Genomic DNA, 71,923 nt, shown 5'->3' with positions numbered 1-71,923 from the left:
TTCTCAGGGCTCTCTAAATTCATATTCATACAAACACTTACACACACACACACACACACACACACACCATGCATGAAAATAGATAGGCTTCCCTAAGCATAGCAGCTGGGAAAGTAACAAGGAGCTGGATTTGGGGTAAATTTTGGAAGAAGAGCCAGCAGGATTGGATGTAGATGCAATGGGGGGCGGGGTGTGAAGAAGGGAAGCATGGCCACAAAGCTTCTGAGCTGCACGAGTAGAGAGGAAACTGTGGGGGGAAGACATGAGAGGGCAGGAGGATGACCCCCTGCGGTCAGCTCTGGGCATGCTGATTGTGCAAATGCATGTTGGAAACAGAGAGGAGTTGAACAAATAGTTCTGGAAGTAGAGGGATTGATGACATCATTTTTGGCTAAGATAGTTGAGAGCAAATGTACAGCATTTAAATTGATGAACCCGGGGGTCCCTGTGAAAAAGAGATCTTGCCAGTGAGGAGTTAGGGCTCCCCAATATTAAGAAAATAGGAAGCTAAGGAGGAAACGTGGAAGTAGAGAAGTGTACCCCAACCCAGGAGCACATGAAAGAGGATGCTCTCTGAAAGGCAAATGAAGGAAGAGAGGCTGTCACAGGTCAAGATGAGAACCCAAGAGCACACGCACAATGATTCCCTTACACGAGATGTCAGAGTGGGCAGATCCAGGCAAGTAGTGGCTGGGTAGCTTTCACAGAAGCTGGGGCTAAGAACTAGAGAAATCCACAATGGGCACTTAGTTTCTTTTGGAGATTAGAAAAGGAGTCTGGGATTTAAAAGTGCTGATGTGACTGAAGGTTTGTGCACAAATTAAAAATCTAGCTGGATGTGGTGGTGCGTAGCTGTGACCCCAACACTCAGGATAACCAAAAACTTAAGACTAGGTTGGGCTTCAGAGTGAGACCTGTCTCAAGAAAAGAAAAGAAAAGCTGCTAAATTGCACACTTTATAAAAGGGAATATATATATTGGGGGTAGAGGGTTGTTTTTCAAGACAAAGTCTCTCTGTGTACCAGTCAGTCCTAGCTGTCCTGGAACTCACTTTGTAGACCAGGCTGGCCTCAAACTCACTGAGATCCACCTTTTCAAGACAAAGTCTCTCTGTGTACCAGTCAGTCCTAGCTGTCCTGGAACTCACTTTATAGACCAGGCTGGCCTCAAACTCACTGAGATCCACCTGCCTCTGCCTCCCGAGTGCTGGGATTAAAGGTGTGCACCACCACCACCCAGCTCAATTTTTTTAATATGCAAAATAGTGAAGTCTTGGGCTTGACCATTGGATTCAACTCTGTAAATGCTGATGACAAGTATGAGAAAGTCGGTGGGGGGTCACTGGTCTGAAGAGAAGAAGGGGAGGAGAATGGTAAAAGCACAGGTGCTAGCAGTTGGGGTACACCTGCTAGGCCAAACCATGTGTTTATAATGAGACTCACAAAGAAATCACAGGTAAAGAACTAAAAATCAGATTGAGAGATGAGAAGACAAAAGCTCACTTTTTTGATATTTGTAAATAAAAGGGGAAAGTATCTTTCTTTTCTGTCCAAAGTGTTCCACGGAGTCCCCACTAGTAAATGAGGGTGAATGTCTCCTTTAAGAGGTCATTCTGGCTAATCCATGTGCACCAGAATTTGAGGAGCTCTAATTAATACAGATGCATTAATTTATTAATATTACTGATCGTCAGCCCCTACTAACATCCCACCAGACTTTGCAAGCTTCCTGATAGACGACATCATCACCACTTCTGAAGTCATCCTGTCCCATGCCTCCTCGAGACCACACTGACCCCCTTTGGCCCTTTATCTGTCCCACAAGAATACAAGCAGCAGATTCCAGATCAAGAATCCTGGTTCAATAGATTTCTTTTAAGAAATTAATGCAGGGGCTGAGATGCTTGCTTGGTAAGTAAAATGCTTGCCTTTCCAGAACAAATACCTAAGTTTGATTCTCCAAGGGGGAGAAATTGCAAGACATGGTAGCCTGTGTTTGTAACCCTAGAACTGAGGAGGACAGATCCCTGGACTCACTAGCCAGGCAACCTAGTCTACTTAGAGAGTTTGGGACCGTTAAGAGACCCTGTCTCAAGCTGGGCAGTGGTGGTACATGCCTTTAATCCCAGCACTCAGGAGGCAGAAACAGGTGGATCTCTCTGAGTTTGAGGCCAGTCTGAACTACAGAGCAAGTTCCAGGACAGGCAAGACTATACAGAGAAACCCTGTAGCAAAGTGGGATGGGGGAGGCAAGAAGAGACCTTCTCTCAAAAAAAATAAGAATAGTTGGGTTCACCTAAAAAATATTACGCAAAGTTGTCCTTTGACTTTCACATGCACACACACACACACACACACACACACACACGTGCATGCGCACATGCAAGAATGTTGGTAGAATTACAGGAGAGGCTCTGGGGAGAATAATTTAGCAAAGGAAAAGATACAAGGGAGCCAAGAAATGGGACAAAAGGAGACTCCTGGGGAAGGGAAAATGTTCTGGAACAATGCTCTATCGTGGTATATTAATTGTGTTTTAATAAATAAAGCTTGCCTGAAGATCAGTGCAAAGCAGCCACACTAGGCAGCCAAACAGGCCAGGCAGTGGTGGAACACGCCTTTAATCCCAGCAGCCACACTAGTTAGTTATAGAGATTGGTGGTGCATGCCTTTAATCCCAGCACTAGAGAGGAATATAAGGTGGGATGAGACAGGAACTGCTGTCTTTCAGTCTGAAGATTTCATGGAGGTAAGAACTCTCTAGTGGCATGGCTGCTTTGCTTTTCTGATCTTCAGGCTGAACAAAATATCTGTCTTTGGGTTTTTATTAACCGTGCTACAACGCTTTAGTGCAAGCATCGAGCAGTTGCCCCAAGCACATCCAGCTGTGTGTTCTTCCAGAAATGTTACAGCAGAGAAGGGGATTTCTTAGTGGAAAAAACCTGTCACGTCGTTTGTGACATTTGAGACATGATCTTGGGAGATCCTTGGGGAGATCTTCCTTGAAACATTGCTTTCTCTGGGGGTCATGATGACTTCTCACCAAAAAACAACTGCCACAAGGGCCTTTCCGTAATCCTGTAAAAATACATTTGGCTTTTTAAAGAGGAAATAATAAAGGAAACAAAGTTATAATCTCGTCACCCAGGCTTGCTTTTTAGTAGACAGAATAGGAAAGGCAGAAACCGCCACCAAACACTCTTAGTTCCAGTTTTTGACAATAACTATGGCCCTTTATCTTTCAAGCAAAAATTCAGGCACCTCTTATAAACATTTGCATTAAAATTCTCACACAAACCCCAGTGCCCTTCAGGTCTCCGCCTTGCCCTTTATGCTTCGAATTTCTGCAGTCCACACCAGTGCATTGATTTCCATGGCCAGTGCCCTTTTTAAGAGTGCTTTGAACTTGATCATATCTAAGTCTCATCAAAATACAGTGAGAAAAGATTATCTCTACTTTGCAGATAAGAAAACTGACCCAGAATGAGACCAAGTGGCCTGTCCGAGGTCTCAGGGGAGATGGAAGTTGAGGTGACTGGAGACGCTGGTCTCCGCTCACTTATACCACTGCGCCTCCCAGTGGTCCCCAGGTGACATTTCTGTCCGCAGCACCGTAGCCGCCTTCTCCCTCCTCATAGCATTTCATCTGAATTAAGACCATCCCACACTCTAAAGTAAGATGTAACTTTATCAGCTCTTCCGTCTGGCAATTTAGGGATGTGTCATTATAATCTTGGTTATCACAACCAGAAAACTCTGGCATAAAAAAAGAGGAGGAGGAGGAGAGGAAGGGGAGGTAGAGAAGACGGAGAAGGATTGAGGGGTGTCACATGCCAATAATCCCAGTACTTGGGAGGTGGAGGCAGGGGGATGAGGCATGAAAGAACAGACTCAGCTGCAGAGGAAATTTGAGACCATTCTGAATTACCTAAGACATTGTCAAAATGCACAGTTAAGAAGGCTTTAGCTGGGGATGTAGTCCAGTAGTGGAGAGTTAGCTTAGCATGTGTGAAGATCTATGTCTAACCCCTAGGACAAAAGAAAAAGAAAGATTGACTTACACAGTGGTATGCTCTTGTATGTAATCCCGGGATTTATGAGGTGAGAAGGTAGAGGCAGGAGAATCAGAAGTTCAAGGTCACCCTCAGCTATATAGAGAGCTCTGGACCAGCCTGGGCTACAGGATATGGTGTCTCAAAAGTACAAATTAATTGATTAAATTTTCCATTGAAAAAGGAATTCAGAGTCAGGTGTGGTAGTGCATGCTTGTGAACCTAGCAGCTGAAAAGCAGAGGCAGGAGGATTATCAACAGTTCAAGGTCAGTCTACACAGGGAGTCCCAGACTAGTTAGGGCTATGTAGTAAGACTTTATTTTAAAAATAAAAATAATTCAATTAAAAAAATACTTAAATTGAGATTTGACATAGACGATACAATAATTGCTTAACGTCAATTTTTGCCTGCACTAAAGAAATCAAACCACACAAACAGCCAGGTTTGCTTATGGTGAGGAGGGGTCAAACGTACACAGGATTCATTATGTCAATTAGTCATTTACCTTTGGATATAAAATGAATGTTAACAGTAGACAATTTTTGCCATGTGGTTTTGAGGCAGGCAAAATGCTCCCTACAGAGAAGCCCCTCTTCTCCCATTTTCAACCCCCTACTCTAATTAGGGTGTCCTTTCCTGTAGAGTCCTAAGCTTCCCGCACAGGCCCAGATCTCCATCCAGATGAGGCTGACATCTGGAGCCATCATCAAACAACAGCAAAATACCGACAGCTTTTGTCTCTGCATAGATGAGGTGCTGTCAGGGACTGGAGAGACAATCCAGTAGTTAAGAGTACTTGCTGCTCTTCCAGAGCACCCAAGTTCAGTTCCCAGCACATCTATCAGGCAGTTCCCAACTATACGTAACTCCAGCTGCAGCGGGTGTGACACCATCATCTGGCTGTCACCAGCACCCACACACATGGCATAGACACACACGCATACACATACACACAGTAATACAAATGGAATTTTCTCACCTCCCAGACCTTTTCCTTCCTATCCTCAACACCAATCCAGATTCACCTCTCAAAAGTAAGGACTTCTCTCGCATAAATCCCCTCTCTGCTGAGTACTAAGAGGAAAGAGAAGCCCATGCACCTAGACAATGGTGCTGCAGTACGGGGACGCCCACTAAACAAACCTTCAGAGCCACAAAAGCTCCTCCCACCTCATGCTGGGACATAGGAATAAACAGAATAGAGGAGGATGTTGGATCTGCTTCTCTAACCAAAATCACTTTGTCATTTGATGTCTATTGCTCTTGTTATGGGTACGCTCTCAACAAAACCCTGGGTCATAAGGTCGTAAGGCCTGCTGGTTTTTACCTGATTCCCTCTGGAATATGTTTAGCCCTGCTTGTATGTATGTAGACCACCTATATGCATAGTGCTTGCAAAGGCCAGAAAAGAGCACCAGATGCTCCGGGAATAGTTCAAGGTGGTTGTGAGCTGCCATGTCGGTGCTGGGAACCAGACTTGGGTCCTCGGGGAGAGCCACAAATGCTCTTAAGCACCGAGCCATCTTTCCAGCCCCGACACTGATCTTTTTAAAGGATGTTGTTTAGAGAGCTGGGTGTGGTGGCACACGTCTTTCCCCACAGAACTTAAGAGGCAGAGGCAGGTGGAGCCCAGTGAGTTCTGAGACAACCAGAGCTACACTGCTTTAGAGTCTCCGTGCCCCACAAAGGGATGTATTTAGCTTGTGGAGGAGGGGGACTCTGGTAATACAACCCCACCTTGCTTCAATTTCTCATCTGAAAACAAACCGCAAACTCAGATTTAGATTCTTTTTCTTACGACAACGTCTTCCTTAGTCCTGATTAACGAGCACGGAAAGCCACCTCTCCGAGTCAGTCTGCTAAGGAGGGCGGGCTTTGCTGGCCTGTCTGTCCCATCTGACTGCACTGCTCCCGGCTTTTTAGGCCATCCAGGAAAAGATGCCTAAGAGGAACTGCTGAGTCTGTGCTGGACGGGCTCCCCGCGCAGCCTCTGTGCTGGACGGGCTCCCCGCGCAGCCTCTGTGCTGGACGGGCTCCCTGCGCAGCCTCTCATCACCTAGCAATGTGCGCGTGTCCTTGGCCAACAAATACCCCACTTTTAACACATATGCCTGGGCTCAGCATTTTGCAGTTCTAACCTCTGATGTTCTTTCTCTCAGCTGCTGGCGTTTGTTAGCTGCACTTGAGGCCCGTGGTTCGCAAAGTATAGGAAGTGTGAACTGCAGTGGCCCCGTCCACTCCCCAAGACAGAAACGAGGGTGTTTGAACAGCCATCCGAGAGATGTGAGGCATGGGTTTGCAAGAAGACTGAGCCAGATTCCAGATACAGGCTTTCAGCAGTTATCATGATTTCTACGCAGTGCCGGGAGCTGTACAGACTGTCCCCTGCTCATAAAACCAATCTACCACTCATGGTCCAGCGGCGGGGGAGAACACTGAAAACACCTGTCTAAAGCTGCAGTGTGACTTCTGGCTGTCCTCCCAGCACTCTGGAAACTGAGGCAGAAAGAGTACCCCAAGTTCAAAGACAATCTAGACTATAGAGTGAGGTTCAGGCCAACCGAAAGTACAGAGTAAGGCTGTCTTAAAACAACAACAAAAACTCCTTCTCAATTCAGTCCTGCTGATCTAGTCTCAACATTAGAAGCTACAAGGTTATGTGCTATGGTGTGAGAGATGTCTGGGCTGCTTTCCACCTGGAGCTGTAGCTCATGAGTTCAGGAATTTTACTGACATAGGACTAATATAAAGCTAGTGGAGAGAGTGTCTGCTAGTGCGGAGGCCCTAGTGCGGGAGGCCCTGAATTCACTTCCCTCAGTGCCAACAGAGAAAAGGGAAAGGAAAACTAAACAGCTCAGTGGGTATAAGCATGACGACCCCAGCTCCCATGCAAAAAGCTGGACACAGTGGTGTGCACCTGTAATCCCAGCGCTGAGGGGCAGAGACAGAGAATGCTGAGGGGGTGGAGGGGGAGTGGTGCACATTGGCCAGCCAGTCTCTGCTGTTGGTGAGTGTGAGGGTCAGTGAACAATTCTGTCTCAGAGAACAAGGGGAAGAGAGAGCAGACACCGGGGACTGACCTCTGGCCTCCACAGGCACACATGGCACACACTCATGTATATAACAGACAGACAAAGAATTTTAAAATAAAGAATTGTGTGTCTGTTTCATTATTTTCCACTCAAGTCTCAATTCTCAGTAGATCTCTGAGCTGTTGGACTCTTCAGAAAGAAAAATTATATGCCTGACCCATAAGATTTTTTTCATCTTAATCACCTTTACTAAAAAGGAAATTTAGCCCAACCAGACAAATGGGAGGTTTGAAAGTATGTTCCCTGTGCTCCATTATTAAACACTGAGAGGTCATCAACGGAAAAAGATCGGGAACGAACGGGCCACTGAAAACAAAAGCAACTTTCCTGCGCAAAGCACCGGTTCAGATCAACGGCTTCAGACGCAGTGGCTCGACAGTCACACAGTGCTGCCCAGCGTTCCTTAAGACAAAGCTGCACAGGCTGTACACAGTTTTCTTATGTCATTTTCAGCATTAAACAATATAGTACAATTTCACATTATAACGTAAAATAAAGACCGAGAAATGTCTAAAAAGTTAATAAAACATTAACAAGTAATTTTTTTCCAAATTCAACAATGCTCTTTTATGAAGAAATTTTGGTAGTTTTAGCTGCTGGAATATTTTTAACTATTCTATATTTTTCAAATAACCTTACCAGAGAGACATTTATATGATATATTTTAACACGTGGAGCATAAAAAACACAATTCCATTTGATTATTTTACCTTTCTAAACCATCTGCTTCTGGATTTTCAGCAAAAAATTTCTTGGGGTTTGCATATCCTCATCTTTGCCAACAGCTTCTAGAGCTCCCAAAGCCGCCGTGCTAATGCAGTCACAAACGGAGGAGCACAGAGCCGCACAGGACGACACAAGAGACCAGGTATTTTATTACATTTCTGCCCCAGATCATTGTTTCTAGAAGGTAATGCATACATTTTTAATCCTTCTTCAGTTCTTGAGCAATGTAAAAAGGAGCACACCTGACCTACTTCAATCTCTTATCACAGTACCACTAATGATTTTATTGTACAAGAGACGTTGGTTGTCCTATTGTAAGTCAGTACTTATTGACTGGCAGAGCATAATTTATTATTATTATTATTCTCCTTATTAAATGACTACTGAGTCCCTTCAAGGTCTAGAACGGGTACTTTTCCTTACGCTCAAGGCTACAGGCAATGTACAGATGAGCAAATGTTTTCCCATACTGTGATAGTTCCACTGTGATAAAAATGCCGCTGAATTATCCCATTTCAGTAACTCAAAGTAAATTTTAATATATCCTGTTTCATATTAATTTATGTAAGTGCAAGTGAGTAAAAGAGAACATTTTCTATATCTTGAGCCCTCAGGATAAATGAATCCAAGCTAAACAAAACATGGTTATTCCAGAAACCATAAAGTAGTTTATCTAAGGAAGACTCCATCCAGCACATGGTATCTCAACTTGGCTCCAAGTAGACCTGTGTTGGAAAATCCAAATTAAGACAGAAAACAAAAACCAACTGAGTGAGTAAAGAACGTGACACTGTGGTTTTATCTCATAGTAGTAGAGTATGTTGAAGATAAATAATTAATCCTTATCTGAGCTCCTGGGCAAATTCAATCCATAGGCATTCAACAGCTTGTCAATATGTCTCAGGTCTGACACTCGGTCTTCAGTCAAAACTCATTAAGGGAATTAAAGACAAGGTAAGACAAACCATGCTAATTAACTTTTTTAGAAAAACAGATATTGATGAGTGAATAATGGTGACATAAAACCAGATATAATGATGACACAAGAAAAGACCGAACAGAGAGAGTGTAGTTGACACCTCCTCTGAGTCAGCAAAGGAGCCTGCAGTTTCCAGAACTGCCAAGGCAAAGTCACCTGTAATCAAATTCTTCCTAGTGTGTTCACTTGGAAACACATCTACATTTACCTAAATGCCTTACAGCTAACGGTAGGTACCCTAAGAGCATCTGTGGAATTGACACAGGAAAGCAAATTTTAAATTATAGCCTCCCACTTTGCTTAGCAGATTGCTTCACGATGCAAATGTGAAATCAATTACTTAATGGTCTAGGTGGAAAAAAGATTATTTTGCTCTTTAGCCACTTTGTGACTCTGCACATTTGTGGCTGCAACTAATTGTGAATGCAGAGCTGACTGGAGTTCTTTCCAATCTTAGAGTCAGGGCCCAAAGCAGCACGTTCTGGTAAACCATGTGTTTCATTTCTAGTCTGTTTCAGAGGGGATTTTTTTTTTTTGGTTGTTTAAAGACAGGGTTTCTCTGTATAGCCCTGGCTGTGCTGGAACTAGCTCGGTAAACCAAGCAGGCCTTACTCAGAGATCTGCCTGCCTCTGCCTTCTAAGTGCTTGGGATTAAAGGGGTGCACCACCCAGTAAGAGTGGATTTTTGCTGTTGAGTCTCTAAACTGTTTGAACAGTATAACTTCTTCAGATGGACATTTGGGTAAAAAGAAGACCCCATAGGCCTTCCTTTCATTCATAGAGGAGTCAGAGAGGAACGTTTCCTCACCACAAGCAGGCCACTCCATGGTTTTTCAATACCAGTCTTTACTTTCTATGTTATGACTTGCTTCATAGTTCCACTATTGCTGCCTGCCCACACTAAAGCTGAAATAAGAAACGTGGAAGGCTATGGGCTCCTTGAAAGCTAAGTCTGGAGATGGTACACATCATTTTCTCTACAGTCCACTAGTCAGAATTGGGTCACAGAGCCACACCTAAAAAACCAGCCTGTCGCGGACAGAAAAGGAGACGAGAGATTGTCCTTGAACCGAAAACAACCTGTGTCACAGGCGAGTCAACCAGTTTCCTCATGCCTCTGGGGTCTTTTCTTTATAAGCAGGTGACAAAATATACACAGCACTCATATTAAGAAATTATTAATATATATATATATATATATATATGTATATATATATATATATGAACCACCTTGGTAACAGTCTGTGTGTCTGTTATTTAGGACATTGCTATAATGCAGTTGCCAGAGACATTATATTATATTAAGTGACAGTGAAAAAGCACAAAACTTTCTAGCTGAGAATATTATTTAAAACCCTACGTTAAGAGTGATTTTGTCTGGAAATCAATGGATCAAGTAAACGATGGTTTATTGTTGTCCTATCTTCTTTCTTTCTTCTGGACCTGTATTTCTTTCCTTTGCCCCAGACTCTATCCCATGTGTGAGTGTGAGTGTGTGTGTGTGTGTGTGTGTGTGTGTACATGTAGTGAAGCATGTACATGTATGAGTGTGAAAGTCAGTGATCCACTTGGGGTGGGCTTCTTCATGTGCCATGTGCCTTGTTTGTTGTTGTTTTGAAACAGGATTGGATATTTCAATACAGATTCTCAGCGCTAGGATTAAGAGGGGGAAAAAAAGACCCTCAGGAAGAAAAGACACAGCAAGAATGTAAATGTGGGCTTCTCAAAGGAGACTCACCCTCACCTGGTTTTTTGAAACAGGGTCTTTGCTGGCCTGGAGCTCACCTAGACAGGTCAGGTCAGCTAGCCCCAGGAATCTACTTACCTCTGCCTCCCTAACTGGGATTATAAGCACGAGTCACTAGACTCACGGGCGTTTGTGTTTAACTCAAGTTCTGAGATGGAACTCAGATCCTCATGCATTCAAGACACATACTTTACTGATCAAACTGTCTCCCCAGTCTCAAAACATGTATTTCTGCTCCAGAATCCACAGTCTAGACCAGTTCACATACTAAACTCTAATTCTAGAAAACACTTTGAGCATTAAAAAAAAGCAAGCAAGCACACAAGCACTGGTCTAAACCAGGCATGGTGGCCATGCCTTTAGCTCCAGATGCTTTAGAAGCTGAGGTGAGATCATGATCATCCTAAGCAACCATGGGGAATCTGGTATTAAAAACAAAACACTTCTATATGACATTTTAAAATACAAAAGCCAAGACCTTTAAAGGAAATAAAAGAATTACTCTTAAGTATCCAGTAAAGACCAAATTGAGAACCTCTCGAAAAGCTCGCAGCCTCGTGGATAGCAGTCACGAGGAATGAGAGCTGGTATCAGTGACGGACAGCAGCATGGAGGTAACAGGTTTCACTCACACGTAGCCAGTGTAATTCAAGAGTGAGCCAAGCAGATTAGTAGCAAGACACACGACCTACCTGGACACCGGAGCTAAAAGACACTAATCCCAACTCAGCAGATGAATCAGATATGATGTTGGGAAAGTAAGCTTTCAATTTTCAAAAATGAAAACAGAAATAAACAGAGACTTCTCGAATAAACCTTAAAAACAATCTAAGCAGGGGGATTGGGATGACAAAGGGAGAAGAGGAAGAAAAGCCACGTGGATGTGGGGCCCTGGCCACACAGCTGCCACGCAAGCCTGATAGAAACCAGCTAAAGAGTAGGCCTGAGTGTCTCAGTTTACTGGTGGGCAGCGCAGGCTTCCAGGAAAAGCCATAAACTGACACCAGTCAAGGAGGGCCAGCTTCTAAAGGGAAGTACTGGACAAGCCAACCATTAGAGATTAGATAAAAGCGCCAGGCTCCTGAGCCCAGCACTCAACTATTCCCCTTTAAGACCCTTAGACAAATGTCAATCAGTCAAAGTCCTGAACCCTGGAAACCCCTCCCGCTAACCTCTACCATGATTTAAAAAACAAAACCCTACCCCACTTGGGCTGGACACCCCGCTCTCAACCACTGCTTTGGGCAGAGGGCCCAAGCTCGCGCTTGAACTCTGCTTTCACACATGGGGTTTGGTCTCTGTCGTGGTCTTTTGGGGGTCCCCACAATCTAGATATAACAGTGGAGAAATTGTATTGAAAAAGGACTGAGGGCTATGCTTGACTATATTAAAAATAGTATGTACGCTTTTAGAAAGCATGCAAGCTGAAAATAATAAATATGTTAACACAAATAAATCAGGCATCAAGATAAGTTAAAATTACTGTCTTCTCTCCAATTTTTGTCACAGATATTGAACATGTCTAGGTATGGTGACATTCAACTTTGCTCCCAGTACTCAGAAGCCAGAAGAAGGAGGCGTAAGGGTTTACAGCTACCCTGGGCTACATAGAAAGTTCCAGGCCAACTTGAACTACATATGGAGACCTGCCTAAGAGAGAAGGTGGAGAAGCCTAGAAGGATGGCTCAGTGTTTGCCATACAAGCCTAAAGATCCCAGTTCAACCCTCAGAATCCACATAAGAAAGATCAGCAAGGCAGCACTGGGGATGGGGAAAGAGGGGGATCCCTGGGGTTCAGTGGACATACAGTCTACTCAAATCAGGGAGCTCATGGTTCACTGAGAGACCCTGTTTCAAAAAAACAAAAGTTAGTGAGCAACTGAGGAAGACATCTGACTTCCACTTTGACCCCGACATGTGTATGCATGCATATCCACTTGCCACATACATGAACACATATGATGGAGGATACAGAGGAGAAACACAGAAAGAAAAAGAGTAAGAAAAGAAGTGACAGAGGTAGAGACAGGGGCAAGAGAGGGTTGAGGGGAGGAGGAAAAGCAAGCGCGTGTACCTATGAAGAAGCTCATTGACTGGAGCAGCATCTCCAGGCCTTGGCAAGGCCTTCAGATTTTACAGATTTTACGGATTTTACGCTGGGGAGCCGAGAAAGCTGTAACTCATTAGCACAGTTATACAGCTGTTAGATTTGGAACTAAAAGATAGTGCTCAACTTGTTTGATTGGTATTCCAGCGTTCTTTATGGTAGAACCTATTTTTTACCATATGTAGGCCAGGCTGGCCTCAGAGTCACAGAGATCTGCCTGCCTCTGCCTCCCAAATGCTAGGATGTAAGTCAGGAGCCACCATGAGTGGCTCTGTCTCAGAATTCTGAGTAGCAAGAATTACGGCTGCACACCACTACACCCAGTTTAGCCCTGCGATTGTAAATGGCAAGGTCCAGGGCCGTGGAGGTGCACTCCCTTAAGCCCGGCACTTAAATGGCAAGATCCTAATGTCACTTCTGGCTGCTGTGACAAAAAGCCCTTACACTGAGCACTGAACATCACAGGAAGGGTTCATGTTTGCCACAAAGCAGCTAGGTATGGAGGAGAGGCGGGACTGACTACTGCCCCTCAGATTTTCTTTTCTAAATTATTTTTTTATTTATTTTATTTTTTATCTTTTTTTTTTTTTTTTTTTTTTGGTTTCTCGAGACAGGGTTTCGCTATGTAGCTCTCACTGTCCTGGAACTCACTTTGTAAACCAGGCTGGCCTTGAACTCACTGAGATCTGCCTGCCTCTGCCTCCCAAGTGCTGAAATTAAAGGCTTGTGCAACCACCACAATATTTTTAATTATTGAAGACATGTATGGAGGCACAACTCTGTAAGCTCACCTTTCAGAAGGCTGAGAGAGGAGGATCACAAGTTTGGGAGTTCAAGATCAATCTGATATATATAATAAGTTCAAGACCAGACTAGTTGCAAAATAATAACAATAATAACAGGGCTGGGGAGAGAGGTCCATAAAAAACTACATTCATAATGACCTATGTTGTAGCCCCAGAACTCATATAAAAATGTCAGCTCTGGGGAGACATAGACAGGAGGCATCCTGGAACTCACCCAGCAGCCAGCCTAGCCTAATTGGCAAGTTTCGAGCTAGTTTGGGCTACACAGCAAGACCTTGACTCGAAAACAAAGCATTTGAAGAGAATTTTCTATTCCAAAATATGAAAGCTTAGACTACATTACAAGTCTACCCTTGCTTAATCCAAAATAGTGGATTAAACGGTGTGTATTAGCTTTTTCCTGGGGCCATGTGAACAAGTATTTGCTTACTCCAGGGCACAAACAACAGACTGAAGAAAGGGTTTCTCCCCGGTTCCAACTTGCTAACTCACAGGTGAAGTGAGGAGGGATTATCCACAGCAGCTCCTCCCTTGTGACCACTTGTGAGCCCACCCTTCTCCCCAAGGGCATGTGTTAATGGGCCCAGCCTTAGGAGGGGTTAATCATAGCTGCTCCCGAGTTTAAGACAGCAACAGCACAATAGTGCATGGGGGACAACGTTTCATAACAAAAGGAAACATTTTGGATTATTTTAGAATATCTACATAAGAAAAAGAAAGCTAAAGACAGTTATCAAATGTGTCTCTGAATTTAGACCTAATTTAAAATTATGTAGATGGTTCCACTGTTAAGAGCACTTGCTGCTCAACAATGAGAAGCTAAGTTCAGATCCCACAATCCAGGTCCAGGGACCCACAAATGCCTATAACTTAAGCTCCAAGGGTTCCAGCAACACCCTCTCTGACTTCCATAGGCAGCCCTGCGCACGAATGTTATACAAGCTTACAGACACATATACACATAGATGAATAAAAAATTTAAACAATAACATTAAAGTTAGGGTAGAGGGGAGTTGAAGACACAGAAAGTAATGGGGGTCCTACCCTCCACCCCTGAGTGAAAGAAAGGACCCAGATGTGGAGGAAAAAATCTTAGAGATTCTAACACCAGAATCCTCTTGACTGATGTGAACTTGGAGCCACTGACTTCTTTCTCTGGAGTCCGAATTAAATTATCAGCTACATGGTAGGTTCCCTCTCACCACCGGGCTGTGAAGCGAACCTCAACCCTTGTTTTGCTTTCCCGGGGACCACCTATTTACCCAAAGCAGCAGTTCAGATCTAACCTCCTGGTCAAAGCTTTTCTGGCTCAAATGGAATTAAGAGCTCCACTCTTTGGAATTCAAAGAGAAACATAAGGGGGTTATTTGCTTGCTTTCAGCTTCTCCCAGAGCCAAAACAGAGTTGGAAGCTCAGAACTGGTCTCTACTCTATATATTCAACTAAAGTATACATGAGAGGAGAGTGAATACATCATAGGTATGTTCCGTTCCCTGTGTTTGGACTTGCTTCACACATGATTCTGTACAGAATGTGAAGTTGCCCTTCCAGTAGTAAATGATCTTGGGATGTAAAACCATAAGCAATATGTGTTGTTTTGATGACAATGTAGAGTTTGTTCTTTAAAAAATGCTCAATTGGGTCTTCAATAAGGAAAACGGTTTTTAAAGCAACTCAGTAAAGAGGCTGGGTGTTGTTTACTTTTTAGTAGTACCTAACTCCTTAAGATGCCCAATAAATATTTGGGGTTTGTTTTGTTTTGTGGTTTTGATACAGGGTCTCTCTACGTAATTGTGGACCAACGTGGCCTTGAACTCACAGGGCTCCTAAAGGTGTGCACTACCACCAGATGTGCGCCATCACCGCCCGGTTTTCTGCTTGTTTGGTTAAGAGATCTTATAAAATACTGCCGTTTTTCCATCTAGAACGATAGAAATATTTACCTGGGACTAAGATGAGAAAAAAATACGAGCAAAAGAAAAAAGAAAATGAATCCTGGGAGACTGCGTGGTTCCAGGCTAGCTAGTTTAGCTGCTTTGAAATATTTCTTTGCAAAATTGTTAACCGTGGAGGTGCAGTCTGAAGTCGGAGGTAACATAAAGCAGAAGTTACACACACACACACACACCACTTTCTCATTTGTTCTGAGTTTTCTAAACGGTCCATGGAGATCTCATTTCCACAGCAGCATTTCGATATTGCGCCCGAACCCGCGAAAGCCTCCGTGCTGATTTTGCACCCAGCCGACCCGAGCCGGGAGCTCAGATCCGGCCAGGTGAGAGAGGACTCGGGACAGCAACCTCGCCACAGCGCAGCCGCAGACGCAGCACCTTCCGGCTGATGAGGACCTAAGGAGATCGGAACCAGGCTTCCGGGACGTGGGAGCGGCGGAGCAGAATAGCTGAAGTACCACCCTCCGTAAGGCCAGGCCGAAAGGCGGAAGTGAGGCGCCGACCGAGCTGGGGGAACTTTGCCTGGATGGCACTTTCCTGTCCTCGAGTCCGCCCCCGCCGGAGGGGCTCGGCTCCGCGATTCAAGATGGAGTCGTTGAGTCGAGCTGGGCAGGAGATGAGTCTGGCGGCCTTGAAGCAGCACGACCCCTACATCACCAGCATCGCAGACCTCACGGGCCAAGTCGCTTTGTACACTTTCTGCCCTAAAGCCAACCAGTGGGTGAGTGAGGCCCTGCCGCGGAGGTGCCAACCTGGCTGCCGCCGCCTCTTAAAGGGGCCGCGCAGGCAGTTTAGGATTGGGGGCGGGGAGTGAAGCAGGAGACTAGGACCGCCAAGGCGAGGCCAGAACCTCACCGAAGGGTCCGGCCAGAGCCAAAGGGGTGACGGGGACACGCGGGATTGGAGGAAAGAAGCTGAAGAAGTAGGCCAGAGACACAGCAGGGAAAATCAGATGGAGGGGAGGAATGAGGCAGGATCAGCCCTTCAGGGTCGGTTCTGGGTGCTTGAGTAATTTACCTTCTTTACGGGTTGCTTTGGAAAGATATGAGACAAGTGGGGTTATTTAAAAAGTGACTGAAAACCTGAGTTTGAGACTTCGAGAACTAGTAGATAAATTACGTGTATTTAATTACAAGATCCACCCCTCTCCCCCAACCGACCGAAGTAAGGTGATTTGGATTTGAAACTTAAGTCAGTTTCAAGAGTTAGTCCAGCTTTAATCAAACTACCGTGTGTCTTCAGAGTTTGGGGAATGGTTTCAAGGCGCTTAGGAAAAGGGCTGCTACGGTAAGAATTAGATTTCCTTGGAGACCTTTTGCAGGGAAAAGAGAGCAGTGACAACCATCTTTGATGGCTCACATCTGAATACTTTTTGAATTTTGTGAGTGGCGATGGCGTTCCAGAAAGTTACGGTGGTCGCTTAGTTCACGTGGTTGCCCATTTTTTTTTGTACTCGACTCTTCCTAATTAACTCATTCAGCTGTAAAAGCTTCACACTTTCTGTGGGTAACCGTTGGTTGGATAGAATTCATCAGTGATTGGTGTTCACACTTCACCAAGCATTGAGGTCCTTAAACTAACAAAACACTGAAGGATTGTCGTAGCTTTTCTTCACTATGATACTGATACATAGATGTAATTTTGTGAAAATTTATTGTCATTTATGAAAGTTACTTCAGAAGTTTCCATAATCATTTTCCTCCTTTTGGAAGAGAAAGGGATGTAGGAAGCCCCGGAGGATGAAATTACAAACCTCTTTACAGCTATACCTGTTTTAAACAGTGCCTTGGTTTGAAGTGGTTTGCATCATTTTTCTTTTCTCTCTCTCTCTCTCTCTCTCTCTCTCTCTCTCTCTCTCTCTCTGTGTGTGTGTGTGTGTGTGTGTGTGTGTGTGTAATCAGGGCTGCAGGCTAAGGCAGAAAATTTGAAGTGACAAATTATCTGTTACTGTTACCTCTTTAGTTCTTCACAAAGGCTTACAACGCTTGAGGATTTTATCCATGGAGTTGTGTAAAAATGAAATTGAAAACTAAGCAGTGCTGGGCAGTGGTGGCGCAAGCCTTTAGTCCCATCACTCGAGAGGCAGAGGCAGGTGGATCTCTATGAGTTTGAGATCAGCCTGGTCTACAAGAGCTAGTTCTGTCTTGAAAAACTGAAGAAGAAAAGAAAGAAAGAGAGAGAGAGAGAGAGAGAGAAAACTAAGCTGCTGTTTATTTGGATCCTAACATGGTGCACTCGCCCGTCATCTTTTCTTTTATTTTAGGGTGAGTTGTAATTTTGCCCAATGTATTTTGGGAGGCAAGTTTACTTTTACTCTGAGACAACTACTGCCATTTTCTTCTAATGAGAACACTTTTAAAGTCAAGAAAAGGCCTCAAGAAGGAAAAGTTTCATAGTGACATAGAAGACATTTACAAGAAACAGAGTTTTATTTATTTTTAATTTTTATCCTAACAAATTTGATATAACTAACCTTAAATTTTTATAATTTTTTGGTTACATTTAAGATCCAATGTAGGCCATGAACTACGAACTGATAGGATTTTTTGGTTTTAGACAAAAAATAAAAGCACTACGCCTATGCCTAAAACTTGACTATGCCATTGTCACAAATGAAAGAACACTAATGGCTTGCATTTTCTTGTTTACTTCTTGCAGTGCAGAAGATCAAACCCAGGGCCTCATGATGCTATAAGAGCACTGTGCCTCTGCCACTAGGCTGTATAAGTTGCAATTTCTTAGTCACATTTTCAGGTATCTAAAACCTGCCAGAGCTCCCTAACTCAGAGAATGGTTTCTAGCCACGATGCTTAACAAAGTTTGAAAAATAATGAATTGTGTATGGTAGGAGTCCTTAAGGAACTACAAAATTTGTTACTAATGAAAAAATTCTCCAAAGATGAAACAAAGTATCTTCTAAGAAAATGCCCGTGCTTCTATCATCAGCACCAGGCTCGCAGTTCAGCCCTTGTATCAATTTACTTTCTTTTTCTGTTAACTTTGATAGACTGTTAAAGTTTGATGGTGTTTGTTTGTTTTATTTTTGAAGTTGCAACATAAAATACCTCGACTCCCTATTAAGATACCTAGTTGAAAGGTTTTGGCTTTTCCAAAGTTAAAGCTGGGCCTAAAGGACTGGCTCAGTAGTTGCTAAGAGTAGTAGTCCTCTTCCAGAGGACCTGGGTTCAATTCTCAGCACCCACATGGTGACTCATATCCATCTGTAAGTCCAGTTCCAAGGGATCCAATACCCTCTTCTATCTGTGAGCTCCAGGCACACATATGGTGCACAGACATATGTACTGGCAAAACATGCTAGCACATTTTTTAATTTCAAAAAGTAATATATAAAAATAAAACTAATTCTGTTTTTTAATGTTCCTTAGTGGTTAAATAGAAAAATGTTACAGTTGTAGACATTTTGAATTGGACATTGCAGCACTTACATAAATACCTACAGAGCTGAATGGTTACACAATTTGTAAGGAACCTGAGGTGTCCACCTAAAAAACTGGGTGTAGTACCATCCAACACTGGGACCCGGGTGTGGTGTTGCACACCTTTAATCCCAGCACTTGGGAGGCAGAGGCAGGTGAATCTCTGTGAGTTCGAGGCCAGCGTGGTCTACAGAGCGAGTGCCAAGACATCAGACTCCAAAGCTACACAGAGAAACCTTGTCTTTAAAAACAAAACAAAGCAATTCAACACTGGGGAAGTGGAGGCAGGTGGTTCCCTGGGGATCACTGACCAGCAAGCCTAGCTTAATTACCCGACTTCTGGCCAGGAGAGACCCTGACTCAAAAGAACAAGCTCCTGAGGGTGACTGCTGACCTCTACATAGTTACACACACAATAGATTTCACAATAAATAAAACAAGTTGGCCTTAAAGCATTTCTTTTCCACTGAAACCATTTGGCATTGAAGAAGTAGTAGTAGTAGTAGTAGTAGTAGTAGTAGTAGTAGTAGTAGTAGTAGTAGTAGTAGTGAGAAACTAACAGAATTATTATCTGTTACAGGAGAAGACTGATATAGAAGGGACCCTATTTGTATATCGAAGGTAAGTTTTTAAAGTATGTTTCTATTTCACTTGAATGGTGAGCAGTCTCGTGTAACATGGTCCATTTCTAGTGTGTATTTGTCTCTGGAGCCTTCCTGTTCGTTTTCTTCCAGGTTCCAATTGTTTAGGCTGTGCAATCCTATCCTACCTGCTTCTCTTCTCAGAGCCTGACAAAATTATCTCAGGATAGAAAGCCTTTTCCAATTATCAACTATCCCATATTAAGAATATGAACATATGAGGGCTGGAGAGATGGCTCAGAGGTTAAGAGCATTGTCTGCTCTTCCAGAGGTCCTGAGTTCAATTCCCAGCAACCACATGATAGCTCATAGCCATCTGTAATGAAATTTGGTGCCCTCTTCTGGCCAGCAAGCATGCAGACAGACAGAATACTGTATACATAATAAATAAATAAATCTTTAAAAAAAGAATATGAACATATGAATGTCACTAGACATAATACATTAGTGATAGTAGATCAGTCTTTCTAATAAAAATTTGTCTTCTGTGACTGGTTCTGCCCCTCTCTTAATTCTTTCCCAGCTCTTGGGTTATATAGTCTTTATTGTGTCTATTTTAGTTTGAGAGTTGTTTGGAGTGCCTGGGTTATTCGTACTTGTATAAATTTTACTTTAAGCTTCTGAAAATTCTTTAAATTGTTGATTTGCAATAGTTTCCAATATTACCTTGTTTGACAACATAGATGCTTAAAAGACAGACCACAGGATATGGCAGTCATGGGGACACTTGTCTTTCTAGATGCCTATAGGTCTTGTTCTTAGAGGCAGGTCTTTCCCTTGTTTTCTAAAACTTAGGGTGGTAGCAGCAAGATTATTGATGTCTGGTTCATTTTCTATTGTGTTATATTGAAGAGTGTTGAGTGCATTGTTGATGAATCCCCTTGGTAAGGACACTAAGAGCATTCTTACTGTGTACGTCAAGTCCATCTAACTCGGGGAAAAACATACAAAAAAGTGATTTAATATAGGAAAGATTGCTGCAATGGATGGCAGTCATAGACATACAGGTACTGTATTAAAAAATGGTATTTCTTCACTTATATCAATCTTGGTATACGTGTATGGGGGAGAGAAACAGATCCTCAGTCACAGTGAGCTTATGTTCTAGTAGTGGGAGAAAGATGGTAAATAGGAAAGCAGTAGGTGTGTTGAGGTGAGAGGGTGCTTGCTGGAGAGAAGATGTGGTGCTAGTTTGGGGGCGGTAGTCTAGTTTCAGTGAGTCTGGAGAGGGAAGCACACCTGCAGAGACACTGCTGAAGCCAGAGTGGCAGAACAGGAGAGATACAGGCAGTGAAGGGAGCTGGGAACCTGATGACTTCGGCTTTTATGCTGAGGACTTGAGTCCTTAGAAACACTTAGGAACAAAGAAGGAAATGGCCTGACTTAATTAACCCGGGACTTTGTTCATGCTAGGCAAGCACTCTGCCACTGAATTAGAGCCCCAGCCTTGTATTTTTGTTCATGGTTTCAAATGCTAAATGCTAATTGTTCGTGTGATGTATAATATAGGGTGTGTGTGTGTGTGTGTGTGTGTGTGTGTGTGTAAAATAAAGTAGTAGATAACATTTCTATAGATTAAAAGGTAACATGTGTTCCCTTGCTTTAAATCTAAGGTCAGCTTCGCCTTACCATGGTTTTACCATTGTCAACCGACTGAACATGCACAATCTGGTTGAACCAGTGAATAAAGATTTGGAATTTCAGCTCCATGAACCATTTCTTCTGTATAGAAATGCAAGCTGTGAGTAATCTGTTTACAGTTAACAGGGGTTTTCATTTCAGGACAGTGGATTTTGGAGTTTCAGATTTTACAAAATATGGCCTGCGCTCTACTTTCTGATTATAAATGTGTGTCTTGGTAAAAAAATCAAACTAACTCCTCTAAATGTATCTCTGTGTGACTGTGTACCCGAGTGCACACGCACCACAGCCCACGTGTGGAGGTCAGAGGACAACATCCAGTTCTCTCCTCCCACCATGTGAGTTCCAGTATGGAACTCAGGTTGTCAGGCTGGATGGCCAGTGCCTTCACTCACCGCGCCATCTCAGCAGCCCCAGAAGCAAACATTTTAAACTGACTTTAAAATTGAAGACTTTTGCAGGTAACTAACTCAGGTTATTTTGGTCAACTATACTATCTAGCTCAATTGTTAGCACTGTATTTGTTTCTGCTATGAAATATTTAGTTCTTTGTTTCTGTCACGACGCTGAGTTCTTGTCAGTTCATATCCCTGAGCAACAGAACTTGGTCTGGGAGACGAAATGAGAGCAGACACTCGTGCTTTCCACAGAGGAAGGACTTTGCCATGGACAATGGTACTTTTCAACCTTCTAGGTTAATAGAGTGTCGTCTAGTAGGTACAGATACTGTGTCAGAAGCTGTTGTGTTTTAATGGTGATGAGTACCTTATGTAGGATACACAGGTAGACTCAAGGTGCATGGCATACAGTTAGTTGGAGAGTTCCTAGTCCAAGGTCTTTTCAAGTGTTTTAACAGGTTCTAATAGTGATTGAAATTCAGGCAACAAAGCTCAGAGTCGCCCTTTCAAAAACGTATAGAAGTTCCTCACCGTGTCACACTGGAGTTACTTGCTGACAAATCTGTCATAAATTGAAAGCTCATTAATATACTTAAACTGCCAAATATCATAGCTCAGCAACACAGTACACGCTGTAGACTATTGGTTGTCTCCCTGTGACCATGTGGGAGTGGGGGCTGCAGCTGGTTGCTGCTGTACAGCACTGCAGTAGCGTCTCCCATGTATCCTACTCCAAAGGAAATGTGCAGTCCAAAATACAATTTTTCACTCAGTAAATGCTACTTATCACAGCATTTTGTAAGCAAAAATCTTAAGTTAGATTGTCGTAAGTGTGGGACCATCTGTACAAAAAACGTATAAAGAGCAAAGACATTGCTCAGTGGTAGATAAATCCTTAGCATTCATAGGCTTTGGGTTGGAGCTCCAGCAGCACACACCATGTCCGCTGGGTTCTGATGGTTCAGTTTAGGTATTAGAGGTGTGATTGAGGACAGGGGCAGTTTGCTTGTCCTTGACCCCTAGGGATATCAAAACAGTGGTTTAGAAAGCCAGGAACCCCAAATTCTTTTTTCCTCATTTTTAAGTATCTAAGCAAAATAAGATATATCTCTTGATTTTTCAGTAAACTATTTCTTGGGTTTTTAAATCCTCTCAGATTTTAAGTCCTACAGACATATTAGACACTTCTTGAGCCAGGAGTGGTAGTGTACACTCATAATCCCAGCCCTTTGGAGGCTGGGCAACCTGTAATCTAAGTTCATATCTCAAAGAGTCAAACAAAAAAGACATGTTATTTAATACCTGTAAATTCAGGATTTCTATGAACTAGTAGAAAGTAGAATGTTACAAATGGCCATTTTATGTTAAATTTTCATTGTGGGAAAATTCTTCAAAAGAACACTTAGCTACATTTTTACAATAAAATTGGGTAAGTTCTGCTTTTTACTGTTTTGACAATTCTGTATTACTTCTCCTAGTCACTGAGGAAAATCCTCAAGTGACTTGATTATCTGTAGCCTATGCCCAAGTCCTTCACATTTAGAGTTCTGTAAAATTGACTTATATTGGACATGGTGGAGATGAAGCACACCCTTATTCCTAGAACTCAGGAGGCAGAGCAGATGGATCTCTGTGTGTTCAAGGCCAACCCGGTCCACACAGGCCAACCAAGACTACACAGTGAAACCCTGTCTTTAAAACCAAACCAACAAAAAAGCAAATAGAACCTAACCTACCAGAGTTTACCAGAGTTTGGTTATTTGGAAGTGATTCTCTTGTGCTTATGCAGAACAAATAAAGGCAGACTTACAAGCAAACAGACTATCGTCTGGTTTCATCATGTAAAAACCTAGCATCTGTAGACTAACTGGGATCGACACAAAAGTGTCAGTGTTCTGTAAATTTAACCCATTACGCTATCATAGACTTTAACCATCAGCAGTATTCATAACATTAATTAAAATATTCTTGTGGAGAAAAGTGTAAGGTGCTTGGTTTGTGGTTTTGTTTTGTTTGTCTTTGGTTTATAGAGTTTTTTTTTTAAAGCATTTAAAAAGTACAGAAACAGCTCACTTACCCAGGTCATCCCATTGGGGGCGACATTTAAAGAAGGAGTTGTATTAGAGGTGGCAGGGCAGCATAGGGCAGTGATTCTCAACTTTCCTAGTGCCGTGACCCTTTGATACAATTCCTCGTGTGGTGGTGACCCCAACCATAGAATTACTTTTATTGCTACTTCATAATTGTAATTTTGGTACTGTTATGAGTCGCAATGTATGTATCTGATATTTCCAGTGGTATTAGACGACCCCTGTGAAGGGTCATTCGACCCCCAAAGGGGTCGTAATCCATAGGTTGAGAACTCCTGGCATAAAGTAATGTGGGGTCTTAGGACTGTGTACGATTGTCTAATGAGTAGTAAACATAGAACATAACTCTGTCAGGTCAGGAAACTGTTGAGTTGTTTGGGGATTTGTCCATTAAATAAACGCTAGGATCCGATTCCACATATGGGTAATTATACTGATCCTGTAGCTGCTCTTTCGTCATTCTCCCGCGGGAGATGCCACCAAGATACCTGGCCCATTTAGCTCAAATTATACTTTTATATCCAACTTTTTCTCACTCAGGTTCAGTTTTAGAGTAAATGAGGGCAGGAAGCAAACATTGAACTGTAACTTTTTCCAGTTCTAAATTGTTCTATTTAGTTTACTTTTTAGCTTTTCTTTATACAAAGTACTCAGCCCTCCCACGAAAAAGGTAAAATCTTAGAGAAGGTACTTTCATTGGATTCATTGATTCTCCTGAATCTTTGAGAAATACTGTATTTTCATTCTAAGAGCCTTTCAGTAGCTGCACAAGGCTTTAATTGAACTGGAGGGAGGAATTAGGGGCTGCATATTCTGCAGTCACTGAACAGTAGTTGTGCTTCTGTCTCCTCTCTCTGGCTCCCATCTTCACAGATGAGCAGACGAGATCCTCAGGTGTTTAGAAACCTACTCAGGAGTTAGGAAGCTAAGAAGAGGTGTAGACTCTAACTGCCGCCCTTCGAGCCAGTGTTCCATCACCAGTGCTCCAGTAAAATGACACAGGTCAGCGGAGAGCGGTACTGTCTGCTTCTCTGCAGTGATGGAAGACTGTGCTAGCACTATGTAGCACTGACCGCCTGCCATAAAGGACTGACTACTGAGGGCCAGGAATGATGTTTTTAATTTGCTTAACACATTTGAATTTGCCATGTTGAACAGTGAGGTCTAAAGCATGAACCTGTAGTCCAGCATACCATTTATTGTGTCCTATTTAAATGTGCCTCCTATTTAGTCATTCCTTTTTTTAAAATTTATAAATGATTTCTGCATTCAAAAGCTGTAGAATAAATCTCTAAGAAAGACTACCATGGTAGTACTTTTTTATTTCTTAGAGTGGAGTTTGTTTTACTGACAGTTCTAAGCTTTGCCATCTTACTGACTGTGACTTTGTATGAATTCCTTAAACCTGTTGTTAAGTGTTGGACTGTATCCCCATCTTAGACTCAAACCAGGTGGTCTTATTATTGAAACAACTGTAAATACTTAACTATTACCAAGATTTCCTTATAACCTGGGCCTGTAGTGATTCCTTTATCACTTCTCACAGGAACCACAAACTGCTTCTCAAGAAGTTCTCTCCACTCCTCTTACCCCTAGTTTTTGCTGCACTGGTACTCAAACCCAGTGCCTTAGACATGCTAAGCAAGTATTCTTCCCCTAAGCTACACCCGCAATTCTATTTCAAATATTTTAGATACAGATAACTTGAGATATCTATTGGAAAAGGATACATATGCTAAAATTAAGTCTTTAAGGCTACTTTTTATTCAAGTAGTCAGGTGTTGGCTGAAAATTGACTCCAAGGTTTTGAACGGTCTAGGGTAGTAGGTACCAAGGAGCCAAATCCCTTGCTCTCCCCACCCCCACCTTTTGGTTGGTTGTTACTGTTGTTTAAAGCAGTGCCTTTCATAGCCCAGGGTGACTCCAACTCACTGTATGGCCTTAAACTCTTGATTTTATACTGGAATTACAGATATGCCCAGATTTCCAAATCTTTTATTATTTATGTATTTATCATGTATGCAATATTCTGTCTGTGTGGATGTCTGAAGGCCAGAAGAGGGCACCAGACCTCATTACAGATGATTGTGAGCCACCATGTGGTTGCCGGGAATTGAACTCAGAACCATTGGAAGAGCAGGCAATGCTCTTACACTGAGCCATCTCTCCAGCCCCCAAATCTTTTTTTTTTTTTTTAAATACTCAATAGAAACACTTCTGGCAAGTAGGCCATGGTGTTGCAAAGTTCTTTTGCTATACGAAGCATTAAATACATAGCAGAACCAAAGAAGGAGTAGCTGTCCATGAACCAATACCAAAGTGAAAACAGAAAACTTAAATGAGAGGCCTGTGAGCTTAACACTTGCTGCCAACTCTTTTGGGACCCTTGGGGATGGGAAGTCTCCTAAATTAAGGATGCTATTATTTTGCGTGATATGATGAGGAGTTAAGATTTCACAAGTGTGGAAAGTTTAGAGCTGAGACACAGAAACCAGTATCTAGCCAGATCTAATGCTCTATGCATATCAGTCAATTGAGAAGATACGTTTGTCAGTCTAGTGAGTTGAGAGCTAAGTTTATTGAAGTCTGAGTTATAGGTTCAATAGAAAATGTCTTCCCAAGAGTTGTAACCGTAGGCCTTTTTGGTGTGTGATTCCCCCTGTATGCTGTGAATATGTTTTTCATCATAAATTCTGGTTTGAGTTAAACTGCTAGGTATACACTCTTATTGAGGCAAAAATTAACATAAAACTAATCACCGTCCAGTAAGTATTCAGAAATACTGGGCAGAAACAATTGCAAGACTCTTTGAAATGCCTGTAACCCAGGTAGCCCTCAGATGTCACATAAGCACTGTGGTACAAAGTTACTGATATGCCAGGAGGTAATTCACGATGAGTAGTGAGGGCACTGTACAACAAAGGAGAGCACTGGACAGCCCTTCCCCAGAACCTCAGTGGGTGGAGTAACCACATGAGAACCTAGTGGGCATACCCATCAAATGAGGATTACAAGTTAAAAAGAAGAAATAATTACAGAATCAAATGCTATTAAAAATAACAAGTAGATTTGAGAAGTAACCAAGTAGAACTTACAGAAATTAAGATTTTAGTTACTAAGATAAACTCTACCTGGATGCAACAATTAGCAACAGCTTTTTGTTTTGGTTTGTTTTAGTTTTGGTTTTTTGAGACAGGATTTCTCTGTATCTTTGGAGCCTGTCCTGGAACTAGCTCTTTTAAACCAGGCTGGCCTCGAACTCACAGAGATCCACCTGCCCCTGCCTCCCGAGTGCTGGGATTAAAGACTGCGCAACCACCGCCTGAATTTAGCAACAGCTTTAAATACACACACATTGGTAAACTAGAAGGATTATCTGGGGAAATTGAGAATGGATCCTTAAAAGGGGGAAAGTACTGAAAGTAGGACAGTTATAAAGTTTAATGTGATGGACAAGATTGACAGAATGTTAAAATTGATTTAAAAGTGCCTCTATTCGAAGAAATTATAATGGAAGACTTTGCAGATTCTATAGAAGATGTGGTTCCCACAGGGTAGGGAACCCTGACTGCTCTTTGGACTGGAGGAGGAGGGGGAGGGAAATGGGAGGAGGGGAGGATGTGAAAAATTTTAATAATAATAAAAATAAAATGGCAAAAATAATAATAATACCTCAGAAATAAAAAAAAAATGGAAGTCTTCCATTTAGGCATTGAAAGAGGCCCAGGCATACTAGGCCTGCTGCATTATGGCAGAGGCAGAAGGAACCAAAGGTTGCTTGAGCAACCCAACTCAAAGGAACACCCTTCAGACTGACCACTTACGGCTCCAGGGCTGGGGCAGACAACTAACCAGTGAGTAATTCAAGAGAGCATAGGCATCCCAACAGCAACAGAGCATTTGTCTCTGGAGACCCTGGCTGGAGGGACTTCCGGAGCAGCCTGTGCAATGCACAGCCACCAACCATGTGTGACTATCAGGCTCTGAAATGGTGCTAGTACTGCTGAGTTTTTAATTGAATTTCATTTTAATTCCTAATCCTTAATTTCAGTTAATATAAACAGCATAGTTCCAAAAGTACAGTTTAGGAAAAAAAAAATTGAACGCAGAAGAAATGAGATAAGAATTAATGGTGGGGACTGGAGAGACAGCCCAGCAGTAAGAGAGCCTGCTGCTCTGCAGAGGGCTGGAGTTCAGCCTCAGCACCCACCAAAGGATCCCATACCTCTGGCTTCCAAGGCCAACCCTGCATTCCCACTCATAGACACACAGTACACATATAATTAAAATAATACAAATCCTCACTCATAAGTAACTTTTAGACATAAAGAAAAACCAGCCTACAGTTCACAATCCCAGAGAACTTAGACAACAATGAGGACCCTAAGAGAGACATACATGGATCTAATCTACATGAGAAGTAGAAAAAGACAAGATCTCCTGAGTAAATTGGGAACATGGGGACCATGGAAGAGGGTAGAAGGGGAGAAAAATATATAGCTCAATAAAAACAATTTAAAAAAAAAACATGAGATAAAATAAAAATCTTTAAAAGGTATGATATAGAAAGAAAAAGTCAAATCAAGGTAGACAATGGCTATACAGAGCAATGAAATGTCTAGTTCTAATATGCAAAGCAAAACTGAGCTTCAGAGAGTAGCTTAGGGGTGGAGCAGCTGCTTTATTGTCTAATGCACTTAAGGTCTGCAACACATACAGAAAGGTCAAAGCAAGGTTTTAAGAGAGCAGGAACATAGACCAGAGTTTTTCACACTAAAAGCATCCCGAGATTGAGACGAGAATAGTTACAAGCAGGCATTGTGGCTCACACCTATAATCCCAGCACTCTGCTAGGCTCAGGCAGATATGACTGCTGTGGATTCCACCTGTCATTGCTGTGATTGCCTGAGCTGCAAAATGAAACCTTGATTCTAAAGGAAAGAGAAATTGAGTGTGGTGGCCCACGCCTTTAATCCCAGCACTCAGGAGGCAGAGGCAGGTGGGTCTCCATTGAGTTCGATGCCAGCTTGATCTACAGAGTGAGTTCCAGACAGCCAGAGCTACAAAGAGGAATCCTGTCTCAAAGAACCACAAAAGTAAATAAAGTAAAATGAAAGTAGAGGGAAGAATGAGAGAGGAGAGACAGGGAGGGAAGAAAGGGGTAAGAAAGGAAATGAGGGTAACTGAATTGATTAGCTGAGAGTTTTTAAATGAGATTACGAATGTTCCATTTTTGGGGCTAGGGGAATAGCCCAGTGGTAAATCAGTTACCTAACATGCACAAAGCCCTTGGTTTGATTCTCAGTCCCACAAAAATTAAAGATCCAGGATAGCTACTGAAGTTACCCTGTCAGTCTAGGAAAGGAGAAAAAGTAAATAGAAACTCCAAGACAAAAATAGCAGAATAACTAGATCAATAATTTAATTAGAATAGGTGAATATGGAATTGCTATGTGTTGTTGAAAATGGTGAGTAGAATGAGCTATATCAGGCAAATTTTAACCAAGGAAAGTTGAGGTAACTGTTAAGAATATGTAACTGATAAATATCAATAGGGATACAAATGTGAACAATTTTGAACTAGTTTATACCAAATATATATGAAAGTTATAAACGGAATGTTAAAAACCCATAATTGCAAAGTAAGGTATGCGATAGTATAGTTAGGCTATCCAGGACAAGAGGTTAGGCAATAAAAAGGGAAATCTGAATAAAGATGAAGGAAAATAAAAGTGAGTGTAGAAATTCATTGCAGAAGGCAGAAACTGCATTGCAAGAGTAAATACATAAAACAAAACCTCATCTGTAAGTATGATTGACCTATACTTTCAGCAATAGAAACAGAAAAGGCACAGTGGACATGCGAAGATATATACCTAAGCCGAGCGGTGGTGACGCACGCCTTTAATCCCAGCACTTGGGAGGCAGAGGAAGGTGGATCTCAGTGCGTTCTGAGGCCAGCCTGGTCTACACAGTGAGTTCCAGGACATCCAGGACTACGCAGAGAAACATTGTCTTGGGGGAGAAAAAAAAAGATATTATGTAGAGGTGTCTTTTTAACATGCAGGTTTAGAAACCAGTAGTGAACTTTTTGCCTGAGTTTAAAACTTAGATGAGAGGGGATTTCCTGGAAGTATCCCATTTAACAGAAGTGTCCTCGGGCCCTAAATGGCCTCAAACAGCACAACAAATGGTCTAAAATTTAAAAATCTCCCCCATCACTTGTAAAGACATTCCCAGAGGCGTGATGTTTGGTAGTGATACTCAGTAGGACAGCTCTCTGTGAAGAACACACTCCGAGGAGGCAGATCCGGGTCCTATACATTTTTGCTCTGACAGCACAGGAGACATCTCCTGTCTGTACCTGTGCTTCTGCACTGGGGAACCCATGCCTCATGATCCACTTTCCCTTCCTCAAGATGCCTCACTCTTTCTCCTAGGTCATGTTTTCCCCAGTGCAAGGGTCCATTGATAGCTCCCTAGAGTTACAGTGATTTAACCAGGAATCAGTTTCTGATGTACATGTTTACCTAGTAATGGATACCACCAAAAATGTACTGTAAGATTACATTCTGAGCAGCAACAGCAAAAAAAAAAAAAAGAACCAAGCAACCTTATTTTTCTTACAGCTAGACTGTAATAACCCAGTTAATTGCAAATACTGAGTTTGTGATACCTTTGAGCTTTATAGAATCTTCTGGCACTCAGTCATTTTCTTTTATGCAAACTGTTTGCATTGATATCCTTTGACAAAAACTATCTCAAACTGCTTTTTACTTTGTTTTTAACAAATAAAGATGATTATTTAACTCAGGTAATGCCAATTCAGTAATCTTTATTAGTTTTGTCATCTGCCTAGCACCTAACCAGGTGCCATGCCTTATACATTTCAAAACTATTATGGACTTTCAAAGTACTTTAATTTGTTTGTTTGGTTGGTTGGTTCTTAAGTTCTCTCTGTTTTCTTGGGGAACTATTAAGTAAAATTTACTGAAATAATCTGGAGCTTTCAGTGACTTGTCTGTCTTCTTGAGAAGGGGTATGATTCTTAGTTGAAGCCAGCAGTGGCAGCTCGTGCCTGTAATTCCCAGAACTCTGAGGCTGAGACAGGATTGACCAAGGCTGAAGCCAGCCTGAATTCCATAGCAAGTATCAGGCCAGAAGGACCATGTATCAAGACCTCCTCCCCCCACCCCTCCAAACACACATATGCACACACAATGCACACAGGGACAGATTCTTAATAAAGTAAGGCTACTTCATTAAGGCTGGAGCTATACATGTTTCATTCTTAAACAGTTGTAGGAGAATGGCAAAAACTGATGATAAGGTCTGTAACTTAAAAGAGTTACCAGTTGTAAACTTGAGGGTTAGCCTTTGTGCTGAAAAGTTTCATCTGTCAGATGTGATGTTACTTTGTATACTTTTCTTGGTAAGTTTCAAGTATATACCCATTAATTAGAAAAAAAAATGTATTGTGATTTTCTCTTCTCAGCCCTAACCTTACTCTGTACTGGGGGGAGCTGGGTGATATTTTTATCCAAAAGAGGAGTGGGTATTTTGTGCACTTTGTTAGAGTTAATTACTGGGAGAATTCTCTAAAGGAAAATACCCATTCAGGTCCCCCACTCCCCACCTGAAGGAACCTCCCACTGAAGGCCACTTCCCTCATCGCAAGATCTTTTCTGTAATCCCAGTTGAGCAAAGTCCTTTTCTGGCTTCCCAAGAATACTTGGATATGTCCTGATTTTCATCTTACCTGACACTTCTAAGCACTAACAGATCTGTGTTTGTATAAAGCAGTATGAAAATAATCATATTTAGATAAAACCCAATCTGGAATTTATCGCGAGAATGTTAATGGCATACAACTACTAGTCTCATATGTTACTCTTTAGCCTTCCCAACAGTCAGTTACCTACAGATATAGCTGGTAGTAAAAATATTACTGTTTAACTCACCTGAAAAGGCCTGGGAGAAGTCCTCCTTGGTTTCCACTTCGCTCACAACTTTGCCTTTGTACCGGATGTCAGTCTCTTGGGAGAGAGCATTTTTAATTAAAATTAGATCACTAGAAAATGTCGGAAGGTTCATTTCCATAGTGTTGAAAGTACAGCTGCCAAGTGGAAAGTTTTAGTGAAGAAACGCTGGAGCGCTGCTGTTCTTGTCTTTCTCCGTGTCCTTTCTCGGTTCAAGGGCAAGGCAGAGCAGAAGAGACGGTGGGTGCTCTTGGCATTTGGAACAGATTTTCAGACTTAAAGCACAGTGCAAGAAGTTTCCTTGCAAGATTAGTTTATAATTTATCAAGTCAAAAAATGTGAGTTCTACCTCCAGACTAAAAAAGGAATTTATAAACAACAAAAAAAGTCCAGCACTTCTTCGTTTGTGATCTCCGGCTCCACAGTGCTGCTCACAGCCTGAGCAAAGGCAGGTGGTCTCAGCAGCTGCTGCCCTGAGGTTGGTTTGACGCTGTAATCAGAAGGGAGAAAGGACCTGTGGCAACTGCATTAGCCTGGCCTCTAGGACCAAGATAAGGAAAGAGCCTCCTCACTCTTGCCGCAGTTAGAGATTGAAGAGGTAAAACACCCTGAGAACATACAGAACTCAGACTGGGAGCTGACTCTGCCGCTGTGAGGTCAGACATTGCAAAAGTCTGTTGTTCTGTCTCATTGTATTCTCGTTGTTTCTGCTACCAGATACCCTCTTGGTGATTTTTTTTGAATCCTCAAGCATTTCAGAATGTTCCAAAAGGAATATTTTTATTGCTGCTCACTAATTACTGGCTTTTTCTCCCCTAAGGTAGTCTTATCCTATAAAAGCAACTTTTATCTTTGTGTTCCAGTGTTATCTTGGTTGTAAGTTAGATAACTATATTGTTTTGTAAATTCTTCAAATTTTTTCTTTTGAGAAGTCACTAAGTATAGTCACATATCTAGATAGAAATATGTCAACATGTATATAGATTTAATGTTGTGTTTATATAATAAAAATTCATCGCTGCTATAAAATGTGAAGCACAAGTTAACCACTAGCCCAAGAAGTTAAGCCTTGTGGAGTGGGCAGTCTAAACCTCAAGACTGAGCTCTGCAGGTTCAGTGACCTGGAGTCTAAGCAGATCACAGTTACAGAAATGTCACTGTGTTCAGGCATGGTCAGCTTTGTCTTTTCAGTTAAACACAGGATAACCATTTGCTACCAACCTATAAAAATTATATATTTGATTCTTAAGCGCTCACATCCTGAATTTGTTGTTATTTTAAGGTAGAAACTCACATATCCCGAACTGGCCTAAAAATCGCATTTGACTTTGAATTAGTGATCTCCCACCTAGGACACGAGGCATGCACTACGATGCCCCTGTTTGTGTGGTATTGGAGATGGAGCCCAGGGCTGTGTGCATGCTAGGCAAAGTGCTCTACCAGCTGAGCCACACCTGGATGTCTAGGACTGCAGAGTACTAGCAGCACTGCTAGTACTGATCCCAGCCGCAGCACTGGGGAGGACATGCCCATCGCTAATGACACAATGGATCCCTTGTATGCTATAGATACTGGTGCTTACAACTCTGAGTTGATGATCTCTTCATAAACTAACAGGAAAATGTATAGGAATGCAGAAGCCAAAGGGGAAAAACAGGTTTATGGTTAAACCATAATCAAACCTATATCCTGACGTTCTGATTATAGATTCCTGGAAATCTAAGAAATAAGAATTCAGACTTGTAAATGCCAAATACCATTTTGCATGCTTTATCTTTCCCATCCAATATCTTAAAATGATAGATGGGTGGAACATAGAGAACTTGACTAGCAAGTGGTGAACATGCCCAACATTGTGCCACACTGGTAAGTCATACATAGCATGAGTTTGGAAGCCCTACCATGAGTGCTGAGCACTGTGAGAATAGTGGCTATATCCCTATATCAAGTGAAAACTTTACTGTGATTCTCCCCTTTTTTGGAGTTACCTTTCATTTAAGAAAAAAATTTTGAGCTGGGCAATGGTGGCACACGCCTTTAATCCCAGCACTTGGGAGGCATAGGCAGGCGGGATCTCTGTGAATTTGAGGCCAGACTGGTCTACAAGAGTTAGTTCCAGTACAGGCTCCAAAGCTACAGAGAAACCCTGTCTTGAAAAACCTTTAAAAAAAGATAAAATTGATAAATGGGAGCCAGATAAGAAAGAAAGAAAGAAAGAAAGAAAGAAAGAAAGAAAGAAAGAAAGAATTTTTGATAAATGGGAGCCAGATAATGATGGTGCACACTTTTAATCCCAGCACTCGGGAGGCAGAGGCAGGCGGATTCCTGAGTTTGAGGCCAGCCCGGTCTACAGAGCAAGTTCCCAGACAGCCAGGGTGGTTACACAGAGAAAACCTGTCTCAAAGAAGAAAAAAAGAAGGGGGGGGGGCTTAGCTAAATGAGAACATCAGTCATAGTACTGTTGAATTTATTTCCTAATTCCCAAATCCAGTGGCCATTTCACTGGCCTGAATCCTACTCAGAGCTCACATTGCTTTCACAGTATTTAATTTTGAGAAAGCAACCCTTTTAAAATAAGCTGAGATGCTTGCAGAGTAGCAATTTTAAGTCACATGATTCGAATCTTCTACCCAGTGTTCAATAAGTAGATGATCTCACTTAACGTTGAAGATTTGGGCTCCTCTCCTACCATATTAGTATACATTGTTCTGGGTGACTACGAAGGGTAAGCCCCCGTTGCCAGCCTTCTTGAGATGCACAGCACACTCTCATCTTCCTAAGTGTTGGGAGCCTCCAAGTATCTCCTGTTAAGTCAAAGGCCAGTCTGTCTTTAGCTCTGCACAGGGCCTACCAGGCTTATTCTGAAAAGATCTGTCATCAGTGTAGAGACATTTGTGTTCTTACTAGCTGGAGCAGACTGCTGTTTATATGGCTGCAGTGTTCCATTTCAGATTATTAAAGCGTATTTGACTATACTGAAAGCCAATTTTCTTAGGTTGTTTTTTTTTTGCTTCCTATTATAAGAAATATTCGTGTCTGTAAATCTTATTTACATGTGTCTGATTGAGTTTATATGTGTCATATGTATATGTGTGTCATGTATGTATATATGTTCCCTCAGAAGTCAGAATTCGTTAGAGCCCCTGGAGGTGTAAGGGTCATAGGAACTGTATGAGCAATGAGCCACTGAGTCATTTCTCCAGCCCGTCTTTATGTCTTTAGAACTATTTCTACTTTGGGGGTTTGGTTTTTGTTTTCACAGTAGTAGGAAGGAGTTAAACTCAGGAGTCTCTTTCTCTCTTTCTCTACCCTCTCTCTCTTTCTCCTCTTTCTCCTACTAGGCAAGTGCTTTATCACTGAGCTACATCTCCAGCCCAGAAATTCATAGATCTTTTTCTTTTCTTAGTTTTTTGTTATTGTGTATGCACGCGTGCGTGCTCACGTGGGCGTGTGTGTAACTTCGCAAGTGCCTCTCTGTGTATGCCCAATACCATATGGATAATATGGCAGAATCAGAAGACATCTTGCAGGAAGTCAGTTCTCTTCTACCATGTGAATTCCAGGGATTGGGGTTAGGTCAATCAATCCCTTACCTAAGAGCCATCTCTCCAGCCCTCAGAAGTTTTAGAACTCTTAACACTGCCACTAGAAGCTCTCCTTTTTTACTTGGTTCAGTATTAAGAAAAGTACCAGCCTTCCCAGATCATTTTAGAAAATGGGTCAGGTATAAATGATAAATGAGTCAGTTGCAGTAGCTCTAGAATTCTTCAAGGCTTTGGCAAGTCTCCAGATTACTTTGAATTGTCTTGATCTTGTGTGTACCCTATACAGCTTAAATAAAGCTGAGTAAAATATCAAATTATCCTAAGTAGCTCAGTCCTCATGCCGGACTCTTGAGAAGTAGAACATTTTTCCCATCAGCTTATACGTTTTTCTCAATTTTAGATAATCCAAATGCTTTTAATAGTTTTTTTTTTTTTCATTTTCTAAAGGAAAGGCCCCCAATTGAAAAGTGGGAGAAACGCTTGTCTGGGTGTTTCCATGAAAGGGCAGCAGAACCACATCCTGCTCCCTGACTTTTCAGTAGCTACCATGGCCTGTGACTGTCTGGAGACCAGCATCAAGATGTGTGGTGGCTATTCATCAGCTGGTTCCCCTTGATCTTGAGAAAAACTGTTTATGAAACGGGTACAAATCATTATTTGCTGTGGCAGAATAGTACTGCCTTGCCAGAAGCCTGAGTCTGTGGGACAGTTAGTGGGGAGATTAGCTCAGGCCATCTCAGCACGGAGTGTTGGCAGCGTGTGCAGGACCTTTCAGTGTAGGTTCTCGTAAGAACGCTTAGCTTGGGCTAAGAGACAAGGTCCTCGGTCTTGACTATCTGGTTTTCCTCACTGGTGGCAGTGACAGGCTTGGTGGCAGCTCCCTGAGCCTTCTTGCCAGTTGCATGCACTGAGCTTTTGATATGTTGGCAGACAGCACTGATTCTTGGATGCGTCTCTGAACCTCTACAGGTCTGCTTCTGGCAGAATTGAGTGTGACTCTTATCCTTTGCCCATTAAGCTATCGTTCTGGCCTCCTTATCTGTGTTTCTTCTGCAAACATGCCTTTGAAAGTGCTTGCTTCTTTTTTGGCAGTTTGTTTGATAATGAACAAGTATAGAAGCGAATGTCTAATTTTGCTTTCTTGAAATTCTTGAAAGAGGAAGAGGTAACTTAAATGAAGATTTGCCTTAAGCTGGCAGCTCTGGTGAAATTACTTTGGTTTTCAATTTGAAATTCTAATTGTTTAATTGGAATCCTGGGCCCTTTAACCCAGAAAGCTTTGCTTCACTCCATACCTGATGCATTGCATGTTAGAAGCGCTCTGGCCACACTGCAGCTTACGTGTCTGTGTCCAGACGTAGATGTGCAGTATGTGAAACCGGAATCTTCTGTAGCTGGGCTTTAGTGTTTTAGGTGTTCCGAGCCAAGGTTGGGAAAAGGGATATTTAAAGAAAGGTGATTGCCTGTAATTTCCATATATGGAATCTTTGAAAGCCTTAGTGTGATTTGCTCTGAATTAGTGGTGGGGTGAGATTCAGCTACTAGACCCAGTAAAGTAGATAATTTGTCGTCATCTCTCTAGCAAGTGTCCTTCCATTGAGGTGTCAAAACTGAGTTAATTTGTTAATTTGCGTTATTTATAAAACATTACAAAATTCCTGTTCGTTGACAGCACATGCAGTGCTGTGAAATTCTGTGGCTAGAAGAACCACTTTAATAAAAATGGGTCCCGTGCATGGGGAGCAGCTCTGTGCCCGAGTGCCATAAGGATCTGTGGGCACACGGGACTCTGAAGGTTTAGCGCAGTTTTCATGCGGTTGGGGGTTTTCCATGCCAGAACATGGAACCTTGTAAACAGAGTAGGAAAAAAAATTCTTGTTCATGTTCTCCATTCATTAAGATGAAGCCATTTGCTTGCTCTGTTTAATAATATCTTAATTCACACAGCAGTAACAGTAGAAAAATCCAGCTTAACTTTTATGAAAACTAAATAGTGGATTATCAGGTGGTTTGTCGTGAAGTCTTGCCGAAGGGTGGTCTTAATTCAGGATGCAGCAAATAAATAGCCTTTATCAATTGACTTTATAGATCAATATGTTCTAATAATATCTTTACAAAGCTTATCTAATTATTTAAGAGGGGTTTTTTAAAACTTGAAATAAGATCTCTTTATGTGACCCAGGTTTGCTTCAAACTTTATCTTCCTACCTTCACCTCTGGAGGCAGAGGCAGGCGGAGCAGGATAGCCAGGGCTGTCACAGAGAGAAACCCTGTGTTGAAGGGGGTGGTCATGGGGCTGACAAAATGACTCAACATATAAAGGAACTTACTGCCAAGCCTACTGCCTGAGTTGGAGCCACAGAACCCACGTAGTAGAAGGAGAGAACCAGCTCCCTGTAAGTTGTCCTCTGATCTCTATAAGCATGCTGTGACGCAGATATAAATAGATGTAAAAAAATTTTTTTTTTTAGTCTTATTTTACTTCTAGTGCAGTGAGATCTAGGTGCCAGGTGTGGGGTGGCAAACATGCTCTCGGGATGCACCAGCCTGTAATCTAGCTATAATCCTAAAGTGAATCTTTTTCTATGGTTTATTAATAAACCACCTAGTTGTTTTCTTAGACTCCGGTTTTCCAACCACAAAAATGCAACACTACATGAACAATCAAGCAAATGGTTTGTCTCTTCTTGATAAGTACAACTGTAAAACCTGGAGAGAATGCAAAGCAATGAAGAACTCTGGAGGCTAGCCAGAGGAAGGTGATGGGGGTTGTGACAGACACACAGACCAACCCAGCAGGAAGATGTCTCTCACAGTCTTAACATGATGCAAGCCTGCCTAAGCAGCAGAAGGTAGCCCAGGTGGACTTGGCCTCCCATAGATTGCATGGAACTTGTGCCAGGTTTATTAGGGAAGCCAAGCAAACCTGACAAGAAGGATTGGAAGCTCTGCTAATAAGAAGTGACCACCAGGGAGATGTTCTCCCTCTCCTCCAGGAAGAAGTCAGGATGGGAATGGCAGAGGGGCTTATGGCTCCATTCAGGCCTGGGACATGATTTTTAAGAAGTTTCAGTGGCCTAGCAAGCCATGAGAAATGTCTGCCTTTCTGTGCAGCACTGGCTGAGAACCTTCTGAATTCCTACTGCCAAGTGTGCTGGCACATGCCTATTATCCCAAGCACCTGGTAAATGAAGGGGGGGATTAGGAGTTCAAGGCCAGCCTGGCCATGAGAAACCTTATCTTTAAAAAAAAAAGACAAGGGAAGAAGAAAGATGCAAAATTAACTCAAAGCTTAAACCGATGAGCACGAAGAACACAGATCAGTGAAGCTAGAAAAAGTGAGGGAAATCACTGGAGCAGAAAGCTTGTTCTGTGAAATAAAGCCATGTTTAGCACAGCCCACAGGAGTACTGACACAGTGAGAGCTGACATAGGGCCACATCACATGCTTACAGTTCTTAGGATGTGGGGATCCTGAGACAGGTGGATCATGAATTCCAGGTAGCATAGGCTACAAAATGAGGCCCAGTCTCAACAATATCAAAGTTGTCTCAGGTGGGGGTGGGGGATGAAATATTGCGAATCCTGCAAGTGTCTAGAAACATGAGGTTTTATGAATAACTTCACATTCATAAACACTTGGTGACTTAGAAGAAATAGAATGACTCCTGAAAAACTCAAACTGTGGCACTCAACCAAGACAAAATAGGTAGCTTGAATATTACTGAACCACATTAAAGAAATTTTATTTGTAATTTACAAGTTCCTGAAAAAGAAATCCAGACTCAGGTTGTTTTTACCAGAAATTCAAAAGCATCGATACTAATGTTAGTCTCTAAGAGTAGGAAAAGAAGGAATACTTCTCAGATGTTTCTGTAAGACCATTATTACAGTAATACCAAAAGAAAGATGAAAAACTACCAGCTTGTGTGCTTTTATGAACATAGACTCAAAATCCTCTACTAAATACTGACATGTCAAGTCTGTTAATACATCTAAAAAGTATGCTCAGTGCCCAAGGGAGCACCATCCAGATATCGGAAGTTGACTTCACGATTGAAAATCAACAAATGTAGTCTTCCACGTCAATAAGCTAAAGAGGAAATAGCATATCATTTTCATTGTTGTTTTTATTTTTGAGAGTGGGGCCTTGCACAAGCTAGGCATGTGCTCCATGCCTAGCATACCCAGCCTTTTAAAAAAAATTTTAAAAGATCATTCAGCAAAATCCATTGTCCCATTTATGATAAAAACTCAAATTATGAATAGAAGTGATCCAGTTCCTTGGTGAAGCATACCTACAAAAACTTAGGGCTAGTAGTTTTGTCGGTGGGGGTAAAGGACTAAATGCTTTCCCTCTGAGATCAAGAGCCAGACAATGATGTTCATTCTCACCACTGCTGTTCAGAATATCACTGAAACTTATAGGAATCAATCTGTCCCTAATCAAATGATATCATTGTCTATACACAACTCTGCAAGCTGACAAAGGAGTTTGGTAAGTCTCAAGATGCGAGATCAGAACACACAAAATCAGTTGCAGGGCTGGGGATTGTGGTATAGTTAAGAAGGCAGAGGTTTGGATTCAGCCTCCGGTACCACAGTAAATAAATCAACATGTTAGAAACAAAACACTGTCTAAATCTGAGTTTGGTGACATACACCAACAGAGGAGGAAGGATCAGTGTTTTGAGGTCAACCTGAGATACACTGCAAGATTATCTCAGAAACACCAAAACAAACAACACCCTGCCTCAAAAATAAAACTTAAAAAACAAAACCAAAACTTCCCATACAGGTGTACTGCACTAACAAAAAAGTTCCACTGGTATTTACAGAGATAGAAATGATTTCTGGCTAGAATGACACTATCGTTTCTAAGAAAAAATAAATATTTTAGATGATGTGGTGGCTAGTATCAGTTGCCACCTGCCAGGACGTAGAGTCACCTAGGTGACAGCCCTAGGTTAGCTAGACTAGGTTGGTTGGTGTGGGAAGACCTGCCCTAACTTCCAGACAGCATCCATCACTCTGCTTTCTGGCTGTGGGGTAGTGAGACCAACCGCCTCAAGCTCCTGTCCAAGTGAGTTATCTCCAGGATGATAGACTCCCTCCCCCAGTGGTACATTAGAACAGTCAGTAGGCCTTTCCCAGCCATGTGTTTACTTTGACTTACATCTTCAGTATTTCTGCACACCATATCCAAAAACTGCTTTAGAAACTTATTTATATATCACCACCTCTAATGCTAAAAGTCAGTTATCTTGCAACAAAAATGTTGAAGTCCTTAATTGTATGGATCACCATACTGGGAATAAGAAAAGGTGGCAAAAGAAGCATTACTGGCTGGTGTCCAATGTAGACAGTTGGTCAGCAGTTATTTTAAAACTTTCTGTTAAAACCTTTTCATTGTAACCTTAAGACATTTTTATATTCTCATGTGTGGAGTCATCAATACTGTTTGAGTCTTAGTTAATTGTCAGTCTTTCTTTTTTGATAGTATGTAAGTAATGCTGCATCTGATTAATAGGTGTTCTGCCCCCCAATAATAGGCTTCTCTACCTACACAGTAAGCCAGATTAAGCCGAATTTAAAAAGTGTAACAGCACGTCTGTTTGAGCAAAGCAACTCTCAGGTGGGTTCTCCAGTCTCAGAGATCAGTGCTAGAGAAGCCATACGCCCGAACTAAAGCAGGGAGATTATATAGGTTGAAGGGGAGGGGTGATGACGTGTTCACCACAGGCCGAGTCTGTGCCCAAATTTGGTCAAAAGCTGAACACTTTAGGTAGGGACTTGGGCTGCTGGTGGCAGCATGGGAGAAAGTGGCAATAGTTGCCAAGAATGTGGAACTGGGCTTTTTTGGTACCTTTCTTTGTTGGAGATTCTGAGAGGGCAAGGTTTGAAGAGGGACTGGAGGAGGAAGAGATGAGGCTTTCCAGATCAAGCAAGAGTGAGCTGGAAGTTCTAACCAAACACTGATATTTGGTGGCAGAGAGAGAGAGACAGAGACAGAGACAGAGAGAGTGTGTGCTTTACTGTGAGTGATCTAAGCATTACCAAACACTGATATTTACTGGCAGAGTGTGTGTGTGTGTTTTACTAGGATGACCTAAGCATCACTGAACTATATCCCTGACTGATTTTTAATTTTATTTTGAGACAGCCTTACTTAGTTGCCCAGGCTGGCTTATAGGAATATGCTACCATACCTCACTTGGTTTTTGTTTTTAACATCCTGAATGTTTTACCTGTCCTGGTTTTGATGGACTTCTGGGGAAGAGGTTTTGTGCTTCATTTTATCCTTTTTTTCCTTTAGAGGGATTACTAATAATTTGAGGATCTGATGGTAAATCCAGTATTATGTTGTTCATGTACTCAAACTTGAAAACTTTATGCTTATCTCTTTTTTTCTCTTTGTTTTGCAAGTGTCAATATACAGTATCTGGTTTTATGACAAGAATGACTGTCACCGCATAGCAAAACTCATGGCTGAGTAAGTATATATATTCCATAGATTAATGAAAGATAAAACATTACTCTGATCCCAACTTCTCTTCAATACTAACATCTCCTAGTTAATATATATCCCTCTTAATTTCCTTTTACTGCTAAAAGTGTGACAAAGGCAGATTTTTTTTCTAAAAATTAAATATACTACTACTGATCCCTGTGTATTTACAAGTGTCTGTTTCATTTTCATCTGTGTTGTGTACACATTAGATTTATGTATGTGATTGTTATCTGCAAATGTAATTGTTTAATGATTTAATGTCAACACCATTTTTTCAGGATTTGAAAGTTTCCCTTGTAGCATTTACCCATTGTATCCAGTCCTACGGACAGTTCAGGTGAACAGGTACTTAGCTGTGCTTACAGCTGCCAGATTGCCTGGCAGAGAGCATCAGGTACGTCAGGGGACAGCCTGACCGCCATATACAGTGACTGTGCCAATTTAGTGTAAGGAGTGGTACTGTGTTCGCTAACTTGATACAGATTACGTATTCTTTAGATGAACTTGGTTTGAGCACAGGCTGGGTTTAGCAAGTCTTGATCTACAGTTTGTTTTCCAAAAGATATTTAAAACTCACAATCTTGAAATCTAGAAAATAATTTCTGTTGAATTAATGATCCAAAGGATGGCTTCTTGTCCTTGTGCTAGCCTGTAGAAGCCACCTCTTGAGTGACTGTAGTGCAAGACTGCCCGTCTGAATTCTGGGAACCCAGGACACTATAGTGCTAGATGGGGTGTGTGGTGATTTAGAACTAGAGGAAAGCGTGCAGTGAGTAGTGTGTTCTGGCATATGTTGGTGTATGTCCTCTTTAGTTTTTGCTTGAATTGGCAATGAACTCTTACTTCTGCCAAATCCAAATTCTGTTAACTCTCTTAAAGATTTGTAATTGTGTATTTGGAGGGAAATAGTCTTGATTTTTTTTTAACTGTGTTAATTAATCATCCTGAAAGTATAATAACCTAGTAGCCTCAATTCTAGGCATGTTTACATGTTGTTAGAAAGTACACATACAAAGATCAGGTTATAACCCAGGACTACTGGTGTGGCCTGATTGAGTGCTTATCCACTACTGTTCTGTCATTTGCTCTGCTGTGAGCTTGCAGGACAGACCTGTTGTGCTTACTGCTCGTTGTACCTTGGAGGGTTTTGCTGCCTGTCAACTGACTGTCTTACTAGACGGAGTGTTGGCTTTCTAGAAACACTTCTTTTTAAAATACTTTTTCTGTAAAGTTATTCTACTTTTCAATAATGGCATTCATAGTTTATAGAGGTAAAGATTTATTCTGCTCCTGCTTGTAGGTATGATATAGAGGAGGTCAGGAGCATGGGCTAGCATGGACAGAGGACATGCTAGCTCTGAGATCCTGGGACCCTGCCTCATGATCTCAACCAAGGCATTTATTTGGTAGCTTGCTGTTTTGTAAAGGTGGCAGGTGTATTTAAACTTTGGACTATATTAATACATTTATATTTTCTCCTGTCGAATTAGAGTATTTAGTCCCGAATGAGAGAGTCTGTCTATTTGAGCTCTAACAACTACTGAAGTTTCTTCTGAGGGCCTTGGAGGCACTCCAGACACTAACCTTAGTGGGTTTTGGAGCTGAAGACAGAAGGCCCATCTGAAAAGACTGCATTGATCCTGGAAATAGATAGGGAACTAGCAAAGGGAATTGAGTTACTGGAGTGCTTGCAGCTGTCTGTGCAGCTTCCCAGTGCCGAGGGAAAGGTTGTGATTTTACAGTCAACCTGTCAGCCTGGATGACAGCACATCTCAGCTACGGGAGGAGGGAAACTTTGTGTCCCAAAACAGTGACTAAAGGGTGCCCAGTTGATAGTGACTTTTTGAGGGCTGGCCTATTTATATCTGAAGAGAATGCCTCACAAATGGTGCCACTAACTCTGGAGAAATGGTCACCAAAGATTGAAGAAAAGGGAGAAGGGGGGTGGGGGCAAAAACGTCTTTCATTGTTGTCTGTCTGCCTGCATGTGCCTCTGTTCCCTGTGTAGTTCGGACTGTCACCCCATTGACTAATGCTACTAAAACTTTGGCATCTTGCACATTTAAACAAGTGAATTTGGGCTAAAGATGAAGGTCATTGGCAAATGTGTAGGCAGGCCCTGGGTTTAGTTTCCAGCACCCACAATAAACAAAGCAAGTCTGTCAGTTCACAGTCTGTTAGGTTCAGTTCTTGGAATTTCTCTGATAGCCACAATATAATAAAAATCCTTTAACTTAAAGCTGAGAGGCCACATGGGAAATTGAGTGACTACCTAAACCTATACTAGATCTAAAATTCAGATGCTGTCTTTGGTCAAAGACAAAATTCTAAACCTTAAAACTTAGAATGTTGGAACAAGACATGATGGCACATGCCTTTAATTCCTGCACTCAGGAGACAGAGACAGGTCGATCAGTTCCAGGACAGCCAGGACTGTTACACAAAGAACCCCTGTCTTGAAACCTCCCCCCTCAAAAAACAAACAAATAAACAACCCTTTAACTTGTTTGCTCAGAAATGACTATATAGACTTTGGAGAGATTGAGAAAGTGTGTTTTAGTCTTGATCTTACTATCTTAGGTGCATGCTTTTGGAGTTTGAGAAGGGAGAGGGGCAAGGGTGCCTTACTTACTTTTCATTGTTGAAGAGAGACATCATAGTGAAGGCAGCTTACAGAAGAAAAACATTTACTGGGGCTTAGGGCTTCCAAGGCTAGATCCGTGACATCACGGCAAGGACCGAGGGAGCAGGCAGGCATGGTGCTAGAGTGCCTTTTGTTTTTGTTTGGGTTTTGTTTGGGGTTTTTTGGGAGGGTTGGGTTTTGTTGTTTTGTTTTTGACACAGGGTCTCTATGCTTGCTAGTTTTATGTCAACTTGATAACAAGCTAGAATCATCAGAGCGAAAGGAGCCTCAGTTGAGAAAATACCTAGTAAGGTCAAGCTGTAGGCCATTTTCTTAATTAGGGATTGATAGGGGAAAGCCAGGCCCATTGTGAATGGGGCCATCCCTGCACTGGTGGTCCTGGTTTGGGTTTGTTCTTTTTTTGGTAGTGAGGGGAGCATGGTTTGGGTTGGATTTTTTTGTTTGTTTTTGGTTTTCAAAATAGGGTTTCTTTATATAATCCTGGCTATCCTAGAATTTGCTGGCCTTGAATGCACGAAGATCCACCTGTCTCTGCCTCCCAAGTGTTGGGATTAAAGGCATGCACCGTACCCATCTGGTCCTGGGTTCTATAAGAAAGCGGGCTGAAGCCAGGCAGTGGCAAGCAGATCTCTGAAAATTCAAGGTCAGCCTGGTCTACAAGAACTAGCAGTGGAACAGTCTTCAAAGCTACAGAGAAACTGTTTCAAAAACAAAACAAAACAAAGATGCAAGGCTGAGCAAGCACTGGGGTGAGCCAGTAAGCAGGGCTCTTCCATGGGCTCTGGTCAGCTCTGTCTCCAGGTTCCCGTCCTGACTTCCTTCAGTGGTGAACAGTGATGTGGAAGAATAAGCACAGTAAATCCTTTTCACCCCAGTTTGCTTTGGTCATGGTGTCTTATCACAGCAATAGGAACCCTAAGATAGTCTCTCTACGTTGCCCTGGCTGTCCTGGAACTCAATGTGTAGCACAGGCTGGCCTCGAACTCCGAGATCCACCTTTCTCTGCCTCCCAGGTGAGTACTAGGATTAAACATGTACACCATTATGCTCACCTGAGAGCTTACATCTTATCTATAAGAGCAAGACAGACAGACTAAGCATGGGCTGAGAATGAAACCTCAGAGTCCACCCCCAGTGACATGCCTCCTCTGACAAGGCTAAACCTCTTAATACTTCTGTAGCACGATTAATAAAAACCCAGAGACAGAAATTGTGGTTCAACCTGAAGGTCAGAAAAGCAGAACAGCCAGCCACTGGTTCTCACCTCTACCTCAGTCCGAAATGGTGATTCTGCCTCCAGGAATCTCAGAATGAGGGTATGGCTATGAGCTGTCTCCTCTCATTTTATATTTCTCTCTGGGGCTGGGATTAAAAACGTACACCAGTGCCACGCAGTCTCTATGGCAAACTAGTGTGGCTACTGGGATTAAAGATGTGTGTCACCACTGCCTGGTCTGTAAGGCTGGCCAGTGTGGCTTTTTTACTCTCTGAACTTTAGGAAAACTTTATACTTCTGTCTTAGTTAGGGTTTCTATTGCTGTGAAGAGACACCATGAACACAGCAACTCTTTTATTTTTTAAAAGATAAAAAGATATATATGAATGAGAGTGCTCTATCTGCATGTACATCTTTATGCTAGAAGAGGACATCAGGTTCCCTTGTAGATGGCTGTGAGCCACCATGTGGTTGCTGGGAATTGAACTCAAGACCTCTGGAAGAGCAGCCAGTGCTCTTAACCACTGAACCATCTCTCCAGCCAAACATGATAACTCTTATAAAAGTAGGAAAACATTTTATGGAGACTGGCTACAGTTCACAGGTTTAGTCCATTATTGTCATGGCGGGAAGCATAGAGGCAGGTAGGCATGCTGGGAAAGGTAGCTGAGAGTTCTACATCTAGATCAGCAGGCAACAGGAAGAGAGAGTGACACTGGGCCCGGCTTGTGCTTCTGAAACCCCAAAGTCCACCTCCAGTGACAGGCTTCCTCCAGCAAGGCCACACCTCCTACTAGTGCCGCTCCCTATAGGCCGTTTTCATTCAAATCACTACACCTTCAGTTTCACCAACTCACCAAACATTCAAATACATGAGCCAATGGGAGCCATTCTCATTCGGACCATCGCAAAAAGTATTGCCCATTAAGTTTGAACTGGAAGAGACCAGTGCTCTTTTGTGTGCATTTCTTCCATACCACCCTAGCTTCCTGGCATGGTCTGTTCTGTGGGTGAACAGTGGTATTATTAGATAATATTCCTTTTGAACCAAGATCACAGGTCCAGTCAGCCTGGATGACAGCACATCTCAGCTATGGGAGGAGGGAAACTTTGTGTCCCAAAACAGTGACTAAAGGGTGCCCAGTTGATAGTGACTTTTTGAGGACCTGTGATGGCATACACAAATAAAGTAATCCCATACTAACTCTGAATTGGGTATAATAAGGGGTTCTTTATTTAAACAGGGACTCACGGATCATAGTCCTGCATGAACGGGGAACAGAAACTGAATCCAGCATCGAGGGGAGAGAGAGAGAGAGAGAAGGACAGACAGACGGGGGGGGGGGGGGGCGGGAAGAGAGACACATTTACCTTTTTGGTGCCCAAAGCCACACCCAGCCTGGTCCAGCCTCTCAAAGGCCATTGGCTGAAGGGAATTCCCCATCACCTCCCCCTTTTTGTCTAAGAGAGTTCCCAACCCAATACAAAACTATGTACAATAAGGACAGATATTAAGTATAAAAACATATCAAGTAGAAAAAGGTATAAAAATAGAATTATAACCAGCATAAACAATATTAAGCAAGAAACATAAGCTAAATGTTTTCAATAATTCTATCCTAAGGAGTCTAAGTTTTGTATTAGAAATGGCTTGGCTAAGCCATAAGAGGAAAGTAACTCTGACTATCTAATCTTCAACTCCATCGAAGACCTGAGAAGGGAGATAATATTACTTGATTAGGCAGGAAGTGCAATCAAACAACTTCCAAAATGTATAGTAAATGACAGAGACAACTGGCCAAAGTCTCATTTGCAACATTGAAGCAACCAACTTTAGCTAAGGCCTAGAGTAACTGAAGACCATTTTCAGAGGCAGAAAATTTTTCAAAACCGTCTTTCCCTGTCTTGGCAAGGTTTAGCAGTCTTTTTCTCTTGTATCCTGTTTGTCCAGTCCAGACACCATGCATTTTGCCAGTGGTCAAGGCATTGGCAGTTTCTTACCCAAAGGCCAATTTTGCCAAGAAGAAAAAAAACTCCAAGTGAAGTGTCTTCAATGCTCATCATTGTCTCGGAATAGATCGGTGCTGCCAGAGGCAATGTCTCACGTCAACAGAACCCTAAGTTATTTAAATGCCATATTCTACAGTTCTTTGAAGTGGTTGGAGATTACCTATTTATGTGGAATACAATCTCTATGTATGTAAAGAATCTGATTAGTCTAACTTTAAGTATGACAGACATGGATGACTATTGACCTATAATACTTAATACCTGTACAGCTTAAAGACTAAGACTTCATATTAGAGTATTAAACAATCTTTAAACAACTGTGTAGCAAATGAGGTCAATAACCTCAAAATGTAAACAATATAAGTATCTTGATCAGGAGTCAAAATGTATAGTGTATATCCTAAAATTGTATCAATATACAAAATGTCTTAAACAGTGAGATCCTCGAGCTTACAAAATTTCTACCCCAACCCACACCCTATACCAGTTATCATCAACCCTTCCCCTTAATTGATGTCCCTAACCTGAGGACAAACTCTCTCCTCTCTCACCTGGATGCTGGATTCAGTTCCTGTTCCCCGTTTGTGCAGAGGACTGTGATCTGTGAGTCCCCCTTTAAATAAAGAACCCCTTCTTATACTCAATTCGGAGTTAGTGTGGGATTACTTTATTTGCGTTCGCCATCAGATCTGAGGTACAATCCCTAGTACTGGTGGTGGAGACAAGCAGATCCAGGAACTTGCTGACCAGTTAGCCTAGCAGAAACGGCGAGCTTCCTAGGTTAGGGACTCTTCTGAGAGAGCTTCTGCATGAGCATGCATGGGCATGGATACCTACACACTCGTGTGTACCACACACACACAGAGTGGAGCCAGACACAATGACACACACCTATAATCTTCAGTGGAGAGTCAGAAGCAAAAGGATCACAGGGTCAAGGCCGGTATAATCAACATTGTGAGTTTCAGCCAGGACTACATAGTGAGACTCTCTCCTTTAAAAAAAATAAATAATGGGGGCTGGAGAGATGGCTTAGTGGTTAAGAGTATTGCCTGCTCTTCCAAAGGTCCTGAGTTCAATTCCCAGCAACCACATAGTGGCTCACAGCCATCTGTAATGGGGTCTGGTGCCCTCTTCTGGCCTGCAGGCATACACACAGACAGAATATTGTATACATAATAAATAAATAAATATTAATAGTAATAATAATAATTAGAACAGGAGCCAGAGAGATGGCTTAGTGGTTAGGAGCACTGGCTGCTCTTCCAAAAGACCAGCACCCATATAGCAGTTCACATGCTCCAAGTGATCCAACAACCTCTTCTGGCCTTAGTAGGCACCAGGTACACATGTGGTGCATGGACATGCATGCAGGCAAAATGCCCTTACATATAAATTAATTTTATGTATATAAATTCAGAGTGGCAACTGGGTATGATGGTATATGCCTATAATAGCATTCAGAAGGCTTAAGTACAAGTCTTTGGAGGCTAGCCTTGGCTACATAGGAAGCCCCTGTCTCAAAAATAAGATGGTGGTGGCGCACCCCTTTAATCCCATCGAAAGGCAGAGGCAAGTGGATCTCTATGAGTTTGAGATCTCACTGGCCTGGAACCCACCAAGCAAGCTATGTTAGCTAACCAGTGAGTCCCAGAGAAACTACCTGCCTCTGATTCCCTACTGTGGAGTTACAAGCATGCACCATCACATTGTTCTGTGTATTTGTATCTGAATGTGAGTGTACACGTATGTGTGTGCACATGCAGGTAAAAGCCAGAGGTTAATGTCAAGCAGATGTTGTCCTCTATCCTCCTCCACCTTGTCTTTTGAGACAGTTTCTCACTGAACCTGCCCCTCACTGATTCAGGTAGATTGATTGGCCAGTGAATTCCAGGGTCTGGTCTGTCTTGTCTCCACTCTCCCTCCCAATAGGATTCCAAGAGCACACTGCTGCACCTGGCTTCTAAATGGGTGCTGAAGATCCCAATGCTAATATCTTCACAGTGAACACTTTACCGACTGAACCAGCTCCCAGCTTTTTGTTTGTTTGTTTGGTTTGGGGTTTTATTTATTTATTAATGGTTTTTTTGAGACACGGTTTCTCTGTGTAGCTTTGGAGCCTGTCCTGGAACTCGCTCTGTAGAGTAGGCTGGCCTCGAACTCACAGAGGTTCCTCTACCTCTGCCTCCTCCGGAGTGTTGGGATTAAAGGTGTGGGCCACCACCGCTGGGCAGCCCCCATCTTTTTTATGTAAGTTCTGGAGCTCCAACTCGCTTGCAAAGAATGATTTGCATAGCAACTGAGCTATGTCTCTAGTCTTACTTAGCGCTGCCGTCTTTTAAAGACGCAGTATTGTTTAACCTAGTGTTAACTGATGACCGTCATTGCTGTGTCCCACATGGGAGTCTTGGGCAGGCTGTCCTAAGTGACACTGAACAACTTAGCCTTATTTCTGCTGCTCCTGTTTCTCCTGTTTCTCATGTCCTTTCAAAATGAGCCTTTTGCTACTGAATTGTTTGACTCGCTGTAGTCATTGCCCGTGAGATCTCAGTTAACACTACCATGTGCGACTTGCACCTATAAAATCTCATGGCAGGAAGGCCTAGTCTTTGTAGTTTGTAACTGAAATCTGAATGTATTTTTAATTAGTTGCATTATTAAAATCTATACAGGAAATAAAGTACCCATGTGGTCCCCATCCAGCCTTTAGTTCCTAACAATTTTGCTGAAATTGCTCAGTGGCTTCAAACCTTTTCTTTGGTGAAGGATGCAAGGAGGAGCAAGGGTGTTATTTAAAGTGTAAGCCTATAAAAAGAGTTGAAGACCCCAACCCTGTCCGTGGCATTCTTAACTTGAGACTTTTGCCTTGCGGAACTTAAAATGAAGAATTAAGGGACTGGAGAGATGGCTCAGAGGTTAAGAGCATTCCTGCTCTTCCAAAGGTCCTGAATTCAATTCCCAGACCACGTGGTGGCTCACAACCATCTGTAATGGGGTCTGGTGCCCTCTTCTGGCCTGCAGGCAGACACACAGACAGAATATTGTATACATAATAAATAAATAAATATTTTAAAAGAAAAGAATTAAATAGTGCCAATAAAATATAATACATACCCATAACTACCCTGAGTTTGGTCACTCATTCAGCGTGGAACCTTTTATCTGCTTGTAGAGCATTCACCAACAGCCATTTTCAAGGCTAGTTCACAGTATCCTGCTCAGTTTTCCATGTCTTAGTAATCTCCATTCACCACTTATTCCTACTGACTTTGAGTTACTTGTGGGAGAAAAGGAGATGCTTGAACGGATTTCCTAATGGACCTATTTTTACCACCTCCAGAAAGGGGTTCTATTTTTGTCTACTTACGGGGATGTTCACTGTTGTGACTAAGATGGTGACATGGTTAAGTCAGGTATTTTCTGGAATGAGGCAACCAAGGTTCTTTATCTATTGCAAGGACAGTGTCTTGTGACACTCTTACTTGGAAAGTTGACAAGAGAGTCCTGGAGTCCAGTTGTGTGAAGTGGCCTTTCTGAAACCCTTTTCTCCTCCTATAGTGTGGTAGAAGAGGAGACACGGCGATCCCAGCAGGCTGCTCGAGATAAACAGAGTCCCAGCCAAGCCAATGGCTGCAGCGACCAGAGGCCCATCGACATCCTGGAGATGCTTAGCAGAGCCAAGGATGAGTATGAGAGGGTAAGGCTCTCTGGGTGCTGACCAGGGAATACCAAAGGAGAGAGAGCATCCTGCTGGAGTCTCAGAGATGGGCAGCGTCACTCCAGTGCCCGCAGCAGTCCTTAGTTTAGAAAAGAACAGGGTCTACAAGATCAAACCTAACAGACTGAGGACAGTCTGCCTCCCTCCGAGTACGTGGTTAGAGAGGAAATCATACAATTCATTCTCTGTTCCCGTGGTCATCATAGCATTACTGTGGAGAAGATGGTCATGGAGGGTGGAGGCTGGTGCTCAGCGGGTATCTCAGGGAAAGCGTCACAGCGCCTCCTCCTGCAGTCCTGTTCAGTGCTAGATGGCCTTGGGGATTTATGTGGATTTTTGAAAACAGTCTGGTAATTTGTGCCCCTTAATAGTAAATGGCACGTTTGTGTTCTGTAATTGAGCCTATCGTTTGGAATTTTACCCAAATGTGTTTCTAAAATTCGGTGTTATCTATCTCTTGTTTGAAGGTGTGACTTTTTTCTTTCTTTCTTTCTTTTTGGGGAGGTGGGGGGTGATTTGGGAATATTTTGTCTCCTAGTTGTTTTTTGTTTTGATTTTTTTTGAGACTGGGTCTCACCACGTAGTCGTGACTGGCACAGAACTTCTTTGTAGACTAGGCTGTCCTTGAACTCACAGAGATCCACCTACCTTTGCCTTCCAGTGCTGGGTTTAAAGGTGTGTGCCATCACATCTAGCTGTCTGTTTAGTTTTACTTTTGTTTTGTTTTGTTTTTCTTTTGGTTTAGGTTTTACTTTTCGAGACAACATTTCTGTGTGTAGCCCTGACTGTCCTGGAACTCTGTAGACCAGGCTGGCCTCTAACTCAGAGATCCACCAGGCTCTGCCTCCCATGTGCTGAAATCAAAGGCATGCACCACCACCAACTGGCTAAATCATGATTGTTAAAAAAAATCAAATAAAAATAAAATTTGGGGTTTGTTTATTTTTTTTGTTACTGTCGTCTGGCTTGGTCCAAAGGTTAACTAATTTTCCATAGATCTCGTCTCAGAATCCCTTGTGCAGTTCTCGTTAGCTGATCATTACTGCCTGAATGGTAACTGGTCACAGTCCCTTTAAGACAGAAACTATACTGCCGAGTAGGGCAGATGTTGCGAGAAGTGGCCTTGGTTTACATCTCTGCTGAGAAGCAAAAGAACACAAAAGGAAAGAAGTCTTTTTTAAATCTTTTAGCACTTTTCCTGGAGTCGAGCATTCTCTCTACTCCTGCACCCAATCCCTAGACACTAGGAACACTAGTGTCAAGTGCACAATCCGAAAATCTGATACAGTTTCTGTTTTCAATTACTGCAAAAGCAAATCATACAGAAAGCATCTTCTATTAAAAAAAAAAATGCTGGAATACATAAGATGTTATCCAAAGTTAGGTTCAAATGAAATGCTTGAAGATTTGTTAAATCTTTAACATTTTACTTCTAGGGTTCTTTTTGTTTTTAAAGACTGTAAATAAGCAGAGCTTCCTTAATAAAATCTCTGCTTTCTGCCTTGTTTGCCTGTTTTGACATACGGAGCTGCTACTAGAAATGACTCTGGATCTTAGTGTGTGAATGACTCTTCCCCAGCAGCACGGAGGCAGACGGTCTCCTGTGTCTTCTTAGTAGACTTGAGAGAGTGGCAGCCAAGGGCAGGAAGGATAGGCAAAGCCTCAGGTTTAATGAGATTCACTTTCAATTCTAAATCCTCACTGTTCAGTCAGTTTATAGAAGATAATCATCTCTTCCCCTCCGCTTTTTGTAGGGTCTCAGTCTAACCCAGGCTGGCCTCAAACAAGTGATCCTTCTGACTCAGCCTCCTGACTGTTGAAATCACACTGCACACTACCACAGCAGCACAAATATTTCATGTAATGAAAGACAGCTAAAACCACTGAATTTATAGCTAGCCCAGTTTGCATTGCTTCTAGCCACAGGACATAATCCTGGATTTTGATTCCTTTTTCCAAGTTTTGTGAGAAAAAAATTTAAGAACAGTATTTTTAATTGTTCTTAAATGTAGGAATACCATTATTTTTCCCAGGCAAACAATTCATAATGCTATAGAAAACAAGTAGTAAACAAAAGGAAGGGAATGTAGTAATTCTGCCAGCTAGAAATAATCATTGATAATTCTTGTATCCTTCCAAAATTCTGTCCAAGTGTGTAGTTTGTTTATGTATGTTAGGATTTTTTTGTTTGTTTTTCAAGACGGTTTCTCTGTGTAGTCATGGCTGTCCTAAAATTTACTCTATAGACCAGGCTGGCCTCGAACTCACAGAGATCTGCTTTCCTATGCCTCCACATTGCTGGGATTAAAGGAGTGAACTACCACTCCCAGATGGAACTTTACATAAACAATATCCTAGATTTCTCTTTATGCCTTTTTTGGTTTTTCAAGATAGGGTTTCTCCGTGTAGCCTGCTCTGTAGACCAGGCTGGCCTAGAACTCAATAGAGAATCTGCCTGCCTCTGCCTCCCAAGTGCTTGAATTAAAGATATGGGCCACCACTGCCTGCCTTAAGTCTTGTTCTTAAGACCTCAGCAATACAGACCTGTAACTAAATCACTATATATCACATTAATCTTCTCCTAAGATTAATTACTTGAAATAGAATTAATAAATCAGAAGATTTTTCGTTAGGCGAGGCTCCAGACTCATTGTGTAGCCAAGGAAGACCTTGGACTTCTGCTCCCAGTTCCCAAGTGTTATAACTACAGGCATGTGCCACTACACCCCGTTTGTCATACTGGGGATTGAACCTCCTCAAAGATTTTACGGAATATTATAAAAATTATCCTTCAACACATTTGTTTGTGATTGGACATATCTCCTACTAAATTTTATGGCTGGTGGCCATCTTCAACGCAGAAAATGGACTTTGAGCAAAGACCTTATACAGGTGCTTCAGATCAGCTGGCTACTAAGGTGCCCACGAGGTACCCCTGGGTCTGAGCATTGTACCTTCTGCTTTGAAGTGTTTCTTAGGGGCAGCATTATGTTCCTGAGTGACTGATGAAGGCCCTGTTAGATTAAAATATTTCATGGCCTTTTACAGACCGTTTTCACCTTACCTCAGATGGGTGACACAGGTTGAATGTGTTCTGGAAGTAGGCAAAGTAACGCATGCCTCTGATCCCAAGGAGGCAGAGACTGAAGGTCAGGGCTCAGGACCAGCTTTAGTTACTTAGTAAGTTTCAGGCTAGTCTGATGTTCTGAAATAATATGAGAATTATCATTTGAATAGGAGAAATGCAACATTCTATCTATTCAGTTAATATTTGAGTCCCTAGTCCTCTGTTGAGCATGTTTCTGAAAAGTATAATATCAAGAAAATTAACTTTTATTTTTCTTGTTAGAATTGTTCTGTTGTGTGGTGAAGTTTGGAGATGTTTCTTGTTTTGCTGTTTGTTTTTATTGTTATCCTGACATAGACAGTACTTAACAAAAGCTGGAACAAATCTCTAAAGTGTGACTTAGGTTTCCAAAATATCATAACTGCATGGCCATCAGTGGTCATCTTTAAGGATTCTTGTGTATGTTGCATTGCCTTGTGTTTATTTTTCAGTATTGGGATTTGAACCCAGGACCAACCAAAGATTCTTTTTAATAACAAAATATTTTCACTTGCAGCATCACTGTTTTTGGCTTTGGTTATTTGAGACAGGGTTTCTCTATGTAACATCCTTATGTGTCCTGGAACTTGCTTTGTAAGCCAGGCTGGCCTCGAGCTCACAGACATCTGCCTGCCTGTGAGTGCTGGAATCAAAAGAGTGCACCACCATGCCCAGTGCAACGTCACTTTTAGCAAGTTCAAATTTAAGTGGTATTGAAATGGATTGGGGTGTCCATATGCATACACGTCCATATAAAATGAATTTTAACCAAACTGTAGCATCTAATTCAAAATTCAGCTCAGACTGGTTTGTACATCTAAATGGAAAGAAACATCAGGCTGATCCCTAGTTCTGGAAGGATGGCAGTACAGTGCTTGTTACGCAAGCATGAGGACCTGAGCTGGACCCCCAGCTGTGCTTTGGGTTCAGGACAGTGCTGGGGGGAAGAGACTAGAGGATCTCTGCGACTTGGTGGCTGTCCAGCATAGCAGAGTCTGTGAGCATGACACCTGAGGACATCCAGCGTCAACCCCAGCTTCATAGATACACATTTGCACCCAAAAACCACATGTACATGCACAAGAAAAAACTAAGTCGAGTGTGGTTGTCACACCTGTAATCTCAGAACATTAGGAGACTGAGGCAAAAAGACCATGAATTCAAAGTCAATCGGAAATGAGGGAAGGGAAGGAGAGGGAGGGAGGAAGGAAGGGAACTTTTAGAAGAAAACAATATTTGCCAATTATACCCTGATTTGTCTTTGCCTGGGCATCTGCTCTAGTGAGATGAAACTCGTCTGCACAGTTATTCAAGCTGTGTTCATGACTGACTGGGGAGATGTTGCAGTGTGTCAGACAGTTTAGTGTACAGTGTGAGGACAAGTGTTTGATTCCCATCACCCCCATAAAAAAGCATGTCATGTCAGCCTGTACCCTCAACAGGTACAGATGGGATGGAGGAACAGAGGCTTCAGAATTTTGACTTAAAAATTAAGGATTTGCTGGCCAACCTGTTTTGCCAAAACAGTGAGACCAGAGTGAGCCCAGGTTCATTGTGAGAGGGAGTGACCCAAGATCCTCCTCTGGCTTCCTTCTGCACAGGTGTTCACCCATGTCCATACGCGTGATTGCTACACATAGACAGACAGCTTTTAAAATTGAAAGTGTGCTGGAGAGGTGGTTCAGTGGTCAAGAGCACCCATTCTTACAGAAGAGCAACTGGTTCAGTTACATACATACATGTAGACAAAACACTCATACACGTAAAATAAAAATCTTTAAAGGTGAAAATAATCCAGATGTTGTATGCTTGGCATTTGAAAAGGAACGAGCTGTTGGTAATATAAATTAGCTTGCATGAACCTTAAAGGCATTATGCCATGTGTCAGAAGCCAGTGCTGTGCTTGTATTCCATTCTACTTTATTTTTTGTAAACACTACTATTTATTTATTATGTATACAGTGTTCTGTCTGTCTGTATGTCTGCAGGCCAGAAGAGGGCACCAGACCCCATTACAGATGATTGTGAGCCACCATGTGGTTGCTGGGAATTGAACTCAGGACCTTTGGAAGAGCAGGCAATGCTCTTAACCACTGAGCCATCTCTCCAGCCCTCTAGTCTACTTTATGTAGCATTTCTAAATGACAAAGCCATGGCAGAGAACAAACTGCTGGTTTCTTGGCGTGCTCAGGGGCATGATCTCAGCGGGCTGTCAGAGGGGGCATGCAGGTCGAGCTATGGCTCCCAACAGTTAAGGGTGTCCTGTGTAACTTAAATTATGGAAAAATCTGGTAGGAAAATGACATCTTTTTCTTAAAATGAGTAATTAAAACCAAAATGGTTGGAGCTACCATACAGAGACATAGATTCTTCACTTTATAGAAATTTTATAGAAGTTATAAGAATTACTAGAAACATTATGGGGTTTTTTGCTTGTTTTTTAATTAAGGAATTTTTTGATAACTTCAAATGTAAACCAAATTTTAGACAGCAGTCCTTTTTCAGATGATAGACTTTTTCTTTTAATTCTTTTCCAAGAATCAGATGGGCGGCTCAAATATCTCCAGCCCTGGGTTACAGCCAAGCACTCAGCTCTCCAATCTGGGAAGCACCGAGACTCTAGAAGAGACACCCTCTGGGTTACACGATAAGGTTTGTACAGCTGAAGTCCTGACCTTGTCAAAGTAACAAAGCAGTGACATTTTAGGATTTGAACCACCGTGCAAGCTTGGTTCATCACTTGTCTGTCAGATCATATGTGTGACATCATAATGACATGTCCCCAGCTCCTTTCCCAGGCCCATGAAACTCTCATCTGGACCGTGCAGCAGCCTCCTTTCTAGTCCCCTGGCTTTGTTCTTGACACTGCCTCCTTTCTCTGTGCTCAGCCAGAGAGCGGGATGAGCCTGCTAAAGCCTAGCTTTCGTACCTCTGCTTTTACAGCTTCCCATGGGGTCCTGTCTCACTTATAGTAATGGCCCACAAGACTCTGCCTGGCATCTGCCTGTGCCTCCAGTTCTGTCATCTCCTTGCCCACCTAGTCCCCGTCTCGTTACAGCACTCTGACCCATGTGCATTTGGAGGGCACAACCACCTCAAATGCCATTCTTTAGACTCCACCTACCTTTTTATTTTATTGTTTTGTTTTATTGTTTGGTTTTCGGAGACAGGGTTTCTTTGTGTAGCCCTAGCTGTCCTGGAACTCCACAGATTGGCCTCAAACTCACATAGATCCTCCTGTTTCTGCCTCTCGCACACTAGAATCAAAGACACGCACCACCACCTGGCTCATTTTATGTTGTAAGCAGAGTTTCTCCTTAGCTCACCATGGCTGACTAGGCTAGCCAGTAAGTCCCTGTGACCCCACCTGTGACCCCACCCGTGCCTCCACCTGCCTAACACTGGGCTTACAAGCACAAAACTGAGCAAAAAACTCCCAAATGTGAAGGCTGTGTAGGCTGTATAGCAAGACTTTGTCTCAAAAACATGAAATAAAGTAAAACTGTATCTTTTTTTCAGCTACAACTAAGGAATTATAAAATATTGAGATTTGGATTTTGTCAAAAGGTGTGTGATTGTATAAAACAATTAAATCCTTCCTCTGCCCTACACAGAAAGACTGTTCTGTTAGTAACACTGCCATCTAGTGCTGGGTAGAGATGGTGCTGCCAAACTCTGGTATTGAGTCCCATTTCATGAGAGCTGCTGAGGGGATTTAGGTCAGTGCAGTGCTGGCCATGCACGCATGAAGGCCAGAGTGTGGGTCCAGCATCCACACGAAAGCTGAGCTTGCTGGTGCGCTGAAGAGGCAGACAGAGACAGGCTTCTGGAGCTCGGGGGCAGCCGCCCTGGCTGAATAGACCTGGTTCCTGGGGGACGATGTCGGACATCGACTTCTGTCCTCCACAAACATGCACGTTACCTACGTGTGCACATGTGCACATGTGCTTGTCTGTATACCACAAATACAACTCACAAAAAATGCATTTCAATTTCATAATACACTTGTTAAATTCTCTTGGTCATCTTTCTTTAGTTTTTTTCATGTGATTTAATTATTCTTATTCTTTAACATAGAAATATGACTTCTTACCTGAAATTTCTACAGAGTAGCCCAAATACTTCATTTTCCAAAATAGAAAGATCTAAATGTGGTGTATATACATAACAGTATGATTTTATAATCTACATTAATTTGCATTAATGAATATGAATATTGTTTTCCATTACTTTCCTTTGGTTTTGTTTAAGTTAACTTGGGCTGGATTGGATTAGATCGTAGGGGATAGTTTCATCTAGCTAGAACGCATTAGGTAGCTCCTCCCCACTGTCCCCTGGGTTCTCTGTACAGCTGTGCTCCACTCCCAGCTCGGTGGGGAGGACATTGTTTGGAGTTTTTGTTTTATTTGATTTGGTCTTGGTTTTGGTCCAGTGTGAAACACCCTGTAGGCTACTTACCTTAAATTCAGACTAGTTAATTCTTCTACCTCCACTCGCCATCCAGGGTTACAGGCACAAGCTACCACATCCAAGTTCTTATCACACAATCTTGAAAAATGTTTTTATCATAAAGAATTTTTTTAATTACTGGACATTGAGCAATCAGGAAGCTGAAACATAATTGTTGAAAACTCAAGGCCAGCCTGGATACATCCCCAAAAGAGTATAAACAACCCAAGATCTAAAGTGTACATAGCTTGGTAGTAGAGCCGTGGAATAGTTATCACATATGGTTATGTGATGGTTATGTAATTTTCATCTTTACAATTCTGTAAATTTTCCAGTTAGTACTCAGGAATTTAACTTTGATAATTTTTATTTAGAATTTGGGCTCTAGAGAAGTAAAAATATGAGGAAATTGAGCCATGTGAGTTATTATTATTCCTTTTTACTTCTACAATTTAAAAAGACATTTTGATGTAGCCTCACTGTGTAAGAGATCTTTCAGAGTTCGAGGCCAGCCTGATCTGCATAGTGAGTTCCAGGACAGTCAGGGCAGTAGAGAAACCCTGTCTCAAAATAAAACTACTCCAGATTCAGAATCTCACTTTAACTTTAAGAGCACAGCAAAAAGAGGAATAAAGAATACCCTCTGCACACGCACGTACTGGAGCAGGGTCCCCACCAAGTTCCTCCCCTAGCTCCAGTCTTCAGTGTGGATGGATGGTTCCCCTCCTCTTTAGTAGTCTGGAATTTGAGGCCATGGAGCAGAAAAGGCCTCATAATAATGGGTAAGGTTGTTTTGGGTATTTAGGTTCCTGCAGTTCAATGCTAGCTTTTTGTGAAGAACAGTAAAAATTAATTTCTTAGAATTTGGTCCCCTTTCTTGCTGGCATCATGTCCCGGTATGTTAATAACAATGGGCACTTAGGCACAGGGAGCTTTGTTGTGATACAAGTGCCCCTTAACTGTAGCTAAATTCACCAAGGGGAACAAAGTAAGCTAAACTATTGCCTGGAACTCCACAGTACAGACTTTGTTATGAGCAGATTTCTATCCTTGAACTTGGAGAGCCTTTGGTGGGTGCTGTTTGAATCCTTCTGCATCCTAGGTCACCCCAGGCATTGTTTTTACACTCTCTCCTTGCTTCTACATATTTCTATGTAATGAAAAAGAATTTTGGTTACAGTTGTTCACAGAGAGTTCTTCCATTGTGTTGTTTGATTTTACTTTTCAGTCTGCTTCATCTGGGCACAAGCACCTGACAGTAGAAGAGTTGTTTGGAACCTCTTTGCCAAAGGAGCAGCCAGCAGTCATGGGTCTAGAGTCAGAAGACGTGGAGAAGCTGCCCGGAGATACAGCGCAGAAAGAGCCCAGCTCATTCCTCCCATTTTCCTTTGAGCAGTCAGGGGGAGCACCTCAGTCTGAAAACCGGGGTGTCCATTCTGGCGCTCGCCACACAGTCCAGCCTGAAGCCACCACCCCGGTGCTCATCACTCCAGCCTCCATTGCACAGGCAGGTGAAAAGCATACCCCAAGCTACACAGTCCCACTGAGCCCTGTCCTCAGTCCCACTCTGCCAGCCGAAGCTCCTGCCGCACAGCTTGCCCACTTACCTCGGAATAGTACCTTAATGCAAGCAGTGAAGACCGCACCTCGGCAGAGGTCTCCACTCCTAAACCAGCCAGTCCCTGAGCTCAGCCACAGCAGTCTGATTGCTAGCCAGAGCCCCTTCAGAGCCCCAGGGAGCCTGTCGAGCACAGCTGGCACGCCCCTCCCAAGTGTTGATCTGCTCCAGAAACTCAGGTTGACCCCACAGCATGACCAAATACAGGCACAGCCGCTTGGAAAAGGTGCAGTGGCACCCAACTTTTCTTCAGCAGCTGGCCAGCTGGCCACCCCTGAGAGCTTCATAGAGCCTCCCTCTAAGACAGCAGCAGCAAGAGCAGCAACCTCAGCCTCCCTGAGCAACATGGTGCTTGCTCCAGCCCTTCAGGTAATGGCAGAAAGGAGTGAAGGGATTAAACTGCTAGAGCCTTGGTTTTAAGTGATGTGACACAGTTATGTGCGTGTGTGTGTGTGTGTGTGTTATTTTGTACACTAGCCACCCCCACCCCTCCACTGCCCATGGTCAGTAGTAACTGAATTTCCTATGGGAACAAACCTGGGGGAGTTAGAATTGAGAGATGAATAAATTGTGAGTTAAGGAGTTTGAGTTTTGTTCTCAGACCTTGGAAGGCACTGAAACATTCTGAATGAAATATGCCTTGTTGGAAATGGCAGAAACAGGAGTCAGGCCATGCGTTACAGAACAAGCTGACAGTCACTTGGGTCTGAGCAGTAGGGGCCTGGGTTGGGCAGTGTGGAGAAGGGTTTTTTTTTTTAATGTCCAGTAAGTGAGGCTTCATGGTAGAGTGCTGTAGAGGGGAAAGGAGCCGAGTTTGTGTGAGTGGTGCCTGGTCACAGCCAGAAGGGAGTGGAGCGGCTGCTCTGTGACTGCTGGCTGCCTTTCCGCTTTTGGGTCTGACTGCATCAACTGGGAGGAGCATTCTTCTGTAGGGTAGGGTTGTGTCGGGAGGAAGGATCCTGCTCTTTTCCTTTGCGGTGATAAAATACTAGAAGAAGGATGGGGAAGGAAGTTTACTTTGATTTCTGATTGCAGAGGGAAAAGGTCTGTCCCAAGGCTCAGTTAATCTGGAAGCTCAGGCGGTGCCTTCTCCACGATCAGCCCTAAAAGACAGCATAACACTCTTGCATGCTGCCCAGCAGAAACCACTTACATATGTGTAAATACTCACTTAAATGGGAATAACTGATTTTAAGATCTTGTTTTTGTCTGGTATAGTGGCACATGCCTTTAGTCTCAGTAGGCAATCTGTGATTTCAAGTCCAGCCTGGTCTACATAACTGGACCAGCCAGGGCTATCCTGTCTCAAAACAAAAGACAAGACGTTGGTCTACATTGAGTTGTCTTGTGTTTGCTATGCAGAGCTATTTCTTTCCCAGAGGCCCTGACAGCGCACCAGCTAGAGTAAGAAAGCTGAGGCAGGAGTCTCCAATTGGAGACCAGCCTGAACTGCCCTGTCACAAAGGAAATAAAGGAAATAAACAATAAAAGGGAAATTCTCTTTCCCTCTCACGGAACTGAGGATTTAAAATGTGACTTAGGATGAAGGCTGTTTAGTGCCATCTATCCAAGTTCAAACAACCTTTGAAGACATTGGGACTGGGAACATAGTAGCAGAGCGACTTGTCTGTCATGTGCAAGGTTCTGACTTCAGCTTGCAGCACTGCAGGGAAAATACAGTTTTAATCATTTGATCTCTACACGCTCAACAATAGGCCTGGGCCATCACCAGCTTTCACAGGAGATGCATGGTGACACAAACCTTTAATACCTGCACTTGAAACTCAGTCTCCCAAAAAAAAAAAACCCACATATGTGCCAGGTGGCAGTGGCTCACACCCTTAATCCCAGCACTCAAGAAGCAGAGGCAGGCAGATCTCTGTGAGTTTGAGGCCAGCCTGCACTTGAGACTACAAACCCCAGAACTGAGGTTATGGTCACTAGTACAGTCTGCCTGTTTTGCGAGCCCTGAGTTCAGCCCCCACCACACTTTTTAGAGCCACCTGAAAGGGTCTGCCAGCGCATCTTCCCAGAGGACTCCACGGGTCCTCAGCCCAAAGCTCTCATGGTGGAGAGGAGTCCTTGGTTGTATTATCAACAAGTTTCTCTCAGCCTCTGAACTATTCCCTGTTGATAAGTAAGATTTGTCACCACTAACTAACAAAACTTGCTCTGTCTGTTCTTTTTCCATTAAACATTTCAGTCTATGCAGCAAAACCAGGATCCTGAAGTATTTGCCCAGCCTAAGGTGTTGCCCAGCACCGTCCCGGTAAGGATCCCGCCGTGTGCGTGTGCGTGTGCGTGTGCGTGTGTGTGTGTGTGTGTGTGTGTGTGTGTGTGTGTGTGTGTGTACACATACATGTGCATACATGTGTGGAGGGCCAGTGCCGACTTTAGATGTCTTCCTTAGTTCTTCTCCACTTCATGTGCTGAGCCAGGGCTTCTGGTTGAACCTAACCAAGTTGCTGCCCCCACTTCCTGTGCACTGAGATTGCAGGTGGGCCACCACAGCCATCCAGATTTGTTTACACGTTTCTAGGGATCCAAACTCAGGTCCTCTCAAGCTAACCTAAAGCAGGCATAGCAAGCACTTCACCATTTCCCTAGCCCTGGGACTTCCTTTTCTCTGAAGAACTCCCACCACTTGTGAAAGCTGAGACGCTCAAGCTCCGACCTGTCGAGGGTCCCTGCTAGAACTGAGGTGCTTAGCCTTCCAGACCTGTTAACTCTACGGAGATGTCAGCATTGACTGCAGCAGGCAGGTCAGCCATTGGCTGGGTACTGGGCACCATATCAACCTTGACCTGGAAAGGCAGCGAGTCCCTGCAGACAGCCACTGTGCTGCTACAGTCCCTCACTGCTGATGGCAAAGCCTCCTAGGCCTGCACGCTTCACCCCTTTCCAACACTGTCCTGGTTTTGACACGTGCTGTCCACCAACCCTGAAAGACACAGTTCTGCTGTGTGGCTTGCTCGCCTGGTGCTGAGCCTGTACCCTCTCCTGGATTCAGAAGTTCACCTCTGTCTGCTTTAGGAAAGCTTGTCCTCTTGTGGTCATCAGGAGATGTTCCCAGCCCAGTTTTATAGCAAAATCAAAGAGCTGGAGAGTTGACTGAGCAGTTACTGAGCACCACTGGTGCTCTCTTTTCTGAGGATCTAGCTGTAGTTCCCAGCATGCACTGGCAGCTGTCACTCTAATTCCAGAGAATCCATCACCCTCTTCTAGCTTCTCTGGGCACTACATGCACATGATACAGGCATACATGCAGGCAAAACACCCATACACATAAAAGGAAAAGCACACATAAAATCTTTTTGTTTTCCTTCTTTTAATTGTTTTTAATTGAGCTATATATTTTTTTCTCCACTCCCCTCTCTTCCTTTCCCCTCCCCTTCTATCCTCTCCCATGGTTCCCATGCTCCCAATTTACTCAGGAGATTTTGCCTTTTTCTTTTTTTAAAAAAAAATATTTATTTATTATGTATACAATATTCTGTCTCTGTGTATGCCTCATTACAGATGGTTGTGAGCCACCATGTGGTTGCTGGGAATTGAACTCAGGACCTTTGAAAGAGCAGGCAATACTCTTAACCACTAAGCCATCTCTCCAGCCCAGATTTTGCCTTTTTTCTACTTCCCATGTAGATTAGATCCATATATGTCTCTCTTAGGGTCTTTGTTGTCTAGATTCTCTGAGATTGTGAATTATAGGCTGGTTTTCTTTGTTTTATGTTTAAAAGCCACTTATGAGTGAGTACATATGATAATTGTCTTTCTGGGTCTGGGTTATCTCACTCAATATGATGTTTTCTAGATCCATCCATTTGCTCGCAAATTTCAAGATCTCATTTTTTCTGCTGTGTAGTACTCCATTGTGTAAATGTACCACATATTTCTTATCCATTCTTCAGTTGAGGGGCATTTAGGTTGTTTCCAGGTTCTGGCTGTGACAAACAATGCTGCTGTGAACATAGTTGAGCACATGTCCTTGTGGCATGATTGAGCATCCTTAGGGTATATACTCAAAAGTGGTATTTCTGGGTCTTGAGATAGGTTCTTGTTTCCTAATTTTCTGAGAAACCGCCATACTGAAATCCAAAGCGGCTGTATCGGTTTGCACTCCCACCAGCAACGCAGAAGTGTTCCCTTTCCCCACAACCTCTCCAGCATAAGTTGTCCTCCATGTTTTTGATCTTGGCCATTCTTACAGGTATAAGATGGAATCTCAGAGTTGTTTTGATTTGCATTTCTCTGATGGCTAAGGATGTTGAGCATTTCCTTAAGTGCCTTTCAGCCATTTTCGATTACTCTATTGAGAGTTCTCTGTTCAGGTCTATACCCCATTTTTTTTATTGGATTATTTGTTCTTTTGATGACCAGTTTCTTGAGTTCTTTGTATATTTTGGAGATCAGCCCTCTGTCTGATGTGGGGTTGGTGAAGATCTTTTCCCATTCTGTAGGCTGCTATTTTGTCTTGTTGACCATGTCCTTTGCTTTACAGAAGCTTCTCAGTTTCAGGAGGTCCTATTTATTAATTGTCTCAGTGTCTATGCTGCTGGGGTTATATTTAAGAAGTGGTCTCCTGTGCCAGTGTGTTCGAGTGTGCTTTCCACTTTCTCCTCTGTGAGGTTCAGGCTCATGTAAAGTCTTAAGGAAAGGCAGACAGTGGCTCAGATAAGAATCCTCAAATTCAAATGGTGGAAAGTGAAGACCAAGCCAAGGCTGTCCTCTGACTTCCATCCCTGCTCCATGGAGCTCACAGTGGAGTACAGGGATTTTAAAAAGAGATTAGGAATATGGGACACCTCTTTAATCCTGCACTTGGGAGATAAAATTCTGGGCCAGTCTCATCTACATTGTGAGTTCCGAGGTAGCAAAGGCTGTAGAGTGAGGCCTCCTCAAAAAGAAAAACGAGGATCTAAGAGTTTAGTGTTTAGCTCTGCTCTGCGCCAGTCTCGTGCTACTAGCTCTGCCGTCACGTCGCTGGCGTGGGCTTGGACGCCTGCTCCCGCTGCAGTGCGAAGTGACTGCTGCTCTGTTCCTCCACAGATGGCGGGCCCTCCGCTGGCTGCTGCAGCAACCACAGCAGTGTCCTCTGTCCTGCTGTCCCCCAGTGTGTTCCAGCAGACAGTTCCGAGGGCCACAGACCTAGAGCGGAAAGCTAGTTCTCCCTCCCCGCTCACTGTTGGGACACCGGAAAGTCAGAGAAAGCCTTCCATTATTCTCAGCAAGTCTCAGCTCCAGGACACACTGATACATCTAATAAAGGTATGGTGGGTGTCAGCTTAGTTTCTAATTTTGTATCTCAGCAAAAGTACAAATTCAGATGGCTGCCTGGGAGAAAGCTCGCTCTTTCGGGGTGCTCCTGGTGGGGTGCTGACTGTAAACTCCAAGACTGTCACTGCCATTGGCTGCGTTTGGGGAGTTAGCTGCACCCGTCATGTTTGTGTCCTCCTAAGTTGTCAGCGAGTCAGTCAGTTCTGAAGAGGTAGCTGACACTGTGTCTCCCCCTTTCCCGTGTCTTCCAGAACGACTCTAGCTTCCTCAGTACACTTCACGAAGTCTACTTGCAGATGTTGACCAAGAACAAAGACAACCACAACGTATGACTGGAGTACAGTCCGTGTGAAGGTGGAGGGCACACCTCAGAAACAAGCAGGCGTCTCCTGGGCCATCTGACTAGAACATGGAGCTTTGAGAAGCCTGAGTATGAGCCTTTGAGAGAGCCTTGGTCCTTAAGGATGTTTTCTAGAACATTCTCAGTGATGATGGAGGTTTCACTGTGAAGCATCACCAGCAGACCTTTGTTTGACAAAAACAACAAAGCAGACCATTGTGTTGAGTTCCGTGGGTGTGTGTGGAAGGAGGAGCCACCAGCCTTGCAACAGAGCTCAGTGGAGCCCATGCCCTTCCTCCACTTCTGGCCCTACAAGCTCTGAACTGAATGTCAGCTCCACAAAGTAGCTTCAAGTTTTAAGGATCAGAATTTAAGTTGATTCTTTAGAAGGTATTGTTCAAGTGAAGTATGTTTTCTATGAGCACCCCGCTTGGGCCTTAAAACTTCTGGGATTTCTTTGTGTTTCGTTAAGTGTTCCTGGTCCGGCCGTGCACAAACGCCAGCGAAGCACGGCTGTTTGGATAGGGCCCGGCTGGGCTCTGGTGGAGGAGACACAAAACCTCGGAAGCAGAGTCTGGGGCTGCCAAGATTCAAGTCCTACAAGAAGGCTCAACTTTTAGTAAACTCTCCAGTGGTTTGGAAGTGTCAAGTTTGTGTGTGAAGCACAGCCTTATTTTCCTTTTCTGTCTAAACAGTTAAAGTTATTGTTGATTGTTTCCTTAACGCTTTGACTTAAGGACCAGTGGACCGATCTGACAAGCCATTCTGGTTCCATTCCTCCAGTGTGCTGAGAGCAGTTTTAAAGCTATGCAGGAAAGGGAGCTGCACTCACACTGCCCTTCCTTTGTGTGGAAGACGAGGCAGAGAGCACGCGTGAGCCGCCGAGCCTCCCCAGTGTATCCTAGGCTGGGAGCTCTTCCAGCCCGTGGGCGACTGTGAAGACGCTTTGTGATGCTGCTATTGATCTGCCATGGTTTCTATTTATTCTTTTATGGCATGTAATGGTGTTTAGTAATATTTTAATGTAGAATTTGATTATTTCAGCAATAGTAATTTTGAGATATTCTTTGAATGAAAAGTGTCTGTTTCTATGATACAGGTCATTTTGTAGTATTAACCAATTAAGATGCACTGCTTACTTTCCTGAGCACTATTTAATGATGGGTAAGAACCCAGTTGGCTCAACCAGCTAGCATAAGGATTCGCTGTGAATAATGCAGACAGGCGCGACAGTTCCGCGGGAGTAGTCGCTCAAGCTTTAATGGGAACTCAAATCAAAGGCTCATCAATTTCTTTCTAGCTGAAATTTTAGATAATTACTTATTGATTACTTATTTTAGTTTGGTCTTAGTTTTTTAGCCTAGAGACTCCTTGGATCAGCTCCTGCTGATCTCCACATGCTTCCTGGACAGTGTTTCTGCGTCTTGGTCCACTGTCTCCTCTTGCTGTCTACCCAGTTTTGTGTGCAGTGTGCAGAATTCAGGGAAGCCTACTTTTTCGTACTCAATTAGGGATAGTTTGTTTTCATGATAGTGTATAAATTTAGCAACCAAAAATTAATTGTTCATATGTCATCTAAGGAAGATAAAGTTTAGTGAGATGATGTGTTGCTGACAGTAGGAGGTGCTGGTCAAGGGACCACAGGGCTGTGCTAGTGAAGGGAACACTCTGTAGGTGTGATCGCCCTGGGTGTGGCTGCAGTGCACTTCAGTGAACGTGAGTCAGCATCCTCCTTCCAGGAGGAGTTTGAGTTTAGCCGATGCTTTTGAGTGTGTGTGATACCAGAGTGAAGAGTGGGTGCCTAGAGAGCATCTGCAGTCAGATCTGCTACTTTTCCACTGAATCCCAGGAATGACTAAGACAAACCTGAAGTAGAATCTCCTAGAAGGCTTCCTCAGTGTAAACATAAACTTGTAAGTGCCGAAGTGATGGAGACTTGAAAAGGGTAAACCTATTTCAACTCTCAGATTTACATATTCCAAGCATTTACTTCAAATTCAGAAGCCAGAAGTTCCGGTTCATGATTACTAGGATGTCAGGCCAGAATGAATCCCCAGAAAGTCAGGCCAAGCCTGGGTAGTTGCAGTTGGATGAGCCTGGCCTCAAAGTCAGCTCCATTGCCTTATTCCTCATTCAGGCGTACGATCGAGAAACTCTACTAGCGTAGCTTGCGTGTTTACAGTGTCTTTGCTGGAACCTTAGCTGAATTAAAAGGGACATTGGAGATGCTTCTTGCTAGGTTGGCAGAGTCTAGGAGACCGCATTTAGGCCACTCTGTCCGTCTGTGTACACATCCCATCCCTCACCCCTAGAGTCAAAGGGTCTGGGACAAGCAGCCCAGAGTTTGGAGTACAGCGTGTCTGGGGTGTCACCAATGAGTGACTGCTCGTATTTTTGTTGTAGTTAATGTCATGTCTTTGAGTGGATGCACACCCCAGCCGACCCCACCCCAGTCCAGTCCCTCTCAGACAACCTTGTTCCCAGTTATACACCTTTCCTGGGCCCCATGACACTTGTCACTTGATCTACTTGACTTTGAGTCCTAAGTCTCAAGTGACCATGACCATCAGTATCAGGAGAGACACCCCCTGCAATCTCCGTATGGACTGTCCAGTTTGCCCTGGACAGTGGTGTTTCTTGCAAGGCCTTGGCCCAGGCTTGGCTTAGATACCAATGACCAGATTTTGCATGTGTGAGCATTGGTTCTGTTTGTTCTCAATCTTCTAGTGGGAATTATAAACACTACTGAACCCACTAGTAAGTAGTCTTTTGAAACCATGCAGCTTTATTGTTCTCCTTCCCCAAAGAACATTGTTTGGAGTTTTCTCATTTCGGTAGTAGAGGCCATAACTGCCATTGAGATACTAACGACGCAAAGGAAACTGAAGGTGCCTCACTGCTTACAAAGCAGACTTAGCCATCGCGCTGTACCGTGGAGGGAAGAGAAGGACTGGGCACAGCAGGACCCTGTGAGTGGCAAGGACTGAGGGGCCATGGCCTAAGTCCTGTGTCCTTCGGCACATCTACTGTGGACCATGTGTTGGTTCTTGCCTGCCTTTGGTTTTCTTCCGTTGTGTTCAGAGCATCTAAAACCAACAGTGCCCTGTTTTCAAGAATCCCATGTTTGGGTCTAAGCAGAACTCCTTACAGTAGACTTCAAAGGCCATGCCTGAGAGATTTCCACAAGCAGCCAGGGCCTCAAGGAGCCTGCTGGGATTTTGGTTTGGGGTTATTTTGCTTTGTTGTCTTTTCTTCAAGTTTCAGCAGGCGAGATGTGCAATGTTTCACATGGATTCAGATTCAACGTCATTCTTTAAAATGCTGCATTGCAATATCGATCACTTGGAAGTGGGAAAAATGCAAAGTGTGTTTCCCTTTGATCTGTGAATCCTTAGGGAGCGAGTTAGCGCACGTGCCGTGAGTGGTCCTTCCTCATACTGCTTTGGCCATGTGGCTCTCATGACTTTCCATTGTACCAGGTTCTCAGCTCTTTCGAGGAGACGAGAAGCCCTGCTCCACCGTGAAGCTTCTGTTCCATGAGCGCAATGCCACCTCATTAACCTTTTTAGTGGTGTGGATTTTATACCATCTGTGTATGTTTGCAAATATTAAGTTATTACATGTTTTAAAATGAGCATTTTTCATCCTAAATTTTATATGTTTGCAAATATATTTTTTTAATAAAATTTCAAAACCAAGTTTTAGCACCTACTAAAAATTCCAATTGTGTTTTTATTTAATTTGTATAAATAGGAACTGTTGAATGAGTTGTACCTTGCCAGAGCCCTGTACTGCTCAGGTAGTATAAGGGCAGGGAACAAAATCAAGACAAGCCATGTATACCTGTTTCAGCTTCTATTCTTCCAGAAGTCCGGCCATCAGAAGACAGGCACAGGTGTGTGATGTGGGGCTGAGCTTTGTGGCTAAGTGCCTGCTCCACAGGCGTACAGGCTTGAGTTCAGACCCTCAGCAACTGTGCGGGAGAGGCAGAAACAGCTGGATCCTGGGAAGTCACTGTAACCCTTTCAACGGCTCCAGGGTCAGTGAGAGACCCTGCCTCAAAAGAATAAAGTAGAAAAGTGATTTAGAGAACATGGTGTCAACCTCTGGCCCCGAGAAGTGCCCACAGGCATCCTTACACACGCACACACCACACAACACACCACACGTGTCTATACCGGAAGAGGTTTAGTGTGCCACATGACCACATTACAACATATTCCACTTAGATCTGAACTGACTTTCTTTGTAACTAGAATTCTGCAATGTTTCCTCTTTTTAAAAAAAAAAAAAATTAGTTTTATTTTTAATTCAACCCAGGGCTATGTGTGTGCTAAACGTATACTCCAGTGCTGAACCACACTTCCACTTCCTAGGAAGTTGGTCTTTATAGCAGAAAATGAAAAATTAATTTGGTTACTCTTCTTCATAGAGATTAGAGCAGATGGCCTTCCTAATCATGCCAGCTACAACTGGCCTCATGGGAACTGTCAAAGACTAATACATTCTTAAAAATACTTTGTGCGTTGGGGCATGACATAAAGAGAATGAAGGTGACAGCTGAGTGAAGAAAACATTGTATCTGACAGGAGTCCTGTCCGGAACTCTGCAGGCATAGTGGCGCACCTGGGTCCCAGCACGCAGCAAGTGGGATGAGTTCCAGGCCATCCTTGTGTGCATAGCAAAATCAGTCTGGGCTGTATAAATGAAACCTGTCTCGGGAAGGCAGAGGCGGGAAGATTCATGAATCCAAAGGGACCAACCTTAGCTACATAGTAAGAACCTGCTTTGTTCTACTTTTCTTAGAAAGCCTTTCTTTACTCCACCCCCTCCCTGATAAATTATTGGGTATTGTAGGTTCTTGGGTCATTCATGTTGCTGCTAGTCATTAGCAGGTTGTAGATGCAGCTTTGCTAGAGCACTTACCTCACATACTCGCAGCCACACACCTTGTACGAGTTCCATCCCCAGTCCCACCTCATATAAAGAGATCGCTTGCTGCAGAAGGAGTAGAAGTTCAAGTTCACCCCAGACTCTCGAGCTCAAGACGCTGCAGGCTAGGCTGTGAACTCAGGAGATGGTCCAGTTGGTAAGGCGCCTGCTGCACAAACAAGGGACCTGGATTCAGAGCCCCATCGCCCATCAAGAGCCTATGGCTGCATCCCTGGCAGTGAGTGGGGATGGTGGCGGGCGGAGACAGGTCTCTAGAACTAGCCAACCTAACCAGATTGATGAGGTTGAGTGAGAGACCCTGTCTCAAAGTCACAAGGAGAACCAGCCATGTGGTTCAGTGGGTAAAGCACCTGCAGTCACGCTCAATGACCTGTGGTTTAAACCCTGGACTCTCGTGGTGGGAAGAAAAGTAACGCCTGTCTGTCCTCTGACCTCTACATGTGTCATACCCACATACGCAAATAAGGGTGTGGAATTTTTTTAATTGAAGTGGACAGTGATTGAGAAAGACAGTGTCAACCTCTAGCCTCCACACATATGATAGCACACTGTACACACACACACACACACACACCTAGGTAGGAGTTGAGGTCACTGGTTTTTCCAGAATTGTGTGAGAACCTAAATCCACCAGAATCTGAATAAGCTGGAGAACTTTGTATGAACGAGGCAAGGTCGGGGACTTGTGAGTCTTTCGCTCACGGTGGCAGATGTCGGCTCATGGACGAGGTGCTGCTGGAAGGAGTGATTGGTCTAGAGAGGCTGGAGCTGTGCGGTCGTGTAGGGCGAGGTGAAGGCGGGGAGTGCAAGAGGCAGTCGTGGGGCTGGGGAGATGCCCCCGAGCCCACAGAGATGCCAGGTGGGTGTGGTTGCCCCTCCTGTAATTCC

General features: G+C 43.0%; 1 protein-coding gene across 2 annotated transcripts; it reads left to right on the top strand.

Annotated features, from left to right (window-relative positions):
- The first annotated feature begins 15,952 nt into the window (after positions 1-15,952).
- Dcp1a (decapping mRNA 1A) lies at positions 15,953-69,800 on the top strand. Of its 2 annotated transcripts, XM_048421278.3 has the most exons (10): positions 15,958-16,183; positions 19,480-19,520; positions 21,154-21,281; positions 41,620-41,686; positions 51,133-51,271; positions 56,937-57,050; positions 60,076-60,834; positions 62,669-62,734; positions 65,515-65,733; positions 65,994-69,800. In XM_048421278.3, exons 1-10 carry the CDS (start codon positions 15,989-15,991, stop codon positions 66,072-66,074), a joined length of 1,809 nt encoding a protein of 602 aa, XP_048277235.3. In that variant the 5' UTR covers positions 15,958-15,988; the 3' UTR covers positions 66,075-69,800. The 2 variants fall into 2 exon arrangements, with proteins under 2 accessions (XP_048277236.3, XP_048277235.3); XM_048421279.3 differs by lacking the exon at positions 56,937-57,050 and having other exon boundaries at positions 15,953-16,183.
- Positions 69,801-71,923: the final 2,123 nt, after the last annotated feature.

This window comes from Myodes glareolus, chromosome 5 (assembly GCF_982192425.1).
Source record: "Myodes glareolus chromosome 5, mMyoGla1.1, whole genome shotgun sequence".
Lineage (NCBI taxonomy): Eukaryota > Metazoa > Chordata > Mammalia > Rodentia > Cricetidae > Myodes > Myodes glareolus.
Note: the sequence above shows the minus strand (reverse complement) of the source record. Positions and strands in the feature narration are given on the sequence as shown.

What these genes read in the sequence shown, in the direction of transcription:
- Dcp1a (XM_048421278.3), top strand. Translation starts at nt 15,989, where the DNA reads ATGGCACTTTCCTGTCCTCGAGTCCGCCCCCGCCGGAGGGGCTCGGCT. An exon ending in TCTGTATAGAAATGCAAGCT is followed by an intron (nt 21,282 to 41,619) that starts GTGAGTAATCTG and finishes TTGTTTTGCAAG; the next exon opens with TGTCAATATACAGTATCTGG. An exon ending in ATAGCAAAACTCATGGCTGA is followed by an intron (nt 41,687 to 51,132) that starts GTAAGTATATAT and finishes CTCCTCCTATAG; the next exon opens with TGTGGTAGAAGAGGAGACAC.